The following is a 72,089-nucleotide window of genomic DNA, read 5'->3' on the forward strand; positions in this document are numbered from 1 at the left end:
TGTCGTATTACACTGGCCAGATCATATCGCGCATAGCACTTTAAATGTATTTAAGCTCGAAAATTAACCTACATTTAGCTGGATTTATTGCCTTCGTAGTTCCATCTTGTCGCCTTCGTACTTTTATCCGATGGCAACAAGACGGGATTACGAGGTCTTCACGAAGTCGTGATGCCATTGTAAGATCTTTGGGTAGCTTCGTGATTCATTCGTGTAGACATCGTAATGTCAAAACTGCCCGATGGAAACGATGGAAACACGAATGCAATACGATGTTCAAAGATGCATTTCCATTGGCATTACGATGGTGAGGATGGTGATACGAACTCAATACGAACCCTCGGCATCGGACGCACCTTCGGGGATTTTTTAACATGTTAAAAAATTTAGAACCCTTCCCGAAGTTGTCCCCGAAGGCTAGAAAAAGTGGCCGATGGTACTACGATGGTTAAAGATGGCACTACGAATAGCCCGATCTGGATACGATCAGTCCCGATGTTGAAAATTTCCATAATCGTATTGCCATCGGCGTAAAAATCGGGACAGTGTGACGCGGGCATATTAGTTTTCGCTTAATCGGTTTATGAGTATTGAACAGAGGTATACTGCTATTGCTTTTATTTATGAAATTGTTAACCAATCACGAATGTTTTGATGTACTAATTGTATTTTTTTGCTTCTTGGTCTTAGCACTTATTTTGTCATAACCATTTATCGTCGTTGCAGTCACTGTATATGTAAACTCTTAGATAATACATTGTTTAATATATTTGTTAAATAAGCAGTGTATTTGTCGTTTAAAAGAAATAGCTTGATGAGTATGTCAACAAGGCAAGAACATGCAGAATTAATGTACCGAATGATCTTTTTACTTAAAACATATACAAGAATATACAACATTCCTGCAGAGACTACATACGGAGTATATATCTCCCAATTGATACGATATTCAAAGTCTTGTGGGTTTTTTTCGATCATGTATTTGCACAGTGATCTCCTAGTAAGCACACATCTGTACTTTAAGTGAACTAATTGTCGCAATGCTTGTATATTCTATAAGTAAATAGATCATCCTGTACAATAATTTAACATGCTCTTGTCTTGTTGAAATACCCAATCTACAATCTGTTATAATTCATGCGATTCCCACAGTTTCTTTTTGCTGCCTGAATTGTCTATGTCTATTAGATTTCTGAAATATGAACATCGGTAGACGAATGTTGCCTTTATTTAAGTTATTGGTCTCATCATGTTTAACAACAAATGTCAACTCTTGAGTTTGAGGTAGATTGTGCCTCTGTATATTGGACACTATGTACATCTAGTTCAAGATAATATTATCTTTAATTTAAGATTTTTTCAATTTCTTCTCTAGTTTCTAAATAAATTTTGTATTTCTTGTAATTAATTTACTTATGTTTGTTAACCAAGTTTTAACTCATTGTGTTAGTGTCTGAATAACAAGTTGTTTCGTGTTTAGACTGTAGTTATAAATTCTTTCAAAGATAATGCTTCCTTTAATTGTTAATTTCTGAATGTTTTTTTAATAGGTAACTGAGTACAGTCAGTATACGTCCGTTGAATAACCATTCACCTTCTGGAAAATTCTACCACGCATGCACTTGTATGGTTTTTAATTGTGCTTCTGTGATAATTTTTTCCTTGCCTTGAGGACTTTTCGCCATAATATTCATAAAAAAAATGCAAATATTTGTGGTTATCGACTTTGGCATAGTGATTTGAAACCAAAGAAGTCAAAAAGCCTTAAAAATTATTGACTTTGATTTTCTGTGTCAGTATTTATGACAAATAAACACATTTTCCTTGTCATGATCTCGACGAAGTACAAACAAATAGCTAATATACAGGACTGTATATCTACCATTTTCTACAATGGAAAATTACTGTACCAAGTTAAGAATATGACAATTGTTGTCCATTCTTTTAATGTGTTTTATGATTTGATTATGCCATTTGATTAAGCCCCAGTCCCACTAGACCACGATTGTACAAAGCTCACTGCGATCTAAAATACATTCAGATCGTCGTGAGGTCGCTGTATGAGCAGCATGGAAATGTAAATTTTCGTTGCTTTCACGATGCTACTACGTCCTCATTACGCTTCTACAACGATGCCGCTACGATTTTATCACGTTTTAACCGCGCTTATTCTGCGAACTCACTACGCCTATCACGATCTTTCTACGCTCATCACGTTCTCACTACTATCCTACTACGAGTTATCCGATTGCAAAACGATCTTACCACGCATTTACTTGGATTATAGCACGTTCTTACCACGATTATACTACGTTCATACCGCGATCTTACTACGTTCTCAGCAATAACGTCAACATTGTGTTCCATATCAATACAGTTCCATTCCTTCTATTTCTGATTACAACGTAGATTTCTCGGAAACAATACAGTTATGCCACCAAGAACACGTTGGTGTGGTTGCAAGGATTGACGTAGAGGCAGAGGGAGCTCTGATAGTAACGAATCCTGATCAAACAGAAATGCCTGACCGACCACTCCAACCTAAATTACAACCTTTTGCTGTTCCATACAGCTCAAATGACGATATTTTAGTGAACTATAGCAGAGATGACACAGATGTGACAATATATATAGGAAGATGTGGTATGAGTGCCAATGCGATAACTCTCCATGCAAGTAACAATGTATAAGAGCCATTATAGACCAAGGTACGGCCTTCAACACGCAGCATTGGCCCAAACCGAACATCAAGCCATAAAGGACCCCAAAAAGTACTAGTGTAAAACCATTCAAACGGGAAAACTAACAGTCTAATCAATATAAAAACGAGAAACACGTTGGTGTCGTTAAAGATAATGGAAAGAAGTCCTAATCAGATATAGATACAGACAAAAAAACCTGGAGAGATTTAATATATTTTATGTGAAAATGACAATGCGAATGATGGTCATAGTATGAACGTGGTCTGATCGTAAGAAGAGCGCGATGAGGACGACAAGAGTGTGCTAGAATCTTACTATGGCCGTGAACAGCGTGTTATAGTCGTAGTGGAAGCGTAGTTGAGTCGCGGTTGGAACGTGATGGTCGTAGTGAGGTCGTAATATTGTCGCTGTGATATAGTAGCGTAGTCTCTCTGAAAAGAATTACGCTCTTGCTACGATGGCATAGTGACCTTTGCGATCTAACTACGATCTTCGTGCGCTCTCACTACGCTTCTTCTACGACCTGATTTCGCAACGACTACATCACGATTGTTTTGAACATGTTCAAAGTTGGCCACGATCATCACGATCTTGAAGACCTCACCACGACCGTGATACGACCTTACGGCGATCTACACGATCGTACTACAATCATCAAAATTTGCATTTTTTCACAGATCGTAGTGCGATCGTGGCCTAGTGGGACTGTGGTATTAGTCACTTTCCTCGGAGCTCATAATTTTTGTGATTTTACTTATATATATTTATAAATTAATTCATCAGTTCAGCTAAGATGTCTTCTCAAGACAAACAACAGTAAAAGTAATTTATGTAATAAACAAATAATCACTGATTTATTATTGGTTTATACGTTTTTGAACAATCCTCAAATCTTATTAAGTTTTCCAAATATTGTCGTTAGGGGTTATCTTTCACAACAAAGTCAAAGATATACTTTTCATACGATGATTGATAAGTTAATAATTATTAAACACTCATTCAATACTTATAACCGTTTGCTAAGACTCCACATGTCGTAGCAAGGGTAAATATACGGCTTCTTTATTTGCATATAACTAAGCCCTGTATATATACCGTGCTGAAATGTCAACACATTATCACATATGACAAGGTAATGATGATATGTATTCTTCAAGATTGCCAGCAGTATCAGGAACTAGTACACCTAAAAAGGTAAAAAAGGAAGAAGGAGTTGAATTAATAACTTACGCAACAACTTTCCCCCCGATACGTAAAATGCCTGTAAGAATCAGCCTTCAAACACGTGAATAATTTAAAAAAAGTATTGTTTTCTAGGCAATGATAGCCTCAGTCGTATTTGAGATATAACCATCAGTAATTAACTGTGGCTATAAGTCGACACATCTTGTTTTGCTTTTCACTGCTTCTAACTTTAATTTTGATATAGCATTCTCACTATTTTGATTTAGGTGCCGCTGATGATTCTTCTGATGTAAAAATGGCACGTTTGGCGAATCAGATTCTTCGGATGTAAAAATGGCACGTTTGGCGAATCAGATTGTTAAACTATGAATTTGATAAGCTTCTACTTACTAAAAAAGTACATTAAAAAAAACAAAAAACCCAACAATATTGTCAATAATGTCATATCAGTCTTAGTTTCTATTTTATTTAATTGCCAAAGAATGAAATTCAATCATTGGCAAATCCATAACGTTTTTAACTAGGTAATTTGAGTACAATAAATCATCTTGAAATTCTGTATCATAAGTCAAGTATCGATATAAGGACTCTTTTCTTTGTTCAATCTGTTATATATTCAAATGGATAAAAAAGTTAAAAATGTTGTATCGTAGGAGGTTGAACAGTATTGTTAATTGTCAGTGAAAAAGCATTACATTGGGTTCACTCATTTGAATGCCGTACGGTGACCTATGGTAAATTATTATTAGGTCTTTCCACTTTTCTGTGGAAAGACCTATTGTTTTTCTTCTGATTATTTTTTTTTTTTTTTTTTTTCTTCCGCCTAATTTTCTTCTTGCGATAAACATTTATTTCGCAATATGTCGCTTAGATATTTGGTATATGATATCGAACAGTTTATGCGCTTTTGAAATTTACCCTGCGTAAACGAATACTTTTCTTTGTAGGAGTTATCTCCCCAAACACTGTTTTCCTTGTTAGCGCAACTCCTTCGCAACCGTAAAATATTATGACAAATTTATTTTACAAAATTGCTCGTTATATCCTTCGCATGATTTGTCCTATTTTGACCAAAGTGATATGAACGCTCCATATGAGAGTTATTTCCCCTTATGCATTTGATATAAGTGATATGCATTTCTATCTTGTAAACCATAAGTACTAGAGACCAAGGATCTTTTGAATTGAGATCCTTGGTCAAAAAATATAAAAATTAGGTCAAGGTCAAAGGTCAAGGTCATATTCTAATTTTTGAATTTGGCTTATTTCCACTAATTTCCAGAAACCGTATAAGATATCGACATATTATTTTTTATAAATTGTTAGTTTCGACATGTCGTAACACATAAATTTTGATTGCAAGGGTACGTTAAACGTAAAAGTGAGTTTTCTCCCCTCTTGTATTTAAAAATACGCGTATGGTGATATAACTGATTAACCTAATATTATTAAGACCTATGGTCTTTTGATTTGAGGTCCTTGGTTTATGACCTTGAAATTGATCTCAAGGTCATAGATTAATATGACGTTCTAGTTTTTGACCTTTGCTTTCAGCTCATATGTATACATGATATAGCCATGAGACTTTTGGCAAAAGGTATCAAACCATTTAACCTTGAAAAAAACAACCGGAAGTGACCTTGTGTAAGCCGGAAGTAGCTTTTTTTGTACTTTATTAATAAAAAAGTATATAGAACCAGATCATTTTGGAATCAGTGTCAATTAAATATTCAAATATTATCGGAAGTAACATTTTTCAAACCGGAAGTAACAAATTATCTCCCTTATTAAAAAAAAAATTGTATGGAAACCATATATTTCTGGAATCAGCGTACAATAACCTATCAGTTGACGATTGAAATGACATTTTAAACTTAATTTTACAACTTTCATATTAAAACACATTGTTTTCAATGGAAAGACCTTCAATTGTTCTCTGAACAATTGGTTTTTAATTTTGTTTACTTCTGTTTCATTTGGTTTCTTTTCCGAATTGTCTCACTGGCAATCACATCAATTCTTCTTTTTAATATATACATTATGGCACCATATAGTGTTGATTTCTGTTTCATTTGGTCACTTGTGGCGAGTTGTCTCTTTTGGCAATTATACCACATCTTCCTTTTTATATAAACATTACTGTTTTTGATATTCTGAATTTGCATGTTAATTCGAAAATCATTAAACATTTGACTTAATGAAATTCTGATTTGATATAAAAGATAAACGGAACATGTTCCGCTTTTACACAAATAATAAAAGACAAAAAAAAAACGAAAGTGAACCAAAGTTAAATATAAAGCTTTGATAGGTAATGGCATGTATCCACATTCAAACGAACTTTAAACAAGTACAAGTGAATTTATTAACCTGAAATAAAATACATTGTGGAATTTATAAATATGTGTTCATAGTTTTATTGTTTTACATTGTTAAAAATTTCAATAGGTAGATATGGGAAGATGTGGTGTGAGTGCCAATGAGACAACTCATCCAAATAACAATTTTTATCAAAGTAAACCAATATAGGTCAACGACGGCCTTCAACAAGGAGAATTGGTTCACACCAAACAATAAAAGCAACAGTAGTATACTGCTGTTTAAAACTTATAAATCCATGGACAAAAAACAAAATCGGGGTAATAAACTAAAACTGAGGGAAACGCATGAAATTTAAAAGGAGAACAATGCCACAACATTAAAATGTAACACACACAGAAACGGACTAAGCATTAGACAAAGTCCTTTCAGAATAACAAGTATAACATCAAATCCAAGACATGAATTTGGGATAGATAAGTACCGTGTCACGTTTTATAGTAATGTGAATTCACACTAAAAAAATAAGAGAAAACAAACGACACAAAGGAATCACAACGTTAAAATGTAAAACACAGAAACGAAATGTTAAAATGTAAAACACAGAAACGAAATGTTAAAATGTAAAACACAGAAACGAAATGTTATATACCAATGGCCATAATCCTGACTTGGTACAGGGCATTTTTAAAGGAAAAATAGTGGGTTGAACCTGGTTTTGGGGCATGCCAAACATCCCTCTTTAATGGCCATGTAAAATATAACATTTAAATGACAACAAAACATTACAGGACTACAATATAGATAACTGGAGAACACAATTGACAAAGAAACACACGAAAAATAGCTAACAAAAGGCAACAAGTTTTAAAATTGTAATACACCAGAAGAGCATGTTGTCCACACAAGACTGACTAGTGACTCCCAGGTACAAAAGTTTGAAAGCCGAAACAAGTACAAAGTTGAACAGCATATGTGCAAAAAACGGCCAGGGTTTTCTGTTCGGTACCAGAATATCCCTTTTATATGATATATACTTTTTCAAACACTAAATTATATAAAATGACTATACAAAAGATATACATGACAATAATCTATAAAGGGCCCGAAGGTACTAGTGTAAAACCATTCAAATGGGGCAAACAACGGTCTAATGTATATATTTTTTTTATGAAGTTGCACAATTTGTAAAGATATGCTTTTAAGGAATTTACTTCAATACATATTTTATGGTGCAGTTCAGTGTTAAGATTGTCTGATTTCTACCAAAGTATTTGTCTATCGGGGGTTAACTTAAGGGTTAAATCGTCCCATTGGTTAAAAGCTTGACATGTTTTTAAAATATCAATTTATATTTTAACTTTGTATGATGACATTTAAATGTCTTACTTTTCCCCTGTTTTCTATGATGTTTTTTTTCTTTTGTACTATTCTTACAGTAACGAAAACTTTTTTTGGCTTTTGGATGGTTTTTCTAGCAACACCTGCTATGTTATCATGTGTTTAAATAGAAGGCTATTCTATACAAGCTCCACTAAGCATATTGCACTGGCTGTATAATAACTGATTATGTAAATTGCAGTGGACTTAAGAATTGAATGTGACGTTTTCAGACACAAATCATGATTTTCGCATTATTTCTCCTTATCCAAACAGATAAAATTGTAAATCCCTAGGTAATTGTGACATACAACAATAAATAAGATTATCAATGTAAAACAAATACAGTACGGTCAAAGAACAAATTCCCATCAATAATGTCCATTTGCATATGATGTTACAACATTTCAAGGGAATTCAGTTCGTTTCAATTATTAACAAACATTTGGTTTATATTTAAGCCCTTAAGGACAATAAATATCTACAGCCGTCGCTGTAATATGAAAGAAAAATTACCATATGTCTTTTCTGATGAAGTTAAAGTCTTTTTTATACAACGACCATATCTTACAGTAGTATGACCTCAATGTTATTACTGTTATGTATCATTTAGGAATGGTCAGATGAATGTTACGATGACATATAATGGCTACGCGTGTAGCTGTTCACAAATATGAATGCTATGCACTTAACTAAAATTTAATCGTAACAGTGCACATTAAGAGATTTCATAACATTGCTCTGATAAAATCTTTTTAAAGTTTTTTTATATATATATATATGATGTAATATAAAGACAATTACTAAAGCGCTGTTCGAAAGACAATAACAATCTAAACCAAGGAGTAAATTATAAATTGATTGAGACGAAAACAAATTCGGGTTACAAACTTAACCGAGGGAAACACATCAAAAATAAAAGCAAAACAACGAAACAACAGAAACAATGAAATGAACAAAAACAACGACAATGCAACATGTAGATGTAAGAAGATGTGATATAAGTACCAATCAGACAACTCTCCATCCAAGTCACAATTTATTAAAGTAAACCATTATAGGTCAAGTTACAGTCTTCAACCGAGAGCATTGGCTTACCCCTTACAACAAGCTATAAAGGGCCTCAACAAATTACAAGTGTAAAACCATTCAAACGGGAAAACCAACTGAATTTACTAACCTTTTTGTTCTGAAAGATTTGTCAGTGATCAAATCACATACTGCATAGTCAGCTGTAAAATATCCCGTCATTGCAAAATGTGAATCTGTTAAAAAGTGAAATCAAGACAAAAGTCACATTTGAAATTAAAGTTTTTTGTATACGTCAGTGTAAATAATAGTACTCTTTTAACTTCAGACTGAGGATTGTCAACTTTTAGATCAGCTCCTAAGGCCATATTCAAATACTACTATGGAATCACAATATCGTTAAGGACTGAATGTTTAACGGTTGAGTTTTGAAATTGGTTATTAAAGGTACCATGATTACAATTTTGTACGCCAGACGTGCGTTTCGTCTACATAAGACTCATCAGTGACGCTCATATCAAAATATTTATAAATCCAAACAAGTACAAAGTATTAGAGCATTGACGACGAAAACTAGACTAAAACTTAATCCTACATCTGAAATAGACTAGAAACAGTGGCGTCAGGTCTTTCATCATTTTATATTTTTTTTTGTTAACGACTGAAATTTGATAAAGGATCTGTGGATATTTAAAAATTACAAATTTTGAGATTTTAAAATAAATAAAAGGGTGCATGAGGAGGAAAAAAACATTGCAAAGTGGTTTATGTTCATACAGGCCTACAAAGCTGCCAAATTTTGTGGTTTAAACGTTGTTATGACACAAATAACACATAGAAGTTTAGCCAAAGAATGAATTATAGATTCTTCTACATTCAGGTCTATGCGCTGAGATTCATAAAGTTTTCAAAACACATTTAACCTGATGTAACTTTTCAGTCATTTTAACACAATCCTACGGTTGTTATCTATCACAACTACATAAATTAAACAACAGTAGTATACCGCTGTTCGAAAGGAAATTAGCTACGTCTATACATTTCTATACGTTTAAACGTCTATATGCCCGTGTTTGTAGTAACGTTTTAAACGTAATCTATGTATTACTTGTAAATTATTAAGTCATTTATCTCGTAACCACAAATTTCTTAAATGTTTACCAATGTTTTTGAAAATACAAAGATTTGATTTGAAAGTGTAAATGAATAGGACATATTACAAACGGAAAAGCACATTCTTATCTTAACGTTAATGTTATTTTTATGAGCCCGTATACTTATATACGACCCAGTTAACTTATTGATTCTATAAATTACTAATTTTAAATTGTGATAAATTTAACACTTTTATTGAATGATATTTTATTGTGTTCAACGGTATAGATTTTGATTCTTGTGAATTAAAGCGAACTCTTGTGAATATTTGTCTCTTTGGCAACCATATCAAACCTTCTTGTTTGATAAATATAAAATGATACACTTATATTGCTGTTCGATATGAGCTAAGGCTCCGTGTTGATGACCTTTCTTTGACCTATAACTTTTACAAATTGCTACTAGGATGTAGTGATGTCTTAGTGGCACTCATACCACATCTTCTTATATCCTTTGACAGTTGGACATACTGCTCTTTAGCTTGGTACTTTATTTGGCCTTATCAATCTTTTTTTTTTAGCGTCAGTGCATGATGAGTCTTTTGTGGACGAACAGCGAGTCTGGTGCATATTCAAAATGGTATTCATGGTGTCTATGATTGCAGGTTTTTAACTAGCATAAAGTGTCCTGGTTCTTGGCAGACATACATACCTTACAGCTTTGAATATGTTTGTAGACACCCAGCAATGATAACAAATAAATACTTGGATTTGTAAAAAAAGAAACTGTTAGTTATAAAAGTAATGCAACAAATATAGAAATAACGGATAATGTAATTACGCTTTCGATAGAAAATCAAAGATCTTAAATTGCCAACGCCTTCCAATTGCCATTTACCGATTAAAAAGAATTCTGAAAGGTCAAGTAATTGAGGTAAAATGTAATTGTGCGTTGCATTTATTTTCCAGACAAATATATATACATGTATGTAAATCCTATTATCTTGATTGTATCATTCAGTTTTATATATTTTAACAGGAATCAACGAATGCAGACTTTAATCTTTATTTAATAAACTTATTTGCATGAATAGAATGAATGTGTCTTGCTGAATGCGTTGAAGCAAATAAAAATGTGGTTAGCCAATACTTCATTAGATTCCAGACTAAATAACTGCAATTGGCATTTCTATCTCTATTCCCAATAGAATAATTTGGTCTGAAATAAGGTAACAGCGACAACTCATTTAACACAGGCCTTGAATATGTTAACCGAACAATATCTAGAAAAGAATCTGCTTTTCTGCATCAATCAAGATCTTAAAGGACGATATCTTTTTTCTAACATGTTTGACCTATATTTATTTTATATTTTTAACCGTTAGCCTTGGACATGTCATTCTAAAGATACTCATAAATAAGTATGCATTAGCAAACACATTTATATAACAATGATAAAAAAAACGTATAAAAAATTACATAACTTCAAAACGAAGTCAAAAAGAGGAGGTCTATGAAAACGGACAAAACCAAACGTAACAAGTGAAAAAAACCCGCAATATTTATGAGTTGGTACATATAGAAAATAGGTAGTTGAGTTTTTGATACTGACTACAAATGTATATCATGTGGAATATTTAGACAGGCCCGTTAGGGCGAGTTAAGATATTCTTCATGATATAGTCAGTATCAAAAACTCAACTACCTATTGATTAATTAAATACCTGTAATTATGACGTCACACAATGTTATGACGTCACACAATGTATTCCTAATATTTTCAGTGATACAGCCAGTACGTTGATACTCGAAAATATTAGGCAGTAAGATCAAAGGGAAAATATACGAATTACCGATAAAGGCATTTTCCAAAGAAGATGGTAAATTTAACCTAGTTTCATATCTACATGTAGCTACACCTACTATGTGTAATATGACAGTGTACCAGCTATACAGTTTTAATTGATGAATTTAATCCCATGTATCTTTTCCCTGACTAAAACATTAGTTTTCAGTCTTGTTTTCAAAATTAAGTGCTGTCTTTAATTTCTTATTCCAAGTTAGTAGTTATGCCATTAGTACTGTTGTACTGACCAATATGCTAGGTATTTGATTTATTAACAATGACCAACAAGGAATCCTTTTTTACGTTTCTAAACTCAAAGTCTCATAAAAAGTTATGCAAATTCTATGACGTTCGCAAAGATATGCATACAATGACATAAAATTCGAAGTATGTATGTTCAAAAAGGGTCAGAAAACAATGATGTTACTGGAATTCCGTCTGTTATGACACGTGAAAAACAAGAATATGGTTTATGATATTTTGGGAATTTGTACGGAATAAGAAATTTAACCATAAGTAGTAAAATTGAGAATGGAAATAGTAGATTACTTACGGCCATTTTTTTGCACTTTTTTTCAGGTTTATGAATATTTTTGCACGATTCTTTATCACTAAATCTTGATATAGCTTAAAACGTTGTATATAAAAGTAACACGACCGCTATAACTTGTGAAGCAGGATCTAATAACAATGAAGTCAACCAAAGTTTTTGGTTGATTTGAGTTTTTTATTTTTCAATTTTCTATTATGCTGCTTATCGTTTGGTTGTTTATACATTTGTTTCCAAGAATATTAACGTTATCAGTTGGTTATCGACTTATGAGTTTTAAAGTCCTTTTGGTCGCTTTCATCTCTCTTTTTTTATTTTATAAAAGATAACTCACTCCTTGCAACGTCAATTGAAAATCAAAATCATGTCATGAATGCCGTGGTATCTAATTCCTTCAACAAACATTATTGTTGTGCTTTTCTAAAGTTGCTTACTATTTGGTTTCATAAGTTCCACTTCATAAATATATATTTACATTGATGCGATTAGGACTTACATGACACTTTAACACATAAGGTCAACCTTATTTAGTCATAACTAAATTTGCAATAATTCAGATCTATGTTACATTGTCGTTTGTTCATTATTACACTTCAGTGTTTCTGTTGTTTCGTTGTTTTCCTATTAAAGTTGTTGTGTTTCGCTCGGTTGTAGTTTGTAACCCAGAATGGTTTTCCATCAATCGATATATGACTTTAGATGTCTACTACATGTACTGTTGCCTTTATTATTTGTCTCGATTGCAATAACATGATCTCCCTTTTTTTTACGGATGAACTAAAGTATTTAACCTTGCAGTACAACCTTAATATCCATACATGTTGTAGCAGTTTTTCTTAATTTGATAATTATGTGACCAACAATAACTATTAATTAAGTTGTTTCATTTCATGACCAGTAAATTAATTGTCGACACTTTTACCTTTAACGACAATTTTCTATTTACTTCATTTTTCGTGTATTGTCTATGTTCGACTTTTTTTTACGCATACTTAACATCTGAACTATTACATTACATTGTCTTAAATTGTAAATTCTATCGCACTGGGACCGAATAAGTAGTGAAAAATGAAAGCTTGTAAATGAATGTTTGGGCACTTGGTACTATAATGAACTATAATATCCATTCTTAACGTCATTTTCAAATTTGCCTTCACAAGCTTCATAATTTTCTGTACATTTATAGATCATTATGGAGCTTGTGAAGGCAAACTTGAAAATGACTTCAAGAAGAGATGTTATAGTTCATTCTATTACAAAGTGCCTAAACATTCATTTTCTATCTGTCATTGTTCTAGAACTTATTCGGTCCCAGTGCGATAGAATTTACAGTAACGATGAGAATGTGTCACAGATTTCAAAATATCCTTTAGATTTATCTCTGTCTTGATTCTTTCTTAGTCGTCAGTTGACAGAGTACAATCAAATATATCAGAAAGAGTTTAAGCACTTCAAATCGTTATAACAACATGATGAAGCTTTTTTTGATTGTCATATTGTGGGTAAAACGTTCTTTAGTATATGTTGCGAACATTTTGTAACTTGTTATTTAATTATTATATTAACAATCAGAAGTCTACTTTATTGATAAATACAAAGACTCTCTATGGGTTGAGCCTTATAATGCACAACATGAGGGTTTATTATATATCATTGATAATTTTGCTATTTTGAAATCTTTTGCTTTACATTATTATTCAATATATAAAAAAAGACTTGTTCTTTATTATCTTTTATACAAGTAAACAAATTGACAAATGTATTGTTCGTTTATTATCTCTGTGTAATGTAAAAGCAGATCACTACACGTTTCAACATAATGACATGGAATAAACACTTTATTGTGGCGCTTTTATGAATATATCAATAAACCATGTGATAAATTGTTATCGCTTAGGGTGCGTTATTTGCGTAATCTTTTTTCTTCTGAAAATAATGTCGACCGAAATCAGGCTGAACGATTATTCAGGTAATTCTTTAATTTGTGTGAGTTGAATGTCGCAAATCAACACTAAACATAAAGCAGTGAAATGTAATTGACTGTTTTATCTATATGAAAAATAGATAGAGAAAATATGAACTGTCAAAAATGTTTATAATTTTGTAATATACCTATTCTGTATTTCTTCAAACATTGATCAGCTTAAGTTTTGTTCTTTTGAGTTTAATGACCTAACATGCTGATGGCTATATCTTTGTACACTCGTTGTTTTGTAATATAGTTCCAATGTGTTTTATTTACTTTGATGTCAATGGTCTTTTGAAATGTTCCACTTTATCATCAAAAAATGAACATCATATGGAACGAAAACAATAACTTATATTTCGGTTGGACATCAATCGTTTAGCACCTAGAACCACTGAGTGCTGGTCTAGACAGTAACCAGAGGCAGAAGCATCTTACGTTATGATATTATTCTATAATTATTATTAATCAGAATTGGATTTTGTGAGAAGCCATAAGTATATGTAAAAATAAATGATCAATTATCCATTAACCTTTAGGCAGTTTCTTTTCAACGGTTTCGTACTCAATCAGAATGTTCGTATTTAAGGTTATACCGTTCAATGTTAATGCCCGCGTCACACTGCCCCGAATTTTACGCCGATAACAACACGATTATGGAATTTTTCAAAATCGGGACTGATCGTTTCCATATCGGGCTATTCGTAGTGCCATCTTTAACCATCGTAGAACCATCAGCCATTTTTTCTAGCCTTCGGGGACAACTTCGGGAAGAGTTCTAAATTTTTTAACATGTTAAAAAATCCCCGAAGGTGCGTCCGATGTTGAGGGTTCGTATTGAGTTCGTATCATAATCCTCACCATCGTAATGTCACCGTGAATGCATCTTTGAACATCGTATTGCATTCGTGTTTCCATCGTTTGCATCGGGCAGTTTTGATATTACGATGTCTACACGAATGAATCACGAAGCTTCTCGAAGGTCTTACGATTGCAACACGACTACGTGAATACCTCGTAATCCCGTCGTGTTGCCATCGAATAAAAGTACGAAGACGAAAAGATGGAACTACGACGGCAATAAATCCAGCAAAATGTATGTTTATTTTCGGGCTAAAATACATTTAAAGTGCCATGCGCGATATGAACTGGTCAGTCTAATACGACAGTTAAGAAAGACGTTCACAAAACATGGAGCTCATATCATATGATTCTATGAGATCAAGAAAGGCGAAAGCGTTGTTTCTTTTAATTCAAATGGAAAAAGAGGAGCAGCTTTTACAGGCTCAGGATTTACTTTTACATGTCAAATATTATTTTTTGTCAATTTTTCATATCAAGTAACATAATAAAAATCATAAACGCGCCTCGTACATCAACACATCTGCATGACCTTGACCTTCGGCTTTGAACGTAAAAAATGACAGATCTTTACAAGGAGATACAATATACCAAATGTGGTTAAAATCTTTTGAAGCATATTGGTTTCAGAGTGTCCACAAAGGTGATATTGCCTTGTATTACAACTGCCACTGTGACCTTGACATTTGAACTTTAAAGTCAATAGCGCTTAAGATATTCTTAACGAGTAACACCATACCAAGTTTTGAGCATTTTGGTTTTAGAGTGTCCATCACGACTTTGTCTACACGCAACTTACGTGTAGTTGATGAGAAGATAATAAACTAGGTTATATATGAATTAGACAACAAATCGACATATAATTTAAATGCATCGTAAGCGGTACACGACGTCTATTAGACATCGTATTGCCATCGCGCCATCATCATAATCCATCGTGTAACCTTCGTGATCCATCGTGAAGGCTTCGGCTGAGATATGAAGCTTAAATACACGTTTTCGGTTAACCTTCGTATGTCCATCTTTTTCTATGGTATATAATTTCGGCGCCATCGTATAGACTTCTTTATTCATCGTTCTTGCTTCGGTCAATTTCTGGTATTTTAACGAGATCGGGACCAACTTCGTACGAACTTACAATTTTCGCATTCGGGTGTCCATCGTATATAAAAATCGAGACAGTGTGACGCGGGCATAAGTATTTTCAAAATTTAGTAGCCTGTCTTTATTTTTTCTTTCACAAATTTCACGGATTTCAGATTTGCAACATTTTGAATATTCCAATTATTTGTAATCTACTTGGCGATATTCTGTCTCCTTATATAATTGTAGGGTAATTATGGTAAGCATACAATTATATCTATACCAACAAAATATACCTGAAAAACTTACATAACGAAACACATTGCTATTGACCTTGTATTGACTACATTTACTCTGAAAATAGGACCAAAACTGACACATGTTGTTCCAAGATATTTTCCTTTTTTGTACAAAATAAATAAAAAAAAACCTTTTGTGTGTTGATTTTTTTTAGTATCGCCAAGGATTTGTATAGTAATACTATCGCATATAAATCTTAATATTTGTATAATATTTCCCTGCACCCGTAGCATCAATATTTCTATGAAGTCCGATATATATTTGTAAGGTGGTCTCATATATATGTATCTAAAAATAAATGTTTATTCAAAAGAACAGTTGTTTGTATAGTTAGTGCAAATATATTTATCTCTTATCTAACTCGAAAATGACAGGTCGAATTCTTATTAAAAAACCGACTTTATCTTAACTTCAAATATTTCAATTTACTATTAAAAAGGGTAAAGGGGACATTGGAAATTAAAAACAACAGACAGAAAACAATTTCCATATTTTGCAGTGCAAAACTTTACATGATAGTTCACAGATTGACACGGATAAACAACTTGAAATTAGATTCACGAATGTGACCTTCCGAGTAAGACTATTTACCGGATTTGTAATAGCATAAGCATCACGACGGATAAAACATGTGGAGCAATTTCTGCTTACCTTTCCAGAGCACATAAGATCACCCACAGTGTTTAGTTGGATTCGTGTTGCTTAGTCTTTAGTTTTATATGTTGTGTCTTGGGTACTATTATTTGTCTGTTTGTCGTTTTTTAAGCCATGACAGATTATTTTCGATCTATGAGTTTGACTGTCCTTCTGTTTTTGATTTTTTTGGTATATTACGTTAGAGCTTGAACAAAATGTATAAATTTGTCAAACAAAGAAATTTTGCAAAACTTCATGAATAATAATGTAGCAAAGACGTTATGGCTAAACGTGACGTCATACAAATAAAAAAATACAAACTAGACGTTATTATGTTACCTTTTCGATTCAAATTAGGATAAAATAAAACATTAAAACGGCGAATTCGAGGTAGTTGTTGTTTTATTGTCGATAAGAATGTAGCAATCGAACATTTGTTGATCAAATCAATTCAAAATGCTTAAACATGGATCATATAACGAATGTTGGTAATTTTGTCACGGTCAAAGTTTTTTCTACCACCAAACGTTAATGTTTTTATATAACTTTTTTCAGTAGGCAGAATGTTATTCCCATGCATTAAAAGTGACAATGCACTTGGATATCTGAAATCTTATAAGTGTGGTGTTAATTTTGGAACATCTGAATTCAAATTCTTATTTGGAATATGTCGTATGTGTTAGCAAACAAAATGTATAATAGACACTTAAAAAAAATATACCAAATAAAATTGTTGGTCAAGTACTGAATCATAACATATTTTCCATAACCTATGATACTTACGGCATTTGAAGAAACATAAAGAGTAGCATGTCAATACTGTGGTTATGAGTTGAACAATTTATAATGAAATACATTTCTATGGAAAACAAGAACACTTATCAACAAAAAGGAAAAACAAACAAAATTGATAGCCGAGAATAACTTTCCTAGTTTTGTATGAACTTGAAGAAACAGGAAGTCTAGCGTTTTATATCCTTAGTTGTGAGTTTAAACACGTTATAATAAATTAAATTTCCTAGAAAAAGTGAGAACATTCTATTGTCGTCCATTTAAGTAATTACTTCTTCTTCAGTCGATTATAATGTTCAGATATACAAAACAATGTGACAAAGTCAGATATTAACTTACGAATTTATAACTTTGTTTAGAAAAAATGCTTACTATTTACTATCTACAAAGTAATAAAAACCTTCTCAACTGTGGTGAACTAGATCAATTGGATAATTGCAATATCTAACAAGTTGAACATACCCCCCCTCCCCCCCAAAAAAAACCCCAACCTTTATTTTGGTAAGTTCTCTATGACTAGGTGTTATTTTTAATATTAATTCACGAATAATTAATTTTCCGAAAATGTCTTCATCATTTACATTTCATGCTAGCACAGATGTTTTAACTATGAAACTACTGATACTCTCTGTTACCAATAACCCATTTAAATATACATTAACGGTTCCAATTTTCAAAGATGGATATTTCGATAGGTACAATTTTTAAAGAAGTTTCCGAGGCCATGATAAAAGTGTTGAAAACAAATAATACAAAAATATGAAAAAGCCAAATCTGAAGTGTTATATACCTGAGGGACATAAAATCCTCACACTTCAAAATGATTTCCAAAACTTTTCAACAGCAATTTACATGAAGATTAAATTTATTTTTCAAAACCATCTAGGGCTTGAAGATACCCAAAAAGGTATCGGAAAATTTGTTTGATAACATTAACAGACCAATAATGTTGATGAAAGTATCAGCAATTATAAACAAATCGCATATCACGGTGTCATCTATAAAAACAACAAAAATTGTAAGACACTACAAAAATGAATAATTTAAAAAAGATATTAAAGAAAGCAATAAAAGACAGCCACTACATAACAAGATGCTTACTGCGGGCAGGCACATACAGGATGCGTCTGGGTTATACATATTTTCGAACAATACTTTTAACAGCTATAATGGTTTACTTTTTTTAATTGTTTTTTGGATGGAGCGTTGTCTCATTGTCACTCACACCACATCTTCCTATATTTATTTATCTTTATTTATATGTTGATAGTTTCGTTATTTTTAAACGATTATACGAAATGGAAAATCTTACACATGTAATATTGACCATACATAGGTTTTATTTGTAGGTCATTGTAGGCAGGCAAGTAACAATAAAATTATGTTCCATAAAATAACCTCTAAACAATCTCTGCATATTAATGACATATTTATTTCTATTGGTAGACAAATGGTCCCTTGTGGGGACTTTAATCTGCATTGTGGAAAGTAATGGTCTGTGTTGTCAGCGCTATTATCGATGTCTCAATATCATATTATTGGACTTGGTATATTTCTCTGATACATAAAACATGTAACAATGCAAGTGATATTCGTTATTTAAGCATATACAGCCGATGCGGATTTTACTAGCTACATTTTGTGTAATTCTTTTACATAATTATGAAAATTATTTACAATAAACTCATCATAGATGCTAGGATAAAATGTTGTATGTACGTTAGACGCGCTTTTCGTTTACGAAACACTCAGTGACGCTCGAATCTAAAAATGTTAAAAAGGCTGAATAAAGTATGAATTTGAAGAGCATTAAGGACCAACATTCCTAAACGTTTAGCAAAATACAGCTAAGGTAATCTATTCCTGAGGTAGAAAAGCCGCAGTATTTAAAAAATTAAAAGTGTGTTCCTCAATTCTCTCCAACTTTGTACTTGTTTGGCTTAATAACTATTTTGATCTGAGCGTCGCTAATGAGTCTTATGTAGACGAAACGCGCGTCTACCGTATTAAATCATAATCCTGGTACCTTTGATAACTATTGTAAACAGTTAAATATGACCTTACAATGACAATTCATGTCAGCATAGAATTGATTTAAAACACTCTAAATACTTGCATTGTCTTAAACTGTTTGGGAGATTATTCCAATGAGATGCCGCTACCCAATTGAATTGTCTTTCAACGTACGTCTTCAACCGCACTTTTAGATCGGTAAGTAGTTTAGTTAAGCTTGAACGCAGATATCGGTTTGGTACGTACAAATTGACTAGTTCCCGAATGTAAGCAGGACCAATGCCATTCAAAGCGCCGTACACATAAGAAAGTATTTTGAATTGTGGTCTGTATTGGACGGATTACCAATGAAAATCGCCAAGTATCTGCGTAATATGTTCATGTTTTCTTGTCCTTGTGATTAGACGAGCTGCTGCTCAGCTGGTGATACCCTCATGGAATTAAAAACACATCAGTAGTGGCATCGACCAAGTGGTTGTAAATAAACTCATCATAAATACCATGATTACATTTTGTTTTTACGCCAGACGCACGCTCAGAATCATCAGTGACGCTCGAATCCAAAAAAGGCCATAACAAATTGTGATTCTGATGGGAAGTTGTCTCATTTATATCTATATACAACTTTTATAACAATTTAATATAGTGAAATATAAATTTGAGAAAGGAAATGATGAATGTGTCAAAGCGAAAACAACCCGACCATAGAGCAGACAACAGCCGAAGACCACCAATGGGTCTTCAGTGTAGCGAGAATTCCCGCACCCGTAGGGGTCCGTCGGCTGGCTCCTTAAAATATATATACTAGTACAGTGTTAATGGACGTCATACTAAACTTCGAATTATACACAAGAAACTAAAATTAAAAATCATGCAAGACTAAGAAAGGCCAGAAGCTCCTGACTTGGGACAGGCGCAAAATTGCGGCGAGGTTAAACATGTTTATGAGATCTCAACCCTCCCCTATACCTCTAGCCAATGTAAAAAAGTAAACGCATAACAATACGCCCATTAAAATTCAGTTCAAGTCCGAATAACATATTTTTTAGATATTATGTTTTCTCGAAATTATATTTTGTGTGCAATTGTGCAATGTCACAAGTTTGACATTCCTATTACATGTGTGGAGCAGGATCGGCTTTCATTTCTGATATGCACCTGAATTCACTCCCGGTTTTAGGGAGGGTTCATGTCGCTCAGACTTTAGTTTGCTTTGTTTTATTTTGCAAACTGTTGTTTGCTTTTAATACTTTTCATTCCTTACTGACTAATGAGTCTGAATGGCTCTTGTGTTTCTTTTTTTGCAATTGATCAGAGTAAATTGTTCGAAAAAGCTATGGTTCACTTAATATAACTGTCGAAAGAATGGAGTTCGTGTTGTTTATTCTTTACTTTTCTATGTTGTATCATGTGTACTATTGCTTGTCTGTTTGTCTTTTTCATTTTTAGCCATGGCGTTGTTAGTTTGTTTTAGATTTAGGAGTTTGACTGTCCCTTTGGTATCTTTCGTCCCTCTTTTACAGTATAGTTTATTAAACAGAACATAAATATGATTTTGTTTTAACAAGTAAAACTTTTAATTTCTCGAAAGCTAGATCATGCGTTCAAAGATTCTATAGCGTTTGGCTTTTACGTTGATGATATTGTAATATGTGCAAATAATGGACATTTAACACACATTACATTGTAAAAAAAACAAACTCTAATATCTTATACTCATATATATATAATAATATATTTTGGCTCGTTTTACTTTTAGTGAAGTGTCAAATCTTTTCTAAGCTGACTTTACAACCAGACACAATAAGTTGGAATGCTAATTGTTGACATCATAATATACAATATAACAATTTTGTTCAGTTGTCACGTTCGTCGTTCAGGGAGAATTATACTCCTTACCAAACCTACAGACGTTTCTCCAACTAAATAATCGTTGTAGCAAAATTTCACCTTGTCGAAAGATTTTCACTCCTACAGATCATAAGTCATCTTAAATGACAGAGACATACATGTAGCAATATTTTCTGAAAAGAGTAAAGCATTCACAGAACGGATACGCCAAAGTTTGGAACAAAACTGACATATTTACGAATTAACTAACAGTTCAGAAAACGGTTCGGACATATACATTTTAAAAGTGATTCCTTTATTTTTCATATTTCAGATTTGATATATATTATTTAAATCGGTTTAAAAACAAATAGATATGCAAACAAAAGAGTAAACTATATAAGAAAAACACTTAATGATGGGATGTATAAGTACCGAGCCATGCAAAATATATATAAAAAAAATGGACAATACAAAAAAAACGTTACATGGAATGTTTTACTTCAATGCCATCATGGTATGCAACTATGTATGCAATCTTGTAGTTGTACGCATTTACGTCAAATATAACAAACCAGTGTCTAAAGACAAAACAGTATATATATTTTTACATAAAGCTTGGTTGAAAAGGAACATAGCAGGATGAAACACGTCTACAGTATTGTATATGTATCATAAGTATATTTGCAATAAGCGTGACATAATTACACAAATTTATAAAGAATGTTTATTTGATATTTGAGATTCATACTATGTCACTTTTAATTGAAATTCATTGAAATAGAAGAAAAATAGTATATAGTATGGACATGTTACGGGTTTATACAGATGGCAAAATGGACGTTTGCCATCCGTTGTCCTGAAGGTCCGTAAAACTGCCGTATCATCCGGGGATACAACGTCCGTAACTATTTAATCTGTGTATCAACAGTTACTTTTTTTCATTAGTTTTATAGTTTTGGTTTTGATAAATTCAAAAATGCTTTTTGAAAAGAAAAATGCTCAAAGTTATAGTCTTGGCCGCATGGGCACTGTAGAGACAAGTTGCAATAAAATCATGTTCCGTACATTTCATTTTCAAGGATTCTCTCCATATTAATGACATATTTATTTCCAATGATAGACAACTGGTCCCTTGTGAGGACTTAAAACTGCATTGTCGGAAATAATGGTCTGTATTTGCAGCGCTATTATTGATGTCTAAGTATCTTAATAATGGTTTCGGTAAGTGACATAATGCATGTAACAATACAAGTCATTGTCGTTATTTAAGCATATTAAGCCGATGCACATTTTACTAGCTCGTACTGTTAATAAAAATTGGATTGAGTTCCATCAATCAAGAAAATGGTGATATGAAATTATAATTTTGTTTGGAGTTTTTATATAAGCGTTCTTGACCGATGAACGCAAAAGCCTTGTAGATTCAATATTTGGTTACTGTGACGAAAGTTGCAAGAGTAAATTATACTTAACTATATCCAACATAAAACTAACTTAATACTAATTAAATGAATCCTTACATAATTCAATGAAATGAATTATACTCGTTACGAAACAAAGCTATATTTTCTTTTTCTTTCTTTACATTTCTACCAAAGACAACATTTGCCAGATGTATTTCTTATACATCTCGAAAACTGTATTTATGATATTCTGTTAAAATGTTGCTTTTTATCGTCATTGTGCCTTATACAAATGATAATAAAAGTCTAGAATTTGTCGTACATCTTCATGTTCTATTCGCAACTGTTTTCTTAGACTTAAATAAAACACATTTGTATTTTCTACATGAAAGATTTGATAAAATTTATAATGAATAATACAAGGATGACTTGTTGCCATTAAAGCGGGAAAATCTTAAACATTAAAACGGGCATGCCACAAAACCAGGTTCAACCCACCATTTATTCATAAAGCGCCCTGAACCAAGTCAGGAAAATGGCCATCGTTACATTATAGTTCGTTTCTATGTGTGTTACATTCCGGGGTTGTGTTTCTGTTGTGTCGTAGTACTCTTATATTTGATACGTTTCCCTCATTTTTTGTTTAGAACCCAAATTTGTTTGTTGTCCATCGATTTATGAATTTCGAACAGCGGTATACTACTGTTGTCTTAATTTTCATAGTAAATACAATATACGAAAATTGTCAGAAAATGTTCAAGTGAAATGGTCAGCGAGTGTGGTTGTTATAAAGCTTTATGTTTGACAATGTGAAATATTTTCATATCGGTCAATGCAAATTTCATACACTTTATGAGAGATATTACAAGAAAGCATTCAGATCTGGATTTGCATTATATGAACATCAGTATTGCACAGAGCTCTTACCGGTCTAGTCGTATTTTACCACAGGATTAAAAATTAATCTCTTTGTTGTATTTAATAATTTCAATTTTAAAATTGATAACTACAAAGTAGTAAAATAGAAGGTCAAGAACTATATATTACGTAACTTTATCCCTTTTTTAAATGTATTAGCGTACAACCGTCAGAAACGAAAATGATATTAGTCTATCAATCGTTACATGATGTTATTTAATGAAAACTATTTCTTTGGAAATGTAAAAGCTTTTCTGAAATCGCCAATTGTTTCAAGTCATTAATCTATTTTAGCAGTTGATTTTTTTCGAAACAGACAAAACAATTTAGAAAAATCCGACATCAAGGCTATATCAACTAGTACATTTGAATATACTAATTTATTTGTAAGAAAGCAATTCTGCTTTATATATATAGGTTAACTAGCTGCTGCATGTAATTTGTTTATTTAATGTTTAATTATTTCGTATAACGTATTTGAAAGATATGTCTAACATACAATTGACTTTCAAATGCTTGACATTGAGCGTTCATTGTGAATAATAACCCCTAATTACGCTTTAGACGCATGCAAATGAATAAACATGTTAGTTATTTTTTATGTAGTGTAACTTTAACATTTCATATGCATGTACTTTGTTGCATAATTAGTTAAATTGAGGTCTGGAGCTGGCATGTCAGTAACTGCTAGTAGTCCTTTGTTAATCTATGTATCATTGTCATTTTGTTTAGTACACTACACCAATACACTAACTGACAGGCATGTAATCCTACAATAAAATTGAGAAAGGAAAATTGGGAATGTGTTATAATACTTTACTATCTTTGAAAAAAAGGTTATACTTATGCTTTGAGGATACATGGTTTATAAAGCAAAATTTACTTGTTTGTTTTTTGAAGTGAAATACATGATTTGCCATTCCATATTCGAATGAATATTGTTTGTACCACTCGGTTATAAATCACACATTTGACTTTTGGTTTTGGGTAAGTAGATTATTTAAAACAAACAGACACAAATAATGCACAAAAAGCAAATGTGTCGGACAAAATTCAAAATAATCGGAAACGAACGTCGAAAAGAAACCCATCCCGTACATATTTCCCGTATCATACATTCATTAGGTCTATGAACTCATGAATTGACATCGCGAAAAACCTGGATACTATAATAGATGCGCGATCAAATGTTAGCCGTAACATCATACATATTCATTATTTTATATTGAGTAATTCATCAAAATACATACAAGAACTTGTATGTACTAAAATGTGCTATCAACTTCCGATGCATTGTGTGAACACGGACCTGTCTAGTTATCTTCTGTTTCATTATCCCTGTAACGTAATTTACAGATTTCAATCTATAAATTAATAATTGTCAAGGATAATATATCAAATCTGCGAATGACAATTCTCAATGTACTGAAATAGAAGGTTAAGAACTGTATATTGTAGTAAAATAATCATGTTTTCCTTTATCTTTAAATGTATTGGCATTCAACTGTCAAAAACAAGATTTATATCATTTAATCTCCATGCCTGTCAATCGTAACATTAAACAATTTATTTCTTTGAAAATATAAAAGCTTTTCTAAAATCGGCAATTGTTGTCCTTCATTAGATTATTTCAGACACTGATTTTGCGTTTGGTTTTTTTTTTTAATATCAATCTTTGTCCTTTTCCTGCATTGAAAGACAGCACAAAAATATGCTGTGCAATGAAAAAAAGATGTGTTTTTTCTAACTTATGTTGTACATAACATATACCACTTCGTAAGATTAAAGGCAATGCTATATTTAATAATATAATAATTAATTTCACTTTTTTTTATAGTACCAGTAATGAAAGAATATAAACAATTTACCAAACCCCTAGATACATTCAAAATGGGGAAATACATAAAAGCTAATAAAATCCAATGAACGAGTGGTAAACAACTGTAATATTTTATAAGGTTTATCTAGCTATTCAACTATGCAACTACAAATGATTGTACTAAGTCAGCAATACAACAGTTGTTTGACACTTGTTCTTTTGGTTGATAATGTTTGATTTTTTGTGACATTTATTAACTCCTCATATTTGATTTTACCTTGGACATCTTGACTTGTGTTGTACTTTTTAATACCGATAATACCGTTTACTACTTTAATTCTCTTTATGTTATCCTTTTATTTGTAAGTGGTATTGCTAATTGTTATGTGATAGAATATCCTGCTATATTTAGTCTGCATGTAGCTGATAAAGTGTATCAAATATTTGTCAAGCAAAGGAAAAGAAAAAAGGTTCGACATTGATAACTATAAACAAACAGTTCGACTGCAAAGACGACGACTATGTTTAAAAAAGAACAATATACATAATAAATATTAAGAAAGTGTGAAAGGTCAGCAAAGGTAGCCATTTGTCATACTGAAAAAACAGTGTAGATTATATTTTAGAGCATAAATTAGAGAATGTAAGTTGTGAGCCAAAAATTGACTCATATATTTAGCGTAATTTATGTGTTTCAAAGCCTGAAATAAACAACGAAACATGGTGTCTTAAACCATATTAGATAGAGTTTAACTCATTTCAAAGGATTCGAATGTTTTTATTCATCCAAAAAATATTGCATCACTTATGCAATATTGTATTAATGTTTTTGTTGATTTAATATTTTTATCTACTTTATTAATTTGTAATAATCATTATGATAATTGCAAGATAGGTTGTGAGTGTGTTTTCAAACCATTTACCAGTATCGTTGTTTTATGCACTGCATTGTTGTTAAGTTATATAAATATACCAGTCTGTCGTTTTCAAAAGCTTGTGAAACTGACCATATCAGTTAATAATAGCTGCGTCGGATATAAAATCGACCTTATGCAAATGAAAATCAATTCAGATATGGACAAACCTGTGTGGAAAGTAAATCGTATTTTGCATTTCAAAATCAATCAAAGTCATGTATTATTCGTAAAATAGTTTGCTAATGACCTAATACGGTCAGTAAATTCCATATGAGGTGAGAGCGCCGCCTCCCTGCTTACATAATATTAAATATACACGGTATCTCCGCGAACGCTTTTAACCAATCATATGCTTAGAAACGTATGGGAGGTGAGATAAATGTTCATGTGAACATGCACTAGCATAAGTTAAGTTTATATAATCTAGGCCAGATGTGTAGGTCCAGTCTTACAATTCTATGATTCAGTGATCACTTACATTTAATATCCAAGTGAACTTGAAATTAAAGATACCGCCGACACAGTTAAATCTGCTTCGTATTTAGACATTTTTCTCGAAATCACTACTGATGGTAGGTTACATACCAAATTTTATGACAAATGTGATAATTTTAATTTTCCTATAGTAAACTTTCTATTTCTGTGTAGCAACATCCCACCGGCACCAGCAATATGGAATATATGTATCTCAATTAATACGTCACTCTAGGGCTACACAACTACTTTTGCATAGGAACTATTTATGTACTATTTATGTACCTCAAGTATACGTTTGATATTCAGTACTATTGTGTTACTTATAAATTATTTTAATATTTTATGCCTGTATTTTGCAGTACTTGATTTGTACTTAAAATTTTAATACTACAGATTTTTGGTTGCCAGATAACATTGTTAGTGTTTTGAACGTTTGTCTTTTTCAAATCTCATGAAGTTATGATGTTCAAACATGGAATACTGGGATCATTGTTGGTATCTTTTTGTACACATATTTTGAGTACAAATCAAGTACGGGAAAAACAAGTACTAAATATTACAACAATGTTAAAGTTAAGGAATAGTAATAAATACTACAAGTAAACTTCCAGTACTACAGATTTTAAGTACAGAAATAGTACCTTTGCAAAAGTAGCTGTTTAGCTCAAAGGTACGTTGATTTTGTTGAACGAGGAATGCTACTTTTTCAAAAGCTGATAAGACAGGGCTACTAATCAATCAAATGAAGGTCAACACTCAAGAAATTTTACGGTCGCCATCATGACCTGATTTGCCATTATGACAAAAGTGTTTTAGGAATCATATCTGATATTCTTCCTCAGTCATAATAACCTTCCTTTATTACCGAACTGTACAATGAAATAACACGACGGGTGCGGTATACGGTGCAGAAAATGCTTACCTTTGAAGAGCACATGATTTCACTTCCGGTTTTTAGTGGAGTTCGAGTTGTTTCTTATTTATTTTTTATTACTGTTGATGTAAATGTCCTTTGGTTTTGTGTGTCTTTGTTAATCCTTGGATTGATTGTTTTTGTCTTCTTAAATGTTTCAAATACCCGATATAACAAATTTGTATAAAAATCCGATTTATAGAAATGTTTTCTAAGACAAATGAGAGCTTATCTATTCATTATGACATAACCAAAAACCACCATTAAGATAATTACTTTTTCCAATTAAGGTCTACATGATAAATGTGTAATTGTCCTAAATGGTTCCAAGCATCAATGTTTCTCAGTTTTGATATGCAACGAGTTTCGTTTGTACTAAATACTTTAACAATATGATGTGTTGGACTTAATTCCTCAACTTTATCCCTCAAATAGAACAAGTCGAAAAGAGGCCAAAAATACCAAAGATTACTCAAAACTCAAGTTTAAAATGAGAATGTAAACGGGGAATGTATCAAAGAGACATAACCTGATCTTAGAGCAGCTCAATAATGATTTTGCTCTGTAGGCTTTCCTTTGTTCTGTAATATTTTAGTGAGAACGCTAAATCCACGACAAAACTTGGAAAAAGATTAACAAAAATAATGCAGACAAATCCGTTGTCTATGCTCGGAATTGAACTCAAGAGCCTTAGGATTTAAACCTACCCGTGCACCAGAATGCCTGGATACAATCTTACTGCTAATCTTAATACTGAGCCAAAAAAGTTTAGCAACACTTTTTTTTATTAATTCTTTTTTGTTGTTTCTGGAAAAAAATATTTAAACATCATTTACAGATATAATCCTTAGTTTTTCCTGTAATTTAAAACAGTCGTACTTTTTTCCTGCTGATTGATTTCGCGCCATTTCAGCTTTGCATGTGTAATTGATGTTTTACCTTCTGTACCTGTACTTTTGAAACGATATTAAAAATTTCTTTTTCACTAACGTTCAGAAACACATCATTGGTTAGAAAAACACAAACATCTTTGACAAAATTGCATGGGACGTCATCCATGCCTCTCCGAAAATGACAGTCAGAAATATATTGAAATGGTTGATGCCGGAATGAGGATTGCTGTCATCATGGCTCGATTTAATGTGCACAAGGTATAATCCTGGTACCTTTGATGACCTTTTTTAGCCCTGTATATATATCGCTCAGAAATGTCAACATATCATTAAATATGATAAGGTAATGATGATATGTATTCTTCAAGATTGCCAGCAGTATCAGGAACTAGTAAACCTAAAAAGGTAAAAAAGGAAGAAGGAGCTGTGATTTAATAACGTACAATGTAAGCAACTACTTTTTCACCGATACGTTAAATTTCTCTAAACAATCAGCCTTCAAACAGGTGAATAATTTAAAAAAAAAGTATTGTTTTCTACAACCAGGCAATGATAGCCTCAGTCGTATTTGACATATAACCATCAGCAATTAACTGTTGCTATAAATCATCGACACATCTTGTTTTGCTTTTCACTGTTTTGATATAGCATTCTCACTATTTTGATTTAGGTGCCGCTGATGATTCTTCTGACGAAAAATGGCACGCTTGGCGAATGAGTTTGTTAAACTATGAATTTGATTATCTTCTTCTTACTAAAAAAGTACATTAAAAAACAAAAAAAAAAATGTAAAAGGCTGCAATATTGGCATGTCAGTCTTAGTTTCTATTCTATTTAATTGTCAAAGAATCTAATTCAATCATTGGCAAATTCATAACGTTTTTAAATAGTTAAATAAATCATCTTGAAATTCTGTATCATTAGTCAATTATCAATATTGGGACTCTTTTCTTATTTCAATCTGTTATATATTCAAATGGAAACAAAAAAGTTCAAAATTTTGTATCGAAGGAGGTTGAACATTATTGTTAAATGTCAGTGAACAAGCATTATATTGAGTTCACTCATTTGAATGCCGTACGGGGACCTATGGTAAATTATTATTTTGTTAACTTCTGTTTCATTTGGTGTTTTTTTCAGAATTGTCTCACTGGCAATCATATCACTTCTTCTTTTTAAGATATACATTATGGCACCATATAGTGTTGATTTCTGTGTCATTTGGTCATTTGTGGCAAGTTGTCCATGGACAATAACTAAAGCGCTGTTCGAAAGGCAATAGCAATCAAAACCAAGAAGTAAATCATAAATAGATTGAGACGAAAACAAATCCGGGTTACAAACCTTAACCGAGGAAAACACATCAAAAATAAATGCAAAATAACGAAACAACAGAAACAATGAAATGAACAAAAACAACGACAATGCAACATGTAGGTGTAAGAAGATGCGATATAAGTACCAATCAGACAACTCGCCATCCAAGTCATAATTTTTTAAAGTAAACCATTATAGGTCAAGTTACAGTCTTCAACCGAGAGCATTGGCTCACACCTTACAACAAGCTATAAAGGGCCTCAATAAATTACAAGTATAAAACCATTCAAACGGGAAAACCAACTGAATTTACTAACCTTTTTGTTCTGAAAGATTTGTCAGTGATCAAATCACATACTGCATAGTCAGCTGTAAAATATTCCGTCATTGAAAAATGAGAATCTGTTAAAAAGTGAAATCAAGACAAAATTCACATTTCAAATCAAATTTGTTTTGAGTCGGTGTAAAAATAGTACTCTTTTAACTTCAGACTGAGGATCGTGGAATTTTAGATCAGCTCCTAAGGCCATATTCAAATAATATAATAGGGCCCACAATATCGTTAAGGACTGAATGTTTAAGGGTTGATTTTTGAAATCAGTTATTAAAGGTACCTTGATTATAATTTAGTACGCCAGACGCGCGTTTCGTCTACATAAGACTCATCAGTGACGCTCATATCAAAATATTTATAAAGCCAAACAAGTTCAAAGTTAAAGAGGATTGACGACGAAAATTAGACCAAAATTTAATTCTACGTCTGAAATAGACTAGAAACAGTGGCGTCAGGTCTTTCATCATATTGTATCTTTTTTTTGTTAACGACTGAAATTTGATAAAGGATCTTTGGATATTCAAAAATCACAAATTTTGAAAATGATTTCAAAATAAATAAAAGGGTGCATGTGGAGAAAACAAACATTGCAAAGCGGTTTCTGTTCATGCCGGCCTACAAAGCTGCAAATTGTGTGGTTTAAACGTTGTTATGACACAAATAATATATAGAAGTTCCAAAGAATGAATTATAGATTCTTCTACATTCAGGTCTATGCGCTGAGATTCATAAACTACTGAAAACACATTTAACCTGATGTAAATTTTCAGTCATTTAACCAAATTCTGCGGTTGTTATATATCACTACTACATAAATAAAACAACGGCAGTATACCGATGTTCGAAAGGAAAGAGTAGGTTCAGTAAGACCCCTTTTTGACCCCAAAATATAGCAGTTTTAGAAAATTGTGAAAATGTAATCGTAAAGATATTTATTGCAAAGAAGAATGCTTCTGCTACATAAATCTGGGCTGTTTCTGACAATACGATGCTCATATATCGGTTACTAGCATCATTAAGTCATGCAAAATTACTGAAATCTTCACATTTTTAGCATTGTAGTTAAATTGTAGACAGTTTTCCGTCTAAAATGAAAGTGCCCGCATTCGTGCTCATTTATAATATTGAAATGAAAGTTGTTTTTGATGATAATACATAATATATATAAAGATTGAGGATGAACACGGATGCGACCACTTTCATTTTTGACAAAAGCCATTTGAAAAATGACGATTTTTGGCATAGTTGATATTTTTTGTATATTTAAGCTTGAATCGGAGCGTTTTTAATGACTTAATCAGTTAAAATCTTCCACATAAACTAATTGAATCACTTGAAATAGACACTTATGTTTTTTAAAAGTGTCTTAAATCTTTCGTTCGATGAACTTGAAAATTGAGACCGAAATCGGCACTTACCGGACCTACTCCTTTTAGCTACGTCTATACATTTCTATACGTTTAAACGTCTATATGCCCGTGTTTGTAGTAACGTTTTGAACGTAATGCATGTATTACTTGTAAATTATTAAGTCATTAATCTCGTAACCACAAACTACTTAAATGTTTTCCAATGTTTTTGAAAATAAAAAGATTTGATTTTAAGGTGTACATGAATAAGACATATTACAAATGGAATAGCACATCCTTATCTTAACGTTGATGTTTTTTTACGAGCCCGTATACTTACATACGATCCAGTTAACTTATTGATTCTTTAAATTACTGATTTTAAATTGTGATCAATTTAACACTTTTGTTGAATGATATTCTATTTTTTTCAACGGTAAAGATATTGATTTTTGTTAGTTAAAGCGAACTCTTGTGAATATTTGTCTCTTTGACAACCATACCGAATCTTCTTGTTTGATAAATATAAAATGATACACTTATATTGCTGTTCGATATGAGCTAAGGCTCCGTGTTGATGACCTTACTTTGACCTATAACTTTTACAAATTTCTACTAGGATGCAGTGATGTCTCAGTGGCACTCATACCACACCTTCTTAAATCTTTTTACAGCTGCTACTCTTTAACTTAGTACTTTAGTTATTTGGCCTTATCAACATTTTTTCGAACTTCACTGTGTGGTGAGTCTTTTGTGGACGAACATCGAGTCTGGTGCATATTCAAAATGGTAATCATAGTGTGTATGATTGCAATTTTTTAACTAGCCTAAAGGGTCCTGGCTCTTGGCAGACATACATACTAGATACATTTAAATATGTTGGTAGACACCCAGGAAGGATAACAAATACCTACTTGGATTTGAAAAAAGAAGAAACAGTAGTTATTATATTTATCAAAGGTAACAGGATTTTAGTTTAGTACGCCAGACGCGCGTTTCGTCTACATAAGACTCATCAGTGACGCTCATATCAAAGTATTTATAAAGCCAAACAAGTACAAAGTTGAAGAGCATTGAGGATCCAAAATTCCAAAACGTTGTGCCAAATACGGCTAAATAGAGGCAACAGTAGTATACCGCTGTTCAAAACTCATAAATCCATGGACAAAAAACAAAATCGGGGTAACAAACTAAAACTGAGGGAAACGCATTAAATATAAGAGGAGAACAACGACACAACACCGAAACGCAACACACACAGAAACGGACCAAGCAACAGACAAAACACCACGAGAATAACAAATATAACATCAACACCAAATACATGAATTTGGGATAGATAAGTACCGTGCCACGTCTTATCTCAATATCTTAAAAAATAAGAGAAAACACAAACGACTCAACGTTAAAATGCAACACACACAGAAACGAACAATATTATAACAATGGCCATCTTCCTGACTTGGTACAGGACACTTTTACAGGGGAATAAAAGTGGTGGGTTGAACCTGGTTTTATGGCATGCCAAACCTCGCACTTTAATTGCAAAGTTAAATATAACATTGACATGACAACATAATATTACAGGACTACAAAGTATTGCAAAAAAATAGAAATAATGGATAATGTAATTACGCTTTCGATAGAAAATCAAAGATCTTAAATTGTCAACGCCTTCCAATTGCCATTAACCGATTAAAAAGAATTCTGAAAAGTCAAGTAATTCAGGTAAAATGTAATTGTGCGTTGCATTTCTTGTCCAGACAAATATATATACATGTATGTAAATCCCATTATCTTGATTGTAAAAATCAGTTTTATACATTTTACCAGGAATCAACGAATGCAGACTCTGATTTATTTGCATGAATAGAATGAATGTGTCTTGGTGAATGTGTTGAAGCAAATAAAATTGCAATTAGCCAATACTTCATTAGATTCCAGACTAAATAACTGCAATTGACATTTCTATCTCTATTCCCAAAAGAATAATTTGGTCTGGAATTAGGTAACAGCGACAACTCTTTTAACACAGGTCTTGAATATGTTAACCTGACAATATCTAGAAAAAATCTGCTTTTCTGCATCAATCTGGATCTTAAAGGACGATATCATTTTTTAACATGTTTGACCTATATTTATTTTATATTTTTAACCGTTAGCCTTGGACATGTCATTCTTACAATATTCTGAAATAAATATGCTTGAGCAAACACATTTATCTAGCCATGATTTAAAAAAAAACGTATAAAAAATTACATAACTTCAAAACAAAGTCAAAAAGAGGAGGTCTATGAAAACGGACAAAACCAAGTGTAACAAGCGAAAAACCACTGCAACATTTATGAGTTGGTACAGGCATTTTCCAAAGTTTAACCTAGTTTCATAGCTATATGTACATGTAGCTACACCTACTATGTGTAATATGACAGTGTACCAGCTGAACAGTTTTAATTGGTGAATTTACTCCCTTGTATCTTTTCCCTGACTAAAACATTAGTTTTCAGCCTTGTTTTCAAAATTAAGTGCTGCCTTAAATTTCTTACTTCAAATTAGTATTTATGCCATTAGTACTGTTGTACTGTTATTAACATTGACCCACCAGGAATCCTTTATAACGTTTCTAAACTCAAAGTCTTATAAAAAGTTATTCAAGTTCTATGACGTTTGCTAAAATATGCAAACAATGACATGAAATTCGAAGTTTGTATGTTCAAAGTGGTCAGAAAACAATATTATTGGAATTCCGTCTGTTATGACCGGTGAAAAACCAGAATATTGTTTATGATATTTTTGGAATTTGTACGGGATAAGAAATTTAACCAGGCGTAGTAGATTACTAACGGCCAGTTTTCTTGCACTTTTTTTCAGGTTTATGAATAATTTTGCACGATTCTGTATCACTAAAGTTTGAAATAGCTTATAACGTTGTATATAAAAGTTAACATGACCGCTATCACTTGTGAAGCAGGATCTAATAACAATGATGTCAGTCAAAGTTTTTGTTTAGTTTGATTTTTTTATTCTTCAATTTTCTATCATGCTGCTTGTCGTTTGGTTGTTTATACATTTGTTTGCAACAGTGTTAACGTAATCAGTTTGTTATCGAGTTATGAGTTTCAAAGTCTTTTTAGTCGCTCTCTTTTAAAAAGAATAATAATTCACTTTTTGCAACGTCCATTGAAAATCAAAATCATGCTATGAATGCCATGGTATCTAATTCCTTCAACAACCATTATTGCTGTACTTTTTTAAAGTCGCTTACCAGTTAGTTTTATAAAGTCCACTTCATAGATATATTCACATTGATCCGATTAGGACTTACATGAAACTTTGACACATAAGTCACCCTTATTTGGTCATAACTAAATTTGCAATAATTCAGATTTATGTTACATTGTCGTTTGTTCATTATTGCACTTCAGTGATTCTGTTGTTTCGTTGTTTTCCTATTAAAGTTGAGGTGTTTCGCTCGGTTGAAGTTTGTAACCCAGATCTGTTTTCCATCAATCGATTTATGACTTTTGAACAGATGTGTACTACATGTACTGTTGCCTTTATTTGTCTCGATTGCAATAGCATGGTCTCCTTTTTATACGGATGAACTAAAGTATTTAACCTTGCAGTACAACCTAAAATCAATAAATGTTGTAGCAACTTTTCTTAATTTGATAATGATGTGACCAACAATAACTGTTAATTAAGTTGTTTCATTTCATGACCATTAAATTAGTTGTCGAGACTTTTAACCTTTAACGACAATTTTCTATTTACTTCATTTTTCGTGTATTGCCTATATTCGACTTTATTTACGTATACTTAACATCTGAACTATTACATCACATTGTCTTAAAATTCTATCGCACTGGGACCGAATAAGTAGTGAAAATGACAGCTAGTAAATGAATGTTTGGGCACTTGGTACTAGAATGAACTATAATATCCATTCTTAACGTCATTTTCAAATTTTCCTTCACAAGCTCCATAATTTTCTGTACATTGCTGGTTCATTATGCAGCTTGTGCAGGCAAATTTGAAAATTAAGATAGGATATTATAGTTCATTCTAGTTCCAAGTGCCCAAACATTCATTTTCTAGCTGTCATTGTTCGACAACTTATTCGATCCCAGTGCGAATAAAATAGGGGGGTAGTCTGAGGATTTGGAAGGAAATCCAGCCAGGTTGCGCAATTGTTTCCACCAATTCTTAATGAAATATCCTTTATATTTATCTCTGTCTTGATTCTTTCTTAGTCGTCAGTTGACAGAGTACAAACAAATATATCAGAAAGAGTTTAATCACTTCAAAACGTTATAACCACATAATTAAAGTTTTTTTTATTGTCATACTGTGGGTTAAACGTTCTTCAGTATATGTTGCGAACACTTGATAACTTGATTTTTATATTAACAATCAAAAGTCTACTCTATTGATAAATACAAAGACTTTCTACGGGTTGAGCCTTCTAATTCACTTCATGAGGGTTTGTTATATTAACGATTGATTATTAGTTTGGTAAATATCATCAATAATTGCGCTGTTTTGAAATCTTTTGCCTTAGATTATAATTCAATATATAAAAAAAAGACTTGTTCTTTATCATCTTTAATACAAGTAAAAAAATGTCAAATATATTGTTCGTTTATTATATCTCTGTAATGTAAAAGAAGATCACTACACGTTTCAACAGAATCTTAAAGTTGTTCTGTTTCAAATGGCATGAAATAAACACTTTATTTTGGCGCTTTTATGAATATATCAATAAACCATGTAAGAAATTATTATCGCTTAGAGTCCGTTATTTGCGTAATCTTTTTTCTTCTGAAAATAATGTCGACCAAAATCAGGCTGAATCATCTTTATCATCCAAAAATGAACATCATACGGAACGAAAACAATAGATTATATTTCGGTTGGACATCAATCGTTTAGCACCTAGAACCACTGAGTGCTGGTCTAGACAGTAACCAGAAGCAGAGGCATCTTACGTTATTATATTATTCTATAATTATTATTAATCAGAATTGGATTTTGTGAGAAGCCATAAGTATATGTAAAAATAAATGAACAATTATCCATTAACCTTTTAGCAGTTTATTTTCAACGGTTTCGTACTCAATCACAATGTTCATATTTAAGGTTTTAGGTTGCACTTTGTAAAAACAGCTGTTTCTCAAATACGCCTCTTTTGGGGAGAATCTTGAATATTCATAGAAAATTAGTTTTGTTAACAAACTGGTTCCCAGTTATGCTCTCTGTGTTCCATCTCACAGAGACATAATTTGGGAATGTGACCAGTACATTTACATGTGCATATTACTTACATTGAGATCTGTGATAAACTTTCATTTGATGTAGGAGTAGTTCAGAAAATGCTTAGTTTACCTAAAGTGTTGGATACAAAATTAAGTCATTGTATTGGCATATTTGTAAGTTAAATTGTTAAGAAGTGCTTATATTTACTCTTCGCAGTCATTGAAATTCATAGACTCTTCCTGAATATTATTTATTGGGTGTGTGTGTCCTTTCGATAACCCAAAAGTAAGCTGCAATACACAAATCTCGGACTTCATCTTTACTTCAAATATTTCAATTTACTATTAAACAGGGTAAAGGAGAAATGGGAAATTGAAAACAACGTCGAGAAAACAGTGGAGCAAGATCTGCTTACCCTGAGCACATAAGATCACCCGCAGTGTTTAGTTGGATTCGTGCTGATTGGTTTTGTAAACTTCATTACTACCACTGGGTCGATGCCTCTGCTGGTGGACTATAAGTCCCCGAGGGTATCACCAGCCCAGTAGCCAGTACTTCGGTTATTATAAATTAAGGAATGTATCTCCCTCATGCAAAGCTCTGATTCCTTTCACGGATTTGGCTATACTTTTTGGACCTTTTGGATTATAGCTCTTCCTCTTTTATATAAGCTTTAGATTTCAAACATTTTGGCCACGAGCATCACTGAAAAGACATGTATTGTCGAAATGCGCATCTGGTTCAAGAAAATTGGCACCGTTAATTTTATTACTACCACGTGGTCGATGCCTCTTCTGCTGGTGGACTATTAGTCCCCGAGGATATCTAGCCCAGGAGCCAGTACTTCGGTACTGGCATGAAAATACGGATTTTTGTATTATTGAATTTTGCTGTTACAAAATGATAGAAATTATTATAAATTAAGAAATGTATCTCCCTCATGCAAAGCTCTGATTCAGTTCACGGATTTGGCTATACTTTTGGACCTTTTGGATTATAGCTTTACATTCTTGATATAAGCTTTGGATTTCAAATATTTTGGCCACGAGCATCACTGAAGAGACCTGTATTGTCGAAATGCGCATCTGGTGCAAGAAAATTGGTACCGTTAAATTTATTACTACCACTGGGTCGATGCCTCTTCTGGTGGACTATAAGTCCACGTGGGTATCACTAGCCCAGTAGCCAGTACTTCGGTTCTGGCATGAAAATACGGATTTTTTGTGTTATTAAAACTTGCTGTTACAAAATGATAGAAATTATTATAAATTAATGAATGTATCTCCCTCATGCATAGCTCTGATTCCTTTCACGGATATGGCTATACTTTTGGAACCTTTTGAATTATAGCTTTGCAACTTTTATATAAGCTTTGGATTTCAAATATTTTGGCCACGAGCATCACTGAAGAGACATGTATTGTCGAAATGCGCATCTGGTGGAAGAAAATTGGTACCGTTAAATTTATTACTACCACTGGGTCGATGCCTCTTCTGGTGGACTATTAGTCCCCAAGGGTATCACTAGCCCAGTAGCCAGTACTTCGGTTCTGGCATGAAAATACGGATTTTTTGTGTTATTAAAATTTGCTGTTACACAATGATAGAAATTATAATAAATTAATGAATGTATCTCCCTCATGCAAAGCTCTGATTCCTTTCACGGATATGGCTATACTTTTGGAACCTTTTGAATTATAGCTTTTCAACTTTTATATAAGCTTTGGATTTCAAATATTTTGGCCACGAGCATCACTGAAGAGACATGTATTGTCGAAATGCGCATCTGGTGCAAGAAAATTGGTACCGTTAATTTTATTAGTCTTTAGTTTTCTATGTTGTGTCTTGGGAACTATTATTTTTCTGTTTGTTTTCTTTTTTTAGCCATGACAGATTATTTTCGATCTATGAGTTTGAATGTCCCTTTTATTTTTTGGTATATTACGTTAGAGCTTAAAAAAATGTATAAATTTGACAAACAAATAAATTCTGCAAAACTTCATGAATAATATTGTAGCAAAGACGTTATGGCTAAACGTGACGTCATACAAATGAAAAAATACAAACAAGACGTTATAATGTTACCTCTTCAAATCAAATTCGGATAAAATAAAAACATTACAACTGGGAATTCGAGGTAGATGTTGTTTTATTGTCGATAATATTGTAGCAATCGAACATTTGTTGATCCAATCAATTCAATATGCTTAAAAATGGATTATATAACGAATTTTGGTAATGGCATGGTCACGGCCAAATTTTGTTCTACCACCAAACGTACACGTTTTTATATAATCTTTTTTCAGTAGGCAGAATCTTATTCCCATGCATTTAAAAGAGGGACCAAAGATACCAAAGGGACAGTCAAACTCGTAAATCCAAAACAAACTGACAACTCCATGGCTAAAAATGAAAAAAGACAAACAGAAAAACAATAGTACACATGACACAACATAGAAAACTAAAGAATAAACAACACGAACCCCACCAAAAACTAGGGGTGATCTCAGGTGCTCCGGAAGGGTAAGCATATCCTGCTCCACATGCGGCACCCGTCGTGTTGCTTATGTGATTACAAATCCGGTAAAAAGTCTAATTCGGTAGGTCAAATTCATGAAAGGGAAGGGGATTGTAGTTACGACGTAAGGAACATATCCGATATCATTTGTGAAATGGTTATTCCATAACGGTCAACCAACTCGTGATGGCTTCCGTAAAATTTACGAAGGGATGATTTCAACTTCACCATTTGGAACTCTTGGTTTAGTAGCTTCCTTGTGAGCAGTAACCCTCTATCAAGAAAATCATGATAGGAAATGCATGCACGGGAATATCGTATCAATGGGGATATATATAACCCGTATGCAGGTGCTACTGGAATGTTGCTACTTATAAATGGAAAGTTCACAGTTGGAAAGCTGAAATCATCTCTTTTGTCGTAAAGTTTTGTCTTCAACCGACCCTCATTGTCAATTTCTAGATGTAATTCAAGATATGAAGCCGACTTAACTGTATCTGTAGTATCCTTTATCTCCGATTCGATGGGATAGATGCGATCCACATAGTCACCAAATTTGAATTGTTTAGTGAAAGAACGTCATCTATATAGCGGACAGTAGAGTTAAAGGATATTGCTAACTTCTTATCTTTCTTCCTAAGAAGTTCCTGCATGAAGTCAGCCTCATAATAATTAAGAAACAAGTCAGCAAGTAGAGGGGCACAGTTTGTTCCCATTGGGATGCCAACAGTCTGTTGAAAAACACGTCCTCCGAACGTAACAAATATATTGTCAATCAAGAAATCAAGCATCTTGATAATATCAGTTTCAGAGAATTTTTTATTTGAATCAGAATGATTCTTTACAAAGTAGGATTTATCCCTCCCTAAGACAAGATACTTGTATCTACGTTGGCCATTCTTTTTTATGAAGCAAAGTAATACCAACTCTTTTAATTTGTCTTTTAGTTTGGAATGTGGAATACTTGTGTAAAGAGTAGAAAAGTCAAATGTGTTAATACTGTTACAAGATGAAAGAGAGTTAGATTGTATGTACTCTAAAAGATCTTTGGAATTTTTAAGTATCCACATCTGATTCACGCCACCTCTAGAATAGGCAGTTTCACAATAACTTTAAAGCACGTCTTTGATTGCTGATCAAATGGATGTTAATAATTTAGAAAGGGGTTTTGTGGAGCACTTGCAAGACCCAGCAATATACCGTTGTTTGTAAGGACACTTATGTAGTTTAGGTATCCAATACAGTGATGGGAGATCCAGTTCTTCATCATTGGTTGAAATACCAAAGGAACAAAGAACAGACCGATGATTATCCAGGATTTCCTCTTTGGTAAGTGTCGTGAGGGTATATGTTGGGTTTCCAAGTGAATTGTCTATACCTAATTCGTTTATCAAGCAATTAATGTAATGACTTTTACAGACAAAAACGATGTTATTTGGGGCTTTGTCTGCGGGGACAACAACATATTTATCATGGAGGTCAGATAGGTGTTTAGCAACATTTGGATCTTTGAAGATTGACGTAGCATGGGCATTGATGGACCCATTCAGTTTCTTAATTCTGATTTGTATTAACGACCTCACTGCCTTAATCCATTCGGATAGAGTGTCTACGTCTTCCTTCTCGCGCTTAGCCCATTGCCTGGCATAATCCTCGACTGAATCCTTCAGAATTTTAAAGTTGTATTTCCAATTGATGGATTTAGGCTCACGATATTTCGGACCTTTCGATAACACGTTTCGTAAAGAAGTGTTATTAACAATGTTAAGGTCTCCGGTAATAACGTGGCCAGCAGGATTATATATGAATTGGGAACTAGCACAAGTGCAATCAGGAGGTTTAGACTTGAAGTCGTCAATATCGAGATCCTTCAAAACGCGTTTGTAATTGAAAATTTTAGTTGCAATAGGTTTGGTATAGGTTTAAGAAATTATTGGTACAGACTGGTCTTTGAAATAAGGAGGTATTTTCGATTGAACTAATTTATGATGAAGGATATTGCCTAGGTTGACGCCATCGAGACCTTTGTTGGCAAAAGAAAGATTTAGAAAAGATATTTTCTCTTTTTCATCTTTTCCAATGTGAACTGGCTTGAAAAGTCTGTGACTAGCAATATCCGAAATTATAGCTTGTAGTTTGTATTGGTTTGAATGAGGGTTTGTAACAGTGGATTCCAAACATAAATAGAACAGAGAATGAAGTTTTGAAAGGGGTAATGAATAAAGTTTTGTTCGAATGTGATGAATATCTAACGGTTTTTGTATGCATGGCAGCAAGTCATTAATAGAGACATCATGCAGAGAGGGTGATGTATAATGACGATGGCCATGACTACGTCTACGTCGAGGAGTCGAGTTTAAAATATGCATCACATTCACCGAGTTACACGAAGGACTAGATAGAATACCTATACCATCAATTTTGTCATTGCAGCCATACGGTGTTGCAGTTACCAATTGTCTAATCCAGTAGTCTTCTTTTTGTCGAAGTGACAATGCACTTGGATATCTGAAATTTTATGAGTGTGGTGTAAATTGTGGAACATTTGAATTCAAATTCTTATTTGAAATATGTCTTATGTGATGGCATACAAAATGTTTGATAGACACTTAAAAAAATATATATCAAATAAAATTGTTGGTCAAGTACTGAATTATAACATATTTTCCATAACCTATGATACTTACGGCATTTGAAGAAACAGGAAGTGTAGCGTGTCAATACTGTGGTTATGAGTTGAACAATTTATAATGAAATATATTTCTATGGAAAACAAGAACATTTATTAACAAAAAGGAAAAACAGACAAAATTGATAGCCGAGAATAACTTTCTCAGTTTTGTATGAACTTAAAGAAACAGGAAGTCTAGCATTTCATACCCTTTGTTGTGAGTTTAAACACGTTATGATAGATTACATTTCCTAGAAAAAGTGAGAACATTCTATAGTCGTCCATTTAAGTAATTACATTATTCTTCTTCAGTCGATTATGTTGTTCAGACATACAAAACAATGTGACAAAGTCAGATATTAACTTATGAACTTATAACTTTGTTTAGAAAAAATGCTGACTATTTACTATCTTCAAAGTGATAAAAACCCTCTCAACTGTGGTGAATTAGATCAATTGGATAACTGCAATATCTAACAAGTTGAACATAAAAAAAAAACCAAAAAACAACCTTAATTTTGGAAAGTTCTCTATGACTAGGTGTTATTTTTATTATTAATTTACGAATAATTAATTTTCAGAAAATGTCTGCATCATTTACATTTCATGCTAGCACATACGTTTTTACGATTGAACTACTGATACTCTCTGTGTCCAATAACCCATTTAAATTTACATTAACGTTTCCAATTTCCAAAGATGAATATGTCAATAGTTACTGTTTTTTCAAGAAGTTTCCGAGGCCATGATAGAAGTGTTGAACACAAATAATACAAAAGTATGAAAAAGCCAAATCTGAACAAAGTGTTATATGCATGTGGGACATAACATGTTCACACTTCAAAATGATTTCCAAAATTTTTTAACAGCAATTTACATTAAAACTAAAAAAATAATTTAAAAACATCTAGGGCTTGAAGATACCCAAAAAGGTATAGGAAAATTGGTTTAATAAAATTAACAAACCAATAATGTAGATGAAAGCATCAGCAATAATAAACAAATCGCATACCTCTGTGTCATCTATAAAAACAACAAAAATTGTAAGACACTCCAAAAATGAAAAATTTAAAAGATATATTAAAGAAAGCAATAAAATACATAACAAGATGCTTACTTCGGGTAGGCACATACAGAATGAGCAAATCTTTTAACAGCTATAATGGTTTACTTTTTTTAATTTTTTTTTTGTGTCGCAGTGTCATCGACTAGGAGTCGATATTAAGAATTGAACGATGGACAGGTTCACCTGATTGGAAGATATTACGAGACGTGAATAATCAAAGTTTGTTGATTGGTTAGGACAATCCAAACCTAGTAAATGTCCTTCAATCCCGTAGAGTTCCGGATTTGTCCTTTCTATTTTAGCAATTAGATTTTACACAGGTAACTTTTTTTTCTATAATTAGCCGAATCTTCTGGAGTAAACAACAACGTTAAACGATATATACTACTTCATAACGTGTGACCTCACGTGTGTTGTAAAACTAGTTGATTGATGCACGTGGCTATTCTAGTAAATGAATTAATCTACAAAGCGAGAGCACTTTTCATTTTCATCAGCTAAGAGTAGACTACACCTTTTTGAAAGGCTAATGTTTGTTATTCATCGCTAGCTTCGGCAGTTACAGCACATTTTTTCTCTCTTTCGGATAAAAGTTGACATCATGGCTTTTAGAAACCATCCTTAAATTGTTGTCGAAAGAAGTACCTTCATTTGGAATCGTGTTCAACTCAATGGGTTAGCGGCAGCAACGATGTAACATGGCGTTATTCAATTGTGACGTTTTGAAAACTATCTGCCTTAGATTTGGAGAAAACACAAATCTGCGATATATTTGAATTGTTTGGCATTTGTAACGTCACATTTGCTATAGATTAGGAATCTACCATAGATTTGGAACCCGCCATAGATTTGAGTCCTTCAAATATACAACTAAAACGAGCTCATAACGTCCAGTGCATAACAATTTAATATTGTGAAATAACATCTTTGTTAAATATTTTGTTTTTTCGAAATTATATTTTGTATGCACTTGTGCAATGTCACAAGTTTGACATTCATTTTACATGTGTGGAGCAGGATCGGCTTTCACTTCTGATGCACCGGAATTAACTCCCGGTTTTCGAGAGGGTTCTTGTCGCTCAGACTTTAGTTTGCTTTGTTTTGTTTTGCAAACTGTTGTTGGCCTTTAATTCTTTTCATTTTCATTGCTGACTAATGAGTTTGAATGGCTCTTGTGTTTCTTTTTTTGCAATTGATCATAGTAAATTGGTCGAAAAAGCTATTGTTCAGTTCGAAAGAATTACAGTAAAGTATATTAAACAGAACATAAATATGATTTTGTTTTAACAAGTAAAACATTTAATTTCTCGAAAGCTAGATCATGTGTTCAATGATTCTTTAACGTTTGGCTTTTATGTTGATGATATTGTTACATCTGCAAACACTGGACATTTAACACACATTAAATTGTAAGAAAACCCGCTAAGGATGTATTCTTCTGACTCTTCAGTCTCGTTCAGTCTCGTTGAAATCTTGTTCTTGAATTATTTCCAAAACATGTAATAGAAGTGGAAAGTATCAATAATTTTTAAAAATATTATAATCAAACATAAATCTGTGAAAAATTTTGTATTTACAATGAATGATTTTTGAGTAATCAAGTTTTCAAATTTTACGTCGAATCAAGTCAGTATTTTTAGCCAAAATTTTGAGAAAATGAGTGAGGGATACAAAAAATGATTTTACAAGAATCATGTACATCCCATATTATTTTTGTCTTTTCTTGTTTCTTAGATATGTATTTTTTTAATAATTTTTAACAAAAAAGTTGAAATAATATGCATTTTGTTCTTTAAACTGAGAAAAATCACAAAAAAACAAAATTGACAGCAAGGTAAATTTTACACAAAAAAGAGTCAAGATATGATAAAACTGTCTTATATTAACACCTACCTATAGTTTTTGTAAGTAAACATTATTCAGATTGGTTCACTTCATCTTCAAAGAAAGTATGAAAAAAAGTTTAAATGTGGAATTGTGATTTTTTTCACGATAATAACCCCAAAATAGGTATAATGTAAAAATCGATGAAAAATGGGAAAATCATCAAAATTGGGCATTTTCAAAGGGCTGTAGCAAAAAAAGAAATGCACCACAATATGATTTTTTCTTCACCAATTATTTTGTTACAGTCTTATAAACTCAAATATCAGGCTTAGAAAAAAAGTTTAATTCTAGAAATTTTTGGCTCCTCAGAGGTGTACATCCTTAATATCTTATACTCATATATATAATAATATATGTTGACTCGTTTTAATTTTAGTAAAGTGTCAAATCTTTTATATTAAGCAGACACAATAAGTTGGAATGCTAATTGTTGACATCATAATATACAATATAACAATTTTGTTCAGTTGTCACGTTCGTCGTTCATGGAGAATTACACTCCTTACCAAATCTACAAACGTTTCTCCAACTAAATAACCGTTGTAGCAAAACTTCACCTTGTCGAAAGAATGTAACTCCTCCAGATCATAAATCATCTTAAATGACAGAGACATAGCAATATTTTCTGAAATGAATAATGCATTTACAGAACGGATACGCCAAAGTTGGGAATAAAACTGACATATTTACGAATTAACTAACAGCTCTTGCTGACGTTGGTATTCTCAAATGTAATTTAAGAACATGACAGTTGTCTGTACTTCAGTTTAGAAATTATAAAGGAACAGCTGAAGTTTGATAAAAGTTGATAATAACTGAATTTTGCTATTTTTTAAAGTTCGTCTTTGGGCATCAATCTTCAAATGTTATATTGGGTTTTATATTTATTTACAACTAAATATTGGCTTTTAAATATTCGGTTTGATGCGTTCTGATGAAAAATAATAAAAAAAAAAACGGTTCTGAGGACACATACATTTTAAAAGTGATTCCTTTATTTTTCAAATTTCAGATTTGATACATATTATTTAAATCAGTATAAAAACAAATAGATATGCAATCATAAATGTTAACTATATTAGAACAAAACTTAATGATGGGATGTATGAGTACCGAGTTATGCAAAATATATATAAAAAAATGGACAATACAAAAAAAATGTTACCTGAAATTTTTTACTTCAATGCCATCATGTATTATCTGATACTGTATACTTATCAACTAGGTATGCAAACTTGTAGTAGTACACATTTATGTCATATATTACAAACCAGTGTCTAAAGACAAATCAGTATATATATATATTTACATAAAGGTTGTTTGAAAAGGAACATAGGAGGAAGAAACACGTCTACAGTATTGTATATGTATTATAAGTATATTTGCCATTAGCGTGACAGAATTACACAAATTCATAAAGAATGCATATTTGATATTTGAGATTCATACATACTATATCACTTTTAATTGAAATTCATTGAAATAGACGAAAAATAGTCTATAGTATGGACGTGTTACGGGTTTGCAATCCGTTGTCCTGAAGGTCCGTAAAACTTCCGTATCATCCGGGGGATACAACGTCCGTAACTATTTAATCTGTGTATCAACAGTTACTTTTTTTCATTAGTTTTATAATTTTGGTTTTGATAAATTCAAAAACGCTTTTTGAAAAGAAAAATGCTCAAAGTTATAGTCTTGGCCGCATGGTCACTGTAGAGACAAGTGGCAATAAAATCATGTTCCGTACATTTCCTTTTCAAGGATTCTCTCCATATTAATGACATATTTATTTCTAATGATAGACAACTGGTTCCTTGTGAGGACTTAAAGTTGCATTGTCGGAAATAATGGTCTGTATTTGCAGCGCTATTATTGATGTCTAAGTATCGTAATAATGGTTTCGGTAAGTGACATAATGCATGTAACAATGCAAGTCATTGTCGTTATTTAAGCATATTAAGCCGATGCACATTTTACTAGCTCGTACTGTTAATAAAAATTGGATTGAGTTCCATCAATCAACAAAATGGTGATATGAAATTATAATTTTGTTTGGAGTTTTTATATAAGCGTTCTTGACCGATGAACGCAAAAGCCTTGTAGATTCAATATTTGACGAAAGTTGCAAGAGTAAATTATACTTAACTATATCCAACGTAAAACTAACTTAATACTAATTAAAGGAATCCTTACATAATTCAATGAAATGAATTATACTCGTTACGAAACAAAGCTATATTTTCTTTTTCTTTCTTTACATTTCTACCAAAGACAACATTTGCCAGATGTATTTCTTATACATTTCGAAAACTGTATTTATGATATTCTGTTTAAAAGTTGCTTTTATCAACTTTTCATTTCTCAAGCGTCATTGTGCCTTATACAAATGATAATAAAAGTCCAGAATTTGTCGTACATCTTCATGTTCTATTCGCAACTGTGTTCTTAGACTTAAATAAAACATATTTGTATTTTCTACATGAAAGGTTTGATAAAATTTATAATGAATAATACAAGGATAACTTAAAGCGGGAAAACCTTAAACATTAAAACGGGCTTGCCACAAAAACAGGTTCAACCCACCATTTATTCATAAAACGCCCTGAACCAAGTCAGGAAAATGGCCATTGTTACATTATAGTTCGTTTCTATGTGTGTTACATTCCGGGATTGTGTTTCTGTTGTGTCGTAGTTCTCCTACGTTTGTTACGTTTCCCTCATTTTTTGTTTAGAACCCGAATTTGTTTGTTGTCCATCGATTTATGAATTTCGAACAGCGGTATACTACTGTTGTCTTAATTTGCATAGTAAATACAATATACGAAAATTGTCAGAAAATGTTCAAGTGAAATGGTCAGCGAGTGCGGTTGTTATAAAGATTTATGTTTGACAATGTGAAATGTTTTCATATCGGTCAATGCAAATTTCATACACTTTATGAGAGATAGTAGTATATCGCTGTTCGAAATTCACGAACCGATTGAGAGAAAACAGATCAAGGCTAAAAACGAAAACTGAGGGGTACACATCGAATATAAGAGGAAAACAACGAAACAGCAGAAACAATGAAGGGCAAAAAAACCCCAAACCCAATGAAAACACACAGAAACGAACTATCAGATAACACCTACCATTTGCATTACTTGGTACAGGACATTTTAAGAAAATGGTGGGTTGAACCTGTTTTTGTGGCAAGCCAAACATCCTGCTTTTATGGCAATGTAAAATATAACACTAAAATGACATTATTACATGGCAAGAATACAATACAAATAAATGGATGAGAATTAAGGACAGAGAAATACACAAGTTAACAATACAATAGAACATAGGATAAAGTAGTAGTTATTAAATGTACCCGGCTTATGATTTAAATTACGCACTCAGTCAGTTTACGTATATCATATCGAAGAAAAAGCATGAATTGACATAGTTAAAACACGCATATTACATTTGCAGGAGCATATTAAGAATTGCATATCAAATAGTTCTCTTAAATACAAACAAGATATAACAAGAAAGCATTCAGATCTGGATTTGCATTATATGAACATCAGTTTTGCACAGAGCTCTAACCGGTCTAGTCGTATTTTACCACAGGATTAAAAATTAATCTCTTTGTTGTATTTAATTATTTCAATCTTAAAATTGATAATTACAAAGTAGTAAAATAGAAGGTTAAGAACTATATATTACGTAACAATTTATCCCTTTTTTAAATGTATTAGCGTACAACCGTCAGAAACTAAAATGATATTAGTCTATCACAATGTCTATCAATCGGTACATGATGTGATTTAATGAAAACTATTTCTTTGGAAAAGTGAAAGCTTTTCTGAAATCGCCAATTGTTTCAAGTCATTAATCTATTTTAGCAGTTGATTTGGTCGAAACAGGCAAAACAATTTAGAAAAATCAGACATCAAGGCTATATCAACTAGTACATTTGAATATACTAATTTATTTGTCAGAAAGCAATTCTGCTTTATATATATAGGTTAACTAGCTGCTGCATGTAATTTGTTTATTTAATGTTTGATAATTTCGTATCACGTATTTGAAAGATATGTCTAACATACCGTTGACTTTCAAATGCTTGACATTGAGCGTTCATTGTGAATAATAACCCCTAATTACGCTTTAGACGCATGCAAATGAATAAACATGTTAGTTATGTTTTATGTTTGTAGTGTAACTTTAACATTTCATATGCATGCACTTTGTTGCATAATTAGTTAAAGTGAGGGTTGGAGCTGGCATGTCAGTAACTGCTAGTAGTCCTTTGTTAATATATGCATCATTGTCATTTTGTTTAGTACACTACACCAATACACTAACTGACAGGCATGTAATCCTACAATAAAATTGAGAAAGGAAAATTGGGAATGTGTTATAATACCTTACTATTTTTGAAAAAAAGGTTATACTTATGCTTTGAGGATACATGGTTTATAAAGCAAAATTTGCTTGTTTGTTTTTTGAAGTGAAATACATGTATTGCCATTCCATATTCGAATGAATACTGTTTGTACCACTCGGTTATAAATCACACATTTGACTTTTGGTTTTGGGTAAGTAGATTATTTAAAATAAACAGACACAAATAATGCACAAAAAGCAAATGTGTCGGACAAAATTCAAAATAATCGGAAACAAACGTCGAAAATAAACCCATCCCGTACATATTTCCCGTATCATACATTCATCAGGTCTATGAACTCATGAATTATTCCGCGAAAAACCTGGATACTATAATAGATGCGCGATCAAATGTTAGCCGTAACATCATACATATTCATTATTTCATATTAAGTAATTCATCAAAATACAAACAAGAACTTGTATGTACTAAAATGTGCTATCAACTTCCGGTACATTATGTGAACACGGACCTGTCTAGTTATCTTCTGTTTCAATCCCTATAACGTAATTTACAGATTTCAATCTATAAATTAATAATTGTCAAGGATAATATATCAAATCTGCGAATGACAATTCTCAATGTACCGAAAAAGAAGGTTAAGAACTGTATATTGTAGTAAAATAATCATGTTTTCCTTTAACTTTAAATGTATTGGCATTCAACTGTCAAAAACAAGATTTATATCAGTTAATCTCCATGCCTGTCAATCGTAACATTAAACAATTTATTTCTTTGAAAATATAAAAGCTTTTCTAAAATCGGTAATTTTTTTCCTTCATTAGATTATTTCAGACACTGATTTTGCGTTTTTTTTGTTTTTTTTTAATATCAATCTTTGTCCTTTTCCTGCATTGAAAGACAGCACAAACATATGCTGTGCAATGAAAAAAAGATGTGTTTTTTCTAACGTCGGATATAAAATCAACCTGATGCAAATGAAAATCAATTCAGATATGAACAAATCTGTGACGAAAGTAAATCGTATTTTGAATTTCAAAATCAATCAAGGTCATGTATTATTCGTTACATAGTTTGCTAGTGACCTAATACGGTCAGTAAATTTCATATGAGGTGATAGCGCTGCCTCCCTACTAACATAATATGGAATAAACACGGTCTATACGCGAACGCTTTCAAATCAATCATCTTCCTAGAAATGTATGGGAGGTGAGATAAATGTTCATGTGAACATGCACTTGCAAAAGTTAAGTTTATATAATCTAGGCCAGATGTGTAGGTCCAGTGAACTTGAAATTAAAGATACTGTCGACACAGTTAAATCTGCTTCATATTAAGACATTTTTCTCGAAATCACTACTGATGGTAGGTTAAATACCAAACTTTATTACAAACGTGATAATTTTAATTTTCCTACAATAAACTTTCTATTTCTGTGCAGTAACATCCCAGCGGCACCAGCAATATGGAATATATGTGTCTCAATTAATACGTTACTCTGGAGCTATACAGCTACGTTTGCATAGGTACTATTTATACAAATATGTGGTACTGGAAATACACTTTTAATATTCAGTACTATTGTGTTACTTATGAATTATTGTAATATTTTTAAAAGTACCTGTACTTGATTTGTACTTGAAATTTAAGTACTACAGATTTTTGGTTGCACGGTTACATTTTCAGCATTTTGAACGTTTGTCTTTTTCAAATCTCATGAAGTTATGATGTTCAAACATGGACTACTGTGATCATTGTTGGTATCATTTTTGTACCAATATTTTGAGTACAGATCAAGTACTGGAAAATGCAAGTACCTAAATATTACTATAATTTTAAAGTAAAGAAATAGTACTAAATATTACAAGTAAACTTCCAGTACTGCAGATTTTAAGTACAGAAATAGTACCAATGCAAAAGTAGCTGTGTAGCTCAAAGTACGTTCATTTTGTTGAACGAGGAATGCTACTTTTTCAAAAGCTGATAAGACAGGGCTACAGGGCTACGAATCAATCAAATGAAGGTCATCACTCAAGAAATTTTACGGTCGCCATCATGACCAGATTTGCCATTATGACACAAGTGTTTTAGAAATCATATCTTATATTCTTCCTCAATGATAATACCCTTCCATCATTACCGAACTGTGCAATGAAATAACACGACGGGTGCCGAATACGGTACAGGAAATGCTTACCTTTGAAGAGCACCTGATTTCACTTCCGGTTTTTAGTGGAGTTCGTATTGTTTTGTTATTTATTATTGATAACTGTTGATGTAAATGTCCTTTGGTTTTGTGTGTCTTTGTTTACTCCTTGGTTTTGACTGTTCTTGTCTTCTAAAATGTTTAAAAACAACCCGATATAACAAATTTGTATAAAAATCCGATTTATAGAAATGTCTTCTAAGACAGATGAGAGCTTATCTATTCATTATGATATAACCAAAAACCACCAATAATTACTTTTTCTAATTAAGGTCAGCTTGATAAATTTGTAATTGTCGTAAATGGTTCCAAGCATTAATGTTTCTCAGTTTTGATATGCAACGAGTTGACTGTAAACAATATTTCGTTTCTACTTAATACTTTAACAATATGGTGTGTTGGAAGCAACTAAGGGTACTTAATTCCTCAGCTTTATCTCTCAAATAGAAATAGTAAAAAAGAGGCCAAAAATACCAAAGATTACTCAAAACTCAAGTTTAAAATGAGAATGTAAATGGGGAATGTGTCAAAGAGACATAACCTGATCTAAGAGCAGCTCAATAATGATTATGCTCTGTATGCTTTCCTTTGTTCTGTTGCATTTTAGTAAGAATGTTAAATCCACGAGAAAACTTGGAAAAAGACTAACAAAACTAATGCAGACAAATCCATTGTCTATGCTGGAAATCGAACTCAAGAACCTTAGCATTTTAACCTACCCGTACACCAGAAAGCCTGGATACAACCTCACTGGTGATCTAATATATTTAAACATCATTCTGTTCAAAGTATATTATAATGATTGTGTGACGTTCCTAATTAGATTTTGTGAAGCGTAAATGTCTTTTTGTTATCTAATCTAGAACAGCTGGGATGTTAAATAGTTATCCCATTCGGCCTTGATGTAAGAATAATATGAAAGAAAAATTAAGCATTTCTAAAATGCAGAATGTTAAGATATAAATAGGAATTGGTAGAACTCCGAAGTACACATTGATGGTATTGTATCTGTCCTAAATCAGTGTGTGTTAAGTTATATGACTGTATTAAGTAACTCAAGTTGTGTGTCAGGTCTAAGTTATGTGTATGGAAGAGATAATTTTGACATATGGTCTATTTTCGAGATTGTATGTCCAAGTCTAAAAATGTAAGTTTGCAGAGGAAAACCTTGAGCTGAGAAATATATATGCTACAAAATAGCAAGTTACTTTTTGTATTCAACCACCAATTATCAGATAATGGTTAAAGCTTCTATACAGCAGAACATACCTGACAAAATGTCTTTCAAAGTTAAATTTAATGATAAGTATTCGTTGCTTTAATTAAATATTTATCCTCCCAAGAAGCTTTTATATTTATTATATTGAATCCAAGTTCCCAATTTTAACTATAAAAACACTAATGTCTACTATTTCTGTAATTTATAAGTATGATGTTTATTTCTCAATAGGATGAGGGAGTTATTTTAAGGATATGTTTTTAAGATATTACATTAATTGGCTCAAAGCTAAAGGAAGGGCAATTACCAACTGATTTATTTTGCTAAGAACGTTGTTAAAGTTTCAAATGAGTCAGATACAATCCTTAAAAGCCTATATCTAAAATTAATCTAACATTCAATGCTTACATTAAATCAAAAGGCTATATCCTATTTATTTTGATGTCGGATGGACTTTGTAAAAATATGATTTAATATGTGAAAGAAGAATTTATTCTAACTCAGTTTTAGAAAAAAGCGCACAAACAAAATCAAACCCCAACTTGAATGACCAATGCAATGCACAAAGGGTTGAAACCCAAAGAATAAAACAATTATGCCTGGCGATGAATAAAACACACACTTTCAAACGAGTGGCAAAAGATACACGACGGAAAGTCAAACTCATAGACTAAAAATAAACCGAAAACACCTTGGCGAAACATTCAAGTTAATACGATATTTTCGAATTTTCGTTTCCTATCTTGATGATCCAGTCAGAATGTTTTCGATTGAAAGAAGGCTTGTTTGAACGTATTTCTATTGTGTTATTGTTACTGTTTTTTTTTGTATGAAGAAAAAAGGTATATGTTTGTGAGACATCTTGAGTAAAATGAATTGTTTTTAATCCTCTTCTTTTCTATTTATTTTGGGGTTTTTTAATCGCAGATAAGTGTTATACCTTCCATACTATGATTCATTTTATCAATTATCAATTATCTTTATCTGTTTAATTGGCAATATGTTATATTTTTCTTCTTAAATGTGTTGCAGACATTACAAATCGATGTTAAATCTGTCACCTTTATCACATCTGGCGTTTTGTATATTATTCGTATCTATTACATTTCACTTTCAGTAAATACGTATATTGAATACGATATTAAATAAAGATTTAACGGAACCAGAAAGAGAATGAATCTTCTGTACATTGTGCTTACCTTGCAAATGATATTTGATACCAAAGTATGGGCACTGAGGAACGACACGAAAGGTAAAGTTCTTGTAACAATATATTAAAAATATTCTGACTTAATAAATTGTGATAAGTTGAAAAGAAAGGGTTTAATCAGCACCTGACTGTTCTCTATAATTAAGTACAACATTGTACAAAATATAAACCATTTGAATTTAATATTCACCTAACTTTTTACAATATCACTCATTCAGCAACTCAAACTAACGGCTTTATTTATAAGAAAAAATCAGCAATCCAAACACATATTTATTAGTCGATAACCAAAAATAACCTATGAATTACAGCCTCCTGGTTTGGGACTGTCACATACGGATTGTGGCAGTGTTAAACATGTTACAGAGATTTGTGTACTCCTTTAACCTGGGATAATAGTGTCATAGAAAAACATAGAAACAAATTTAGTCACAGATGGCTTGCTTCATTAGATCAGCACATAGCAATAAAACAACTAGATTCAACATACCAAACCAAAGCTGCCAGGAAGTTTCAAGCCAAAAGCACTTCATAAATAAATCATGTTTTTCCTGATTGACGTCTCTATCAGTACACATCAAACGCATGAGCTTATAAGTATGCCAAACATAAGTTTTACGGATTAAGATTTCATTAAAAGTCTGTGAGAAGCAACACTCTATACAGTATTTTTATGCATATACTTGAATTTACTTCCGTTTTGCTCCGTTCATCGAGTAAGTTTTAATTTCAAGTCTGATTTAAGATTTGACAAATCTAATTACATTGAAATGCATCTTCCACCTGTTAACATAAATCATACTTATTTCCCATAACGACAAACACTTATAGCACGTGCTATAAACTAGTATATTTGTCATTTTGTAGAATGGCCATCGGAATCGAGACACATGTATAAACCAGATACTTTAGGATTCGATAAGGTATGTTTGTAAACATATCATGAACTTTTCTTATATATATAACTTTTTTCATGCTTATTCTTAAACGATACTGTTTGAGATGTATCCATGTTCCCGGTGATAGAAACCATTGGAAACATATTAAACACGAATACTAATAATCTATAAAATTATGAAACTAGCAGTGCTGTAACGGTGTATGATTATATGAAAAAAAAGAGGGACGAAAGACACCAAAGGGACAGTCAAACTCGTAAATCCAAAACAAACTGACAACGCCATGGCTAAAAATGAAAAAGACAAACAGAAAAACAATAGTTCACATGACACAACATAGAAAACTAAAGAATAAACAACACCAACCCCACCAAAAACTAGGGGTGATCTCAGGTGCTCCGGAAGGGTAAGCAGATCCTGCTCCACATGCGGCACCCGTCGTGTTGCTTATGTGATTACAAATCCGGTAAATAGTCTAATTCGGTAGGTCAAATTCATGAAAGGGAAGGGGATTGTAGTTACGACGTAAGGAACATATCCGATATCATTTGTGAAACGGTTATTCCATAACGGTCAACCAACTCGTGATGGCGTCCGTAAAATTTACGAAGGGATGAACTCATCATAGATACCAGAATTGAACTTAAATATTTGCGCTTCGTCTACAAAAGACTAAACAGTATTGAGTTCTTATTAACTATAGTAAAATAAATTCTATGTAACATAAAAGCCTTGAATATCTTTGTCCTCATATTTCTATAATCATTTTATATACTTAAAGTACATTTTACTTAGTATAGTCTAACAGAAGGTGCTAATATCATGTTCCAGCTAAAATTAACAATTAACACGCATAGACATTGAACCAATCAACAAATCACACCAACATTCCCTAATATCTAAAATGAAAAAATCATTAGACACAAAAAAACAACAACAATTTTAGGTACTTTTATAGAGGGAAACCGCACTGTGTGTGTTGACAAAAACCTCGTTTCTTGCCAGGGTAAATACCATCATGGTAAACACCATCTAAATTCACTCTGAGTTAACAATTTCATAATCTTGATAAAAACACAGTTTGCAAATAAAAGATAAGACGAATATCATTATACAATACTAGAACACACCCGTGATATCGCGGGTCCGTGACTGAATTAAAATACATAACTATGCGTATGCCTTATTTTAGTATTTTAGTCATCTGATAAAGTCATGCCGATTATAAGATGCACAGTTTTCTCTACTTTCAAAATCTTTCTGTTTCAACCCGTCGAACTGGAACCTATCATTTATTGGTAATATTAATAATTTGAAAGACAAAAGGGCCTGGAATGGAATATATTTTACTCAACAGTATACAGCAAAATTTTAAATACACGGTTTGTTGGTGCGCCTGTCAGATGCGGAACGTACAGATAAGGTAATAGGTCATAGGTGAATATACTATTGGTATCGGTGTCGGATTCGATCCGGAACTTCTTAATTATTGGCAATATTAATTACGTGGAAAACAAAGGGCCTGAAGTGGTGTAATTTTTAATCAACACCATTGTACTATATATGTTATATGTAAAGTTGAATTCTTTGATTCATCGTTTTTACGTGATGACGGCTGACAAATTGGACATCGTAATTTTAGTATTATAGATTTTTTTGCAGATTTATATTCTTAACTTGGAAAGAAGACCAGAACGACGAGAAAGAATTGAGAAACTACTAGCCGAATTAAAACTGGACTATTTAATATTTAGTGCTGTTGACGGAAGGTATATGAATAAAATGCCAGATTAGTTCATCGATGTTCAAAACCGCGTAGTATACAACGATATACGACTATGGAACCACGTATTATATGTAAATAAAACCGCGTAGCATACAACGATATACGACTATGGAACCACGTATTATATGTAAATAAATTCTTTGTGGTCATAGTAAAATTCATAAAGTCACGATTTCAGTAGTGATAAACGCTGTTGTAGATATTCTTCTTTCGTAAGAAACACCAACGCACATACATAGAGCTAAGCATATATTATTGTCCTTTGATTATTGAGTGAACATTATACACTTGTATCATAAGCTTTAACCTAAAGATTTATTCACGTAGTAACACCATTAACACTTCCAATGTTTTGCACCGGATGCGCATTAAGTTATCATTACTAATCAGCAAATTAGTATTAACAAGGAAATTTCTAGCACATACTGAACTAATTTTCATATGCAATCATTTATTCTGAATGTGTTTTTTTGCAAACAAAGAACACAATACAACCAAAGCTGATATAAAGAGGTTTATGATTGCAAAGCAAATACAATTTTCGAAACTAATACCAATGCTTTCTTTTCAAAATTACTCAACGATTTCAGGAAGTTAAACCCGGAAAAGTTAGACGAACTTGGCGTTACAATACTACCTGGATATGAAGACATGTCACTAAAAAGGTAGTATAATATTTTATCACATATTCATTCACTATATAATAGTTATATAATAATAATAGATTATGATTTAGTTCGCCAGACGCGCATTTCGTTTTCATAAAACACATAAGAGACGCTCAGATCAAAATAGTTATAAATTAAAGCAAGTTCAAAGTTGACGAGCATTGAGGACCGAAAGTTTAAAAATTCGGCTAAGGTAATCTATGCCATTGCTTGGATACGAAAATCCTTAGTTATCCGAAAAATTCAAAGTTTTGTAAACAAGAAATATAAATGACCGTATGATTGCCATTCATTTAAACACGGAAGTGGTGACTATTTGGCTGGTAAAATCCTCCAGAACGTTACGTCCACCAGTTGAGGAATCGACCCATGGTTGTAAATAGTTATCAAAGGTACCAGAATTATAATTTTATACGTCAAACGCGGTTTTGGTCTACACTATACTCATCAGTATTGCTATAAACAAACATAAACCCATAGGTACAAAAACAACTCTTTCGATCAGATATCGTAATAAAGAATTCAGGCGAAAGTTAATTTCAAACAATAGTAGCTGTTCTCTTTGTTTAAACAAACCCAAAACAATCTAGATTTATTTTAATTTTTAATTAATTTTTTTTTCATTTAGAAACATGACTTATGGCGAAGTCGGATGTACTCTAAGTCATTATTTTATATGGAAAGATGTAAGTTATTAAAAAAGGATAGCCCTCTTCTCTTTCTCCTTCTGCTCCGAATTCCCCCCTTCCTCTTCTCCTCGCCATGATAACAGAAACGATGTTTTTAGTTATATTTAAAATATTTCATATTCCCAAAGTAAGAAAAGAAAAAAAACTGAAATATGTTCAACCTTACTAACTCAATCAAATTGATATGTAATAACCACTCTTGTGGACAGTTTTCTCATTGGCAATCATACCACATCATCTTTTTAGTATCTACATTAATCATCAATATATAAAACTTTACCTGACATGATCAAGCTCTGAACAAATGTTTTGTTTTGTTTCTTTCTTAGATGATTGCAAACAATTACAATAGGATTTGGATTATTGAAGATGATGCCTCTTTCTTTCCTATGTTTCGAAAACAATTCTCAAGAGCCTTCGCAGATGTTGAAGAGTTCGTTCCATACTGGGACCTAATGTAAGTTTACCTGCAGATACATACAAGTATATTCTAAACAGAAATACCCGTTTATTATTTTCTAGATTACAATTTGATTTACTCGGAGTATAAAAGAGACTTTTGTTTTCACTTTATTATCTGTCAACATGTATAGAATTAGGCATGAGCGAAACTAAAAAAACATAATACTGAAAAAATGTTAAAAAAAAAATCATCTCGAACTAAGGTAAGCAAATTCTTCTCCACATGTGACACTCTTCATGTATTGTTCGTTTATTCATTCCGGATAAATAATGCAGCGCCAGAATTTATAATTAAATCAATCGGCTGAGTTGAGAGATGATTATACTTTTTGCACGTTTATAAGGCTTTGTAATAAAATCCTCGCTGATGGCCTGTAAATGTGCAAAATACCCTCAATTATATTTGTCTGTCAACATTCTCGCCTTTCATCCGAAAACTTAAAGAATATATAGGTATGACATAACCATTCGCCTATGGATGTTATACTAAGGTAAAAAAAATAGATACAACAAATATCAAGTAATAGAAAGAAAATAATGAAAGATGAACATTTATACTAAAAAGACACGACAAAAACAAAACCAATCAATAAAACTAACAAGATAACTTAAATAAGTTTGTTTTAAAGTAAATTTTCTCTGTTTTATACAATCTATTGCAGGTTCCTGGCACGTAAGCCGATGGAAAAAGAACCTGAATTATTTGTAGAAGGTACAAAATATGCTAAATGGCCTGGCTTTTCATACTGGGGATTGTCTTATGCAATTACAAGAGGAGGAGTGGATAAAATAATGAAGCAAAATCCATTACGGAAACTTGCACCAATCGACGAATTGCTACCTATCATGTATAATAGACATCCAATGTAAGTCAAAGTACAGTCAAACTTATCTCTGGTTTTTTTTTACAAAAAAAAGCTCATTAATTCATTCTCTAAACAACATTTTCTTAAAGATATCAGTTCAACATCGTGATAAGATCTTGAATATTCGAATTATCTAAGCTTATTTTGATTGCTTGATAGGTAAATATGTATTGTTTTGCAGTAATGCAAAATGTTGGTCCTACCAAAATGATTGTGAGGACATAGTATATTGTTCTGTGTAGGTAACGCTACACAACTTGTAAACTGTATACTTATGCATATTTTACTAATACACTGTATTGTTTAAAGTAAATAAAGAATAGAATGGGTATTGTCTTGCAATATAATTAAGTTGAAAGTTTTTTTTATGAATTCTTTTCAGGCCCGAGTGGAAAAAGCTTTTCAAGAAAAGAGATTTGATTGCAGTTTCTATTCATCCATTATTGATCGTCCCATCATGGTGGTTTGGAGAAACAGAATGTATTTCCGATTCCGAAGTGTCAGAAACAGTTTCAACAGATATAAAAGAATGTTCTTAAATTATACATTTAATTGTCATTTTTGTTTTGTCATGTAAATTAAAAATATTCATTTGAAATCAGTTATATTGCTATTGCAATTTTTCACCGATCCAATGGTGTTACACTTTTTGACACAAAAAAAAGGTTGACTATATACATTTTGTACTATTAAACAAATCAATCATTTCAAATCAACAATATTTGATCTGTTGAAAAGATTACGGTCTTGGTGACTTCTACGGAAAATTAATGTTTAACACGGTAAGGATCAAATTCAACTAGTAGCTTTCTTATTTAACTTTTCCACAATTTTTACATTATCGAAACTGAGGCTCAGCAAATTAATTCCTTGAAATGTGGACAACCTGACCAAATTGCAAAATAAAGCGAAGGCCACCAATGGGTCTTCAACACAACAGGAAAATCGGGAAGCTTAAGGTTGGTCGATTTTGAGCTCTTCGATTTGTTTTGCAAGAAAATGTTGAAATATTTTTGTTACTTGATGGATTTCGCTTTGGTTCTTACAAGTGTTAATACTACTCATGAACTGTAAGTCTGTTAACAATAAAAACATTATATACCCGAAAGGATGTCAAACACGAATAAACATCAGCTGTCATATCCTGACTTGGTACATGCATTTTCCAAGGTGGAAAATGGTGGATGCAACCTGGTTTTATATGACTAAACCAAGTCATAAATAATGCAACTGCATCTAGTAAATCTAAACAGAAACAGAAACGAAAGCGGGAAGCATTGTTCTTCTGTTGATTCTTTTGTCCTGGATCTTGATTCAGAAGAGATAAGAGTCAAAATTCTGATGATAATCGAAGAAACAATTCATGTTGCGACAGAAGCATCTATCCAAGCAAGCTGCCAATTGTTATTATTCAAACTGGTCTTCAAGCCATTTTTAGTTACATAATTTACATATAAGAAAGCCGGATATTGGATTTAGAAAAGAAAAAAGTATTAACATCTTGAATGGAATAGCAAGAATTTGTGCTTCTAAACGACAATAGAGATATACCACTGAAGATATGAGATCAATATTCAGTGAAGAACATGGTACAAATAAAATTATAAAACAACATAGTTTGCAAAAAAAAATTGCTGCTGCTCAATATATATATAAATCGCCCAGTCACGATTTTGTTGTCTGTTATGAATTCTGAAACACTCTGAGGTATGCTTCGCTATAATCTTATATGCAAGCAGGTTCCATTGTCGTAATCAAAATTTCTTCTGCCTTCCTTAATTTTGGTACTCATGAATAATGGTCATTAATGAGAATGACTTTGTATGTCAACCAAGTTCAACAACTACTGCAAAAGCAATGCATGCAAATATTTGTTACTGTTTAGATTGGTGACAAAATTAAAACCAAATTTGGTGTTGATTTAAATATCAGAGTTTTTGGAAAACACTGCTCTAAAATGCTACTAGTCAGTGAAATTAAAACCCGGATTGTTGCCATTTTGACAGCTTTTTGTTTAAATATGTACTGCGTTTATTGAATTTTCGTATGAAAACAATTGTGGATTAAATCTGATTTTATAGCTATCTTAACCTCTCACTATTACAGTCCGTTGGCATTCCATTATATTGACAACGATGTATAATCAAAACAAACAAATATACAGGAGGAGCGAAAGATAACAAAGGGAATTCAAACTCATTGAAAATAAACAGACAACGTCATGGCTTAAAAGGAAATAACAAACAGAAAAATAAATCTAAAATAAAATAAAAACTGGGGGTGATCTCAGGTAACATGTCAAAATATTATTTGTCATTCGTTTGATGTGTTTGTGTTTGTGCTTTTGATTAGGCTAAGTTTTAAAACTTTATTCCATAAATTTTTTCTTTGGTCATTCCACTTTTTTAACCAGCTGTCTGAGATGAAAAGATGAAGAGATATATCCTTAGAAAATATCATCTATAATGTTTAATAAAACATATAGGTTAACCTTGCTGATATAATTTAGCACGCTGTAGTTCAGATTGAGACTCAATTGTTTAAAAGTTGGTGTTTAAAGCAAATTTTCATTTTGAAATAATTGAAAATAAAACATAAATCAAAATAAAATGTCATATATAAAAATTACAAAAAGAAAATCTAAGGTCATTTTTGACAAGTCTTGATATATTAACAACTAAACAAAAGTTGAATAAGAACATATCCGGAAAAACCCATAACATCAGATGTTAATTTCTTTTATATGCTATATGCATCTTTGTTACCACTGGTAAATGAATTATGAGTTGACAGAATTATGACAATGTATTCAAACTAATATAGCTGTTCTTTGTAGTAATTGCGATCTGTGTACCGTAACCACCAGATTGCATCCTGTACATTAAGGTTTTAACATTCTAGTCAGAAATAAACAAAAGTGAAATATGACACAGATTTTGTATGTTTCACATACAAAACAAAACATTGGAATAGGTGATATTTTCTAACAAAAGGGAAAAATACGAATTACATATAAAATGTCTGCTTTAGCAATGAAAACAGTCTTTGAGTACAACTGTAAAATGATTGTCGAGATCAGTACTCTTGTTACATTTTTTTGTACAAAAGGTCTTCCAAGGTGTCCCATACCGAAAGGTGGTACAGTATCATTATAATTTATAGGCAGCAAATTCTACCATTTGTATCTGCCTTGTTTTTGTACATATTCAATTATATCAAATGACTTTTCAACACCATCATTCCAAAATATTGTATGAACAATCTAAATCGATAAAAACTCGGGTTACAAAATTCTTTACCAGAATTTGTCTGCCGAGGATGTAATTTTTTTTCGAGAGTTTATGTATACATTGTTTGCTTATTTCTTTTTTTCTTCAAATAACTTGTTCAAAGATAACGAATTGAAAAATAAGTAAGTTGTTATGTTATATTAATCAAACTGACATTATGTGGAAACGACAAAGCTTCGAGTTTTGATAATCGGTAAACAATTCTAACCTTTATCAACACAGTTCAAATGTCCTGAATAGTTCACACAATTGATTACCATTGACATATTCATGACTTCGCATGGCATCTAAATTATGTTTCTCGAACTCTATGACCGGATTAATTTTAAGTTCAACATAATATTAAACCAAAATTGGCATAATTTTTAATTTGTTTACAATTTAATAGGGGTGGAAATGACATTTCCGATTATTCTTCTTATTAAATCTGCTCTATGATCGGGTTGTTGTCTCTTTGGCACATCCCCAATATCCATTCTTAATTTTAATGGGACCGTGTGGTATTCATTAAAGGCTTCAATAATCACTGAATCTCAAGATTTGTACATATGTATCATTATATGTATTAATGTTACTTTTCAAAATACAGGATAAAAAACGGCGATTTCTTTGATTCCGAGTATTAAAGCTAAGCGCATTACGTTTGCATTTATCTATGGCACTGTATGAGATTAAAAATGTAATTTAAAGTCTAATTAAAACATATTTTGAACTCTAAGTCCTTATAAAACATTTGGTGTAATGAAACTTGTTTATTGATACTTTTTAGTTATTTATAAATGATCGAATCAATTTTAATTCGCTGTATTACGAACGCATTTTCAAAGCCTGTATGCCAATGTGTGTAGAAAATTTTGATCATGTGTTTGTCGTTAAATATTGCTTAGTATGTGACTATATTTGTTATTTCTAATAGGTTAAATTTTCGTTTGACGAATTTTTGATAGCAGCTTGAACAGCTCACTTTTCAAGAATATACATCATACGTATAAATTTATTCAGGATCTTGTTCGTTGAAATCAAAATGACCAGTTAAATGTCAACTTATTTATATTTCAACTCCTTTTTACAGTATGTCAAACCTAAAAAATTGGAAATTTTTAAAACATAAACAATATAGTTGACACAACACATTAAAACTTTGTGTTACATACAAAAGGTACATGAAAATGGATAATAGTGATATAAATCGATAACTGTCGTAGAATAACAGCAAGATGTTCAGTAAGATACAAGGTTTTCCGTATGTTTTCGCGGATTATAGAAAGCATTGCAGAATTCTATTCTAAAGAATTGGTTTGCGCACATTGTATTTGATATACATATTTATACTGCTGATTTTATTTGTAAAATTGAAGAAGAAAAAAAACAGAACCGTGTAATTGTTTTCAAAATGTAGGCTGTTAGTTTGATGAATAGCTCTGTTTTATATTTATAATTTTAATGTCTCATTGTTAAAGGCGGTAGGTTTTTCTGAAATTGCTTGGTACTTAGCACAAGAAAAATCAATGAAAAAAAGGACACCTCTCAGAGTACCTTCGTTTACTAAAGACTTGTTAATCAAATCCGGGTAACAGCGAAATTAATAAAAATGCATTTAGTCCACGAATTCTTTAGGCAAAATCTTGATATAAATATTGTTTACAACTGATATAATGAAAACGTGCCAGAAGCTTGAAAATAGATATTTGCTCTTTGGGTTTTATCTGCCCAATAAAAATATATTTAAATGATTCTCGCTCGCGATCTTTTCAACTTTCTATATATTATAAAAAGACTTTAATACTTTGTTTGTTGGTGAATAAACGCATCATAGATATCAGGGAAGGAATTTTATATTAACGCCATATACGCGTTTCGTCTACAAAAGGCTCGAATTTAAGTATATCAAAAAGGCTAAAAAAAGTACAAAGTTGAATAGCATTTAGGACAAACATACCTAGTAAATATATCTGTGATGTATGCGGACTTTCTAATTGACACGACTATATCTTCTTCACCCCTTGATATACAACAATCAGGCAAACGAACGCGAAACTAAGGCATTTAAAGTCACGTAGCTACTCAATTGCAAAGTGAATTTGCTATTTTTCTGAGTGGTAATATTACGATAAACATTTTAAAAATAACGTTTCACTTCATATTTATTTTATACTTTTTATTACGTTGTCTTGCTTATATTAGAAAGGTACAATTGGCTAAACAACGCTTGGTTCTATACAGTAACGTATGGCGAAAAGAGGCTGTTTGGATTCGATTTGTTAATTGGCCAATAAATTAAAAAAATAAAGATATTATTATGCTTTCATGGACAAAATGTATTATTTATATAACGATATCCATTAGAAGGAATACAAATATAAACATCTAGTTGGTGGCATGTTGTTTAAGGTAAACATCGTTATATAATGCTATAGCTGACTTTCTGAAATCGTCATTATCCCACCTTTTTGTATTTACATTGTGCTATAAACCAAATCTATTCGTTAAATGTTATTTCGCTTGATTGTTTAAATACGTCTTTTGGTGGAGTTAAGCCATTTCGATTGATATTTTCAATGTTATTATTTTAATGTGAAGGCTGGTACATATTACAATCGTTAAAAACCGACTGCCATTGTTTGAACCTGTTCTAACTCATGAACCTGATGTTCAGTGGTGGACGTTTGTTGATGTGATTCATAAATGCATTTTGTATATAGAATAGATCGTTGTCTGTTTGTTGTTCGGTGGGAGCCATAGCTCCATGTTAAAACCGTACTTTGACCTATAATGGTTTACTTTTAAAAGTATGTCTTGGATGGAGAGTAGTCTTATTGGCACTAATACCACATCTTCTTATATCCATGTACAAACAAAAATTTTCATACATATATGACTGTAAATGTCATGCATTCGAATAAAACAAATTAAACAATCTAGTGACAATTCTATATGCCATAACCGGACTAAAATTGATATCTTTATGTCAACAAAAGTTTTAACAAATACAAGGTCAACTTTAACATTAAGATAGACTGCATTCCTGCAATCAGTCTACTAATATCAAATTATCATGATAAGCTATTTTTATATGAGCGTCACTGATGAGTCTTGTGTAGACGAAAAGCGCGTCTGGCGTATCAAAATCTATGCCACTAACGGTGAACGTTTCGTCCCCGAGAGTACAAATGTATCACCAGCACAGTAGCCAGCACTTCGGTGTTGACATGAATGTCAATTATATGATATTTTTCTTTATTATAACATGTATAAAATTAACAATTTCGATAGGTAGGAAACGTTTGAAATACTAAGGAGTTTCTTTTCCCAAGCATATATAACCTAGCCGTATTTGGTACAACATTTTGAAATTTTGGGTTCTTAATGGTGTTCAACTTTATACTTGTTTGGTTTTTTAACTATTTTAATCTGTGCGTCATTGATGAGTCTGATGAAGATGAAATGCGCGTCTGGCGTATTAAAATTATACGCCTGGTACCTTTGATTACTATTAGCAGTTGATTCATCTGGTAGTATTTTTATTCATTGCTTTATAAACTTTTGCTACTATAATGTTGAAAATAAAGTTTGTCAAACATTTGTTTTTGATGAACTACATTTTGTATAGTATGGGGGGCTTATTTTGGTAAATTATGTGAGATATTTTTATTAAATGTTTTCCCGGTACCATCATATAGTGTTTCTGGATTTTCTCACCTTACCATATCGATGGATTCCAAGCGTTTTTCTGGAATTACTTTCACAAGAAATATCTGAAAGCCTATGATGTATAAGAAATGTATACATAACAGTTGAAGTATCATGTATGCTCAAAGAACTATTTGTTAGGATAATGTAGGTAATGTGTCTTATGTTTAGGTGCTTTTTTGTTACAATTTTGTGATTGTTTTTCATTGTTTTTTGTTTTTTTTTGTCTGTGTCGACCATTGTTTTGTAAGATTATTTCAAGTATTTACCTCCCCTGTGTACTCATATGTCGAAAAGATATTCAAATAAGTCATATACACAAAAATCATTTAACGACTCAAAGTGTAGTAGTGTTTATACACCTTTTTTTTTTGGTTTTAATTTTACTTCATATATATTAAGGTGGTACCCAACACTTTCATTAAAATTAATTTGGCTCGTTTAATTTTTATAAAATTTTGGCAGAGTATTTATTTTGACACTTTAACAAAAATGTAAAAAAAAAATGAACCACCCGTTTAGTCAGCAATTATATAGCAATTTGACAAACATCAATTTTGATCATTGAGAAGCTTAATATTCCTTTTACAACACAACGTAATTAAACGTTTAGCTGACTTTAGCTGACTTTACAGAGTTATCTCCCTGTAGTGTTAGGTACCACCTTAAGTTAATTTGCCGATATAGTAAAATTTGAGTAATTTCAGTAAAAACAAATTACAATTTTGGCACGTGTTTTTTGGGGTTTTGGGTAGGGTAGTACTAGAAGAAATACGGTAAAATATTATTCGTCTACATGACTAACAAAAAATGATAAATGAATAAGTCAGTCTACCACCAATTGAATAAATGCTCTAGAAGTATGATTTTCATGATTTTTTGTCTATCCTGCAAAAACTAGTAGACAACGGGAAAATAATCAGAAAATGATTTAAAATAAAAGTTACATAAATATATAAAGTCTGCAATGCTGGGTATTACTCTTTGATAAATATGCAAATAGATCCACTTGAGCAACTCATGCTCCTTCAAACCTCAATTTTGTCTTAAAAACATCAAGTCGTAATTAACAGAACTAAATTGTTCTCGACTTTTTACAGGAATGGTTGCTCTATAATTTTCTAGAAATTACACAAGTACCATCACAACCCCATACGTTTAGGTCCTCTCTGTCATGCTGGTTTGGAAACATGTTACATAAATCAGCATGACAGAATTGTTGTTTTCCTTTCTAAATACAAGTCAAACATTTCGATGCCAACGTTGATTAGCTCCTATCTTAGGTGATTGACTGGGTGATGAGTTGTGATTATGTCGTTATCAGGATATAAAGGAATGGATTTTATGGTATTAATAGAGGTTAATTGGAATGTTGAACGAGGAAGCTTTTTCAATGAAATGTATAATATTAAATTCGGTAAATTGAACAAGAAGATGACGAAAACAAATTGAAAAGAGGCTGGTGTCTCATTGTTGTAAGCTGTACGGTGACCTATAGTTGCTAGGATTTACGTCACTTGGTGTCTGAGATTTATCTCATTCGGGAATTAAACCATATCTTCTTTTTTTATGTTGACAATAAAATTTACGATGACAGTAGAGTTACAGTTTATAGTATCCCACTTTAAAATAAAATATGATGTGAATTGGATTTGTTTTGAAAATTTATTATTCTGCAATGCATGCAATTAACAATTATATTTAAAACATATATCAAAATACACTTTCTTAATGAAATGATAATCTGTTAATAATTGGAAACTAGTTATATATATATACAACTCGTCTAAACATCAACCCAACAATGTAAGATCTGTAAATTTGCTTTCGCAAATTTTTGGTTCTTTCCTCGCCGGGATTCGAACCCATGCTACTGTGATATCGTGCCACCAAATCGCCTGCACTGCAGCCGTCCCGCTAGACCACACAACAACATTGGCTCTACAAAAATAAAGCTTTCAGTGGTTGTGTGTTACCTTTCCTCGTCAGTTTTAATCTAGCGGCGTTCTACAGTACATGAAATATAGGTGTAATACCACCAAATCATGGTACGTCACATCCGGTTGCATACGAAAGTAGTTCTAAAAAAATATTCCCTTGAATTTGACCGTTATAGGTAATTAATCCTACATTTTATTGCAGTAAAACTATTTCTATGTCATAAACATATGTCTTGGGTATTTCAAAACTCCATTACTTTTTATTTGTGATTTCTATAGAAAGTTTTGTTATCTTGAGGTTACATGGTGACTAAACCTTGTACACAGATAGAATAAGGGGAGAGATTTGATTGGTTAACTTCCAATGATGGTTATTTTCTTATATGCAATGAAATGTTATGTGAAACTTTTTCTATAGAACTGGACAGGATAAAACTTTACTCATGCCAAGTATTTCTTTATTTGAAACAAAGATAAATTCTGCATAATTAATTGAAAAGTGCAAATTTAACAAAGACTAATAGGGGAAAATCAATGGTGGTATTACACCTAATATGGGAAGCTGTACATGCACCTATGGCCTTGTGAGTAATACCATGTGTTAAAATTTCTTGCTATTTAAGTGAAATAATACAAAAAATGAAATATTCTGAGTGGATTGAGTCTCCAAAACACATTTTATGAGAAAATTGTCTTGAAATAGGACTGTACCATGAATATTCAGTTGACAGAAAAAGCCATACTAAGTGCATATATTTATTTTTGTTGAGGGGGGTGGGCTTTTTCTCCTTATTTCTTATATTTTGCTATGATATAACATTTTCCTAGGTAATACTTAAATAAATATATAGTTATAAGAAGATGAAATTATTTTTAATGTTGTAACGACAAGTTATTCACTAAAAGAGAAGCCTTTTATGTCGCTCTTTGGAACGCGGCGTAAATTTAATTTTTATGTAAGGACTTATTGAAACCTCCTTGGAGACAGTAAACTTTAAATGGATTGTTCATTCTGCTAAAATGCTTCAATTACTCATTTCTTATAACATTTCTACCATATATGAGTGAAAGTTACCCCAATATTTTCATTTATTGGCCTGAAAAGTTGAAATTTTGAGGAAATGTGAGGTAAAAATTGACCCCAAGAGACCTTATAAAGAAGACAAAGAGGTTTATTAGTGGTATTTTATCTCCCTAAAATCATCTTGTGTATCATTTTCAACTGTTTGTAGGCAGATAAGATAGATATTTGATCATTTATTGGTCCACACTCTATTCTTACTTGGCTTGGATTTGTGGAAGAGATTTTTCTCAAACTATTGAACTGATTATGACAAAACTTGACAGAAATGCTTGAAATAACCAGTATAACAAAGGGAAAAAGTCACATTCAGTTTATTGAACAAAAAGGTCTTCTATAAGGCATGAAGATGTTATTGTTACAGATCAGCTAAATTATCTATAGTAAAGGATCCTACAAATTAACGAAAGATACAGTCACAGAAAATAATTATATTCATAAGTACGTCTGAGTCAGTGACAACTCTGGAACAGATTTATCCATCGGATCGCCATCAAGGATGGTGATATATGGCTGTGTACATAATGTATATACAACTCGTCTAAACATCAACCCAACAATGTTAGATCTGTAAATTTGCTTTTGCAAATTTTTGGTTCTTCCCTCGACGGGATTCGAACCCATGCTACTGTGATATCGTGACACCAAATCGCCTGCACTGCAGCCGTCCCGCTAGACCACACAACCACCTGGGCTCTACAAAAATAAAGCTTAACGTGGTTGTGTGTTACCTTTCCTCGTCAGTTTTAATCTAGCGGCGTACTACAGTACATGCTATATATATTTGCCTTCCAAATACCGTTTCGATCCCTAACATCACTGAAGAGACATTTATTGTCGAAATCCGGATATGGTGTACTAAAGAAATATTGACACTGAATGTTTGTGGCACAACATCCTGTCCACAAGTTAACAATTTTTTTTTTTGTGACGTATTAAATTTATATTAAGATCCAGTTTGTTACATCTTGTGATCAATTTTATTTGGCAATCGTCAATGGCAGTCAGCAGAGTTAAAGAACATCCGTTGTTCGACCTGTTAGTCAAATGCGTTTTGTTTAAATATACTTTTTCACTCTTTTGGTCTTTTGGAAAATGTTGTTTGTGCTGTTTTTAGACCCTTCTACAACGAAATTTGTTTGACATGCACACGTATAAAAATTGCGGTTTTTATCCAACGCAGTCATAGGTTTGAACGTAGTTTTCAATTTAGACTCGTTTATATTTTTTGTTTGGGCATGTATCATATTTTCCCTCCGGTTTATATGATCCGTTCATCCTATATATTGACTCTTAAAATTCAAGAGTTAATCTAAAAATGAGGGTACTTTCTCTAAAAAATGAGGGTACTTTTTATATGGCCTTCCAAATACCGTTTCGATCCCTAACATCACTGAAGAGACATTTATTGTCGAAATCCGGATATGGTGTACTAAAGAAATATTGACACCGAATGTTTGTGGCACAACATCCTGTCCACAAGTTAACAATTTTTTTTTCTGTGACGTATTTAATTTATATTAAGATCCAGTTTGTTACATCTTGTGATCAATTTCATTTGGCAATCGTCAATGGCAGTCAGCAGGGTTAAAGAACATCAGTTGTTCGACCTGTTAGTCAAATGCGTTTTGTTTAAATATACTTTTTCACTCTTTTGGTCTTTTGGAAAATGTTGTTTGTGCTGTTTTTAGACCCTTCTACAACGAAATTTGTTTGACATGCACACGTACAAAAATTGCGGTTTTTATCCAACGCAGTCATAGGTTTGAACGTAGTTTTCAATTTAGACTCGTTTATACTTTTTGTTTGGGCATGTATCATATTTTCCCTCCGGTTTATATGATCCGTTCATCCTATATATTGACTCTTAAATTTCAAGAGTTAATCTAAAAATGAGGGTACTTTCTCTAAAAAATGAGGGTACTTTTTATATGGCCTTCCAAATACCGTTTCAATATCTAACATCACTGAAGAGACATTTATTGTCGAAATCCGGATATGGTGTACTAAAGAAATATTGACACCGAATGTTTGTGGCACAACATCCTGTCCACAAGTTAACAATTTTTTTTTCTGTCACGTATTAAATTTATATTAAGATCCAGTTTGTTACATCTTGTGATCAATTTTATTTGGCAATCGTCAATGGCAGTCAGCAGGGTTAAAGAACATCAGTTGTTCGACCTGTTAGTCAAATGCGTTTTGTTTAAATATACTTTTTCACTCTTTTGGTCTTTTGGAAAATGTTGCTTGTGCTGTTTTTAGACCCTTCTACAACGAAATTTGTTTGACATGCACACGTATAAAAATTGCGGTTTTTATCCAACGCAGTCATAGGTTTGAACGATGTTTTCAATTTAGACTCGTTTATATTTT

The 72,089-nt window shown here is 32.1% G+C and overlaps 1 protein-coding gene across 1 annotated transcript; it reads left to right on the plus strand.

The window, feature by feature from the left end:
• Positions 1-2,519: 2,519 nt before the first annotated feature.
• Positions 2,520-60,251, plus strand: LOC134699112 (glycosyltransferase 25 family member-like). Its single transcript, XM_063560804.1, has 8 exons — positions 2,520-2,643; positions 55,210-55,265; positions 56,904-57,010; positions 57,618-57,692; positions 58,324-58,381; positions 58,714-58,841; positions 59,509-59,712; positions 60,095-60,251. Exons 1-8 carry the CDS (start codon positions 2,520-2,522, stop codon positions 60,249-60,251), a joined length of 909 nt encoding a protein of 302 aa, XP_063416874.1.
• The last annotated feature ends 11,838 nt before the right edge of the window (positions 60,252-72,089 follow it).

Source organism: Mytilus trossulus, chromosome 1, assembly GCF_036588685.1.
Source record: "Mytilus trossulus isolate FHL-02 chromosome 1, PNRI_Mtr1.1.1.hap1, whole genome shotgun sequence".
NCBI classification, from domain to species: domain Eukaryota; kingdom Metazoa; phylum Mollusca; class Bivalvia; order Mytilida; family Mytilidae; genus Mytilus; species Mytilus trossulus.

Bases quoted from the DNA above. Each gene is read 5' to 3' on its own strand.
- LOC134699112 (XM_063560804.1), top strand. From the start codon at position 2,520: ATGCCTGACCGACCACTCCAACCTAAATTACAACCTTTTGCTGTTCCA. The intron at 55,266-56,903 runs GTATGTTTGTAA...ATTTTTTTGCAG, and splicing joins ATACTTTAGGATTCGATAAG to ATTTATATTCTTAACTTGGA. The intron at 58,842-59,508 runs GTAAGTTTACCT...AATCTATTGCAG, and splicing joins GTTCCATACTGGGACCTAAT to GTTCCTGGCACGTAAGCCGA.